Source organism: Bos taurus, chromosome 8 (assembly GCF_002263795.3).
Source record: "Bos taurus isolate L1 Dominette 01449 registration number 42190680 breed Hereford chromosome 8, ARS-UCD2.0, whole genome shotgun sequence".
NCBI lineage: Eukaryota > Metazoa > Chordata > Mammalia > Artiodactyla > Bovidae > Bos > Bos taurus.
In genome coordinates, this window is record NC_037335.1 from 84,437,298 (window position 1) to 84,498,881 (window position 61,584).

General features: G+C 49.6%; 2 protein-coding genes, 1 long non-coding RNA gene and 1 other non-coding gene across 7 annotated transcripts; 2 read left to right on the forward strand and 2 right to left on the reverse strand.

The window, feature by feature from the left end:
• The first annotated feature begins 7,529 nt into the window (after positions 1 to 7,529).
• On the forward strand, positions 7,530 to 27,254 carry SUSD3 (sushi domain containing 3). Of its 3 annotated transcripts, XR_009495646.1 has the most exons (6): positions 7,530 to 7,655; positions 20,125 to 20,313; positions 22,058 to 22,205; positions 22,875 to 23,027; positions 25,063 to 25,264; positions 26,568 to 26,654. XR_009495646.1 is itself a non-coding variant. In XM_010808179.4 (5 exons), exons 1-5 carry the CDS (start codon positions 7,568 to 7,570, stop codon positions 26,758 to 26,760), a joined length of 771 nt encoding a protein of 256 aa, XP_010806481.1. In that variant the 5' UTR covers positions 7,530 to 7,567; the 3' UTR covers positions 26,761 to 27,254. The 3 variants fall into 3 exon arrangements, 2 of the variants coding, with proteins under 2 accessions (XP_010806481.1, XP_024852038.1); XM_010808179.4 differs by lacking the exon at positions 25,063 to 25,264 and having other exon boundaries at positions 26,568 to 27,254; XM_024996270.2 differs by lacking the exons at positions 7,530 to 7,655; positions 25,063 to 25,264 and adding an exon at positions 9,422 to 10,062 and having other exon boundaries at positions 26,568 to 27,254.
• A 4,898-nt stretch (positions 27,255 to 32,152) lies between these two features.
• Positions 32,153 to 39,637, reverse strand: LOC132345991 (uncharacterized). Its single transcript, XR_009495647.1, has 2 exons — positions 37,983 to 39,637; positions 32,153 to 36,619 (listed from the first exon to the last, which is right to left on the reverse strand). It is a non-coding gene; the product is annotated as an uncharacterized lncRNA (long non-coding RNA).
• Positions 39,638 to 44,616: 4,979 nt separating this feature from the next.
• On the forward strand, positions 44,617 to 60,056 carry CARD19 (caspase recruitment domain family member 19). Of its 2 annotated transcripts, NM_001034753.1 has the most exon segments (6): positions 44,617 to 44,852; positions 55,922 to 56,064; positions 57,780 to 57,933; positions 59,149 to 59,208; positions 59,454 to 59,525; positions 59,793 to 60,055. In NM_001034753.1, coding segments are annotated over 6 exon segments (552 nt in total). In that variant the 5' UTR covers positions 44,617 to 44,845; the 3' UTR covers positions 59,909 to 60,055.
• On the reverse strand, positions 53,283 to 53,409 carry LOC112447923 (small nucleolar RNA SNORA27). Its single transcript, XR_003036188.1, has one exon. It is a non-coding gene; the product is annotated as a small nucleolar RNA SNORA27 (small nucleolar RNA).
• Positions 60,057 to 61,584: the final 1,528 nt, after the last annotated feature.

Below are 61,584 nucleotides of genomic sequence, written 5' to 3' on the forward strand. Positions count from 1 at the left end.
TGGGCACCCTTGTGTCCTGGCTCCCAAGTGGGCCTGGCATTCAGGAGGGGCTGGTCCTCTCTTTTCTATGACTCCGTCATCTGCTTTTGCCCCCCCAGGAAAGCACAGAGCCCATAGGCCTGCTTCCTCCCAGCTGCATTGCTACATATCTCCAAGCCATCACTGTGAACCTGTGGGTGGTGGCTCAGATGTCACCGGGGGTAACTCACCTTTCTCCCTCCTGAAAGTCAAGGAATGCCTCACTTGTGCAGACTCAGGGCCAGGAAAGACAACCCAGCAGTCAGAGCCCTGATGGGAAGTGGGCTCTGGGCAGGCATTCCCTACAGAAAAGAACCAGCTCTGGCCTGCCTTTGGAGCAGCCAGAGGACTAGTGTGTGTGGAGGATGACAAACAGCCTGGCAGAAAATATTTTGGGGAGAATTCTTCTCTCCCCAGGTACCCAGCTCATTGGAGCTACAAGTTTAGATTACTTTTTAAAATAATTGCTCTTAATTTAAAAATGTAATTTTTTAAAAGAGGCAAAGCCCATGAGTGCTTAGTCACTTTGCTCATTCAGGTCTGACTCTCTGCGGCCCCATGGACTGTACCCCGCTAGGTTCCTCTGTGCATGGGATTTTCCAGGCAAGAATACTGGAGTAGGTTGCCAATTCCTACTTCAGGGGATCTCCCTGACCCAGGGATAGAACCCACATCTCTCATGTCTCCTGCATTGGCAGGCGGGTTCTTTACCACAAGTGCCACCTGGGAAGCCCTTAAGCCCATGAGACCACCCAAGGCAGCTGGGAGGAGGCAGGCCCTGACTCTTACTTTGGGATGGAATTTTCTAGCCTTGGTCCATTATGAGAAGTTTTTAAGATAAAAATCTTATTTTTATACTGAGAGAAAAAAATGAATATTTAAAGAAAAACAAAAAGCATTTTACATTTCCAAGGTTATTATACAAACACACACAAAATGACCACCCCCTGGGGTACCATGGCCTATGGATGCTGTGTCAGGGGAATCAGGTTAAGGTAGGCTCTCTGGGACAGGCAACACTCCAGCTAAGTCTTGAGGGAAGGAGATGCCCAGACGAGATCTTCAGCATCCCCTCAAAATCTCTGGTAGCATGTGTGTAAGCCCATTTTACAGAGCAGAATATTGAGACCCAGAGCTTCCAGAACCCTCCCCTTTCACCAGTCTCCCTGGTTCCTTCCTGCCAGTTCATTTATTCAACAAGTGTTTGTCTGGGCATACTCTGTGCTCCCAGATGCCAACGAAGATGGGGAAGAGGTAATGGGGTGGGGGCTGGATCCCCAAATGCAGAGAGGCCAAGGCTTGGGTCAGCTTCTTAAGAGCCTCTGCTGGCTTTTTCTTGCCTCTTTGCCAGCTGCCCACATGCTGCCTTCAGCAGGGGAGCCATATGTCTTGTCTGCTTCATAGAACTTGGGGTCATGCAGCACGGAACAGCTTTGTCTGGGAAGGGCATCAGGGAGGGCTCCCTTAAGGAGGTGGCTAAGGCCTGAGGGCCTGGGGACACCAGCCTGGCATAGCACAGGCACTGTTCCCCATCTGGGCCAGGTCTTGGAGAGGTGGGGGGAAGGTAGGGTTGGCCTAGCTTTCAGACGATGGTCTATCCCTGATCATGTCACAGTCTCCCTTCCCTTGGGAGGGTGGCAGGATCTTTTCTATCCCTTAGATTAGACTTTCAAGGCTCAGGCATTGGGTGCCTGTCAGAACTATGATCCCTGACATGAATGGGGCAGGGGGTGAGGTGGTGGCCCAAGCAGTCTGAGTCTGTGGTGAGCTACTGCCTCAGTTTCCCTCCCTACCCATGGTAGGTGTTGCTGGTGTTCCAGGAACATGCCTTTCCAAGAAGCCCCAGAAAAGATGGATGGGGTCTAGACTGAGTTCATATTGGCTGAGAACCCACTGTCTCCCACTGCCCCTGAAGATGTCTTTGACACAAGTGGGTGTTCTGAGGCATAACAAGATGGACGGTTTCTTGTACAGAAGTCTCAGGCCACTCCCAGTTCCTTAACAGGACAAATGGAGGCCAGCACCACATGCTTGAATACCCAGAACATGTAAGTGTGCCACAGATGGCCAAGAAAACATGTTGTCTCACTCCTGACATGTTATAGGCTGTTACGGGTTGAACTATGTCCTTGTCAAAATTCAAGTACCCTGAGTACCTCAGAACATGACCTTATTTTGAAATATGGTCTTTATAGAAGCAATCAAGTTAAAACAAGGTCATTAGGGTGGCCCTATTCCAATAGAACTGGGACCCCTATAAAAAGGGGAAATTTGGACACAGAGACAGACACGCACAAAGGGACAGAACAACTGTGTAAAAACTGGAATGATGCTGCCACAGCCAAGGAATTATCTGAAGAGAAATGCGGGAGAGGAGTGGAAAAGACCACTTCTAGTGCCTTCACGGGGAGCACAGCCCTGCCAGCACCTTCACCTCAGACTTCTGGCCTCCAGAACCCTGAGATTACACACTTCTGGAGTCCTAAGCTCCCCAGTCAGTGGGACCTTGTTATAGCAGCCCCGGGAAGCATATACATTCTAAACAACCAGGCCCTGGCCCAGCCTGTGGTAGTGCAGGCAGCCCGCAGGCAGCTCCTACCAGCTCTATCCTTTGATTTCAAGGGCCACACCAGACCTCCCCTTCCAACCCTGCTAATGCATCTTCAGACAGCTGTCCTGGGTACAGTGTTGTGCACAAAACATCAGAGCCAACGAGAAGGCCACAAGACCCCAGAGGTGGGCATGGGGTCATCTGTAGGGAATTCTGGGGTCCCCTGTCCCTGAGGGCTTCCCTTTGGGGCTCAAAGGAAGACACGACTTGTGGTTCAGTTGGTAAAGAATCTGCCTGCAATGCAGGAGACCTGGGGTGGATCCCTGGGTTGGGAATGTCACCTGGAGAAGGGAAAGGTTATGCACTCCAGTATTCTGGCCTGGAGAATACCATGGAGTGTATAGTCATGGGCTTGCAAAGAGTCAGACATGACTGAGCCACTGTCATATGTCCCTGAGTGTGGTCTGGAGGCGGCAGATCACAGTGGGCCCTGCAGACGCCCCTGGATTCTCAGTGTGACAGATGGGACGAACATGCTTGGTTCATATCAAGGGAAATGAAGAAAGTCATTATGTGTGACCCACAGGTCTAAATATTATGGGGAGAAACAACTCTGACTCAGGAAAGAGGAGGGCCCTTACATATTACACTGAACATGAGTGTCTACTAGACTAAGAAAGCAAAGGCAGGGAGGGGCTGGCCTGCTGGGACCCTGCCCTACTGTCCCACAAGATACCAATCTCTTTGCTGCTACCTGCCAGGCACCACAGAGCCAGTTCTGTCCACCTGGGCCATCTCAGAGACTTCCAGGGGTGGCCACACTGAACTTCTGGTTGTACCTCGAGCTTCCAAAGAATTAAAATCGTAACGCCTTTGCGTCAGCTGTTCTGTCTTATGGTGGTTCTCTGGATTTATCTTGGTATTTCAGTTCAGGTCAGTTTAGTTCAGTCACTCAGTCGTGTCCGACTCTTTGCGACCCCATGAATCGCAGCACGCCAGGCCTCCCTGTACATCATCAACTCCCGGAGTTCACTCAAACTCACGTCCATCGAGTCAGTGATGCCATCCAGCCATCTCATCCTGTCGTCCCCTTCTCTTCCTGCCCCTAATCCCTCCCAGCATCAGAGTCTTTTCCAATGAGGCAACTCTTCGCATGAGGTGGCCAGAGTACTGGAGTTTCAGCTTTAGCATCATTCCTTCCAAAGAACACCCAGGGCTGATTTCCTTCAGAATGGACTGGTTGGATTTCCTTGCAGTCCAAGGGACTCTCAAGAGTCTTCTCCAACACCACAGTGCAAAAGCATCAGTTCTTCGGTGTTCAGCTTTCTTCACAGTCCAACTTTCACATCCATACATGACCATAGGAAAAACCATAGCCTTGACTAGACAGACCTTTGTTGGCAAAGTAATGTCTCTGCTTTTCAATATGCTATCTAGGTTGGTCATAACTTTTCTTCCAAGGAGTGTCTTTTAATTTCATGTGGATCCCTGGGTCTGTCTTGGTTTACACTCCTGGTCTAACGGTGGATCCTATGTCTGTTTTGCTCTCCATTGCTTAGTTCAGTGTTGGGTCCTGGATCTATCTGGGTCTAATGGAGGTCCCTGTGTCTACCTGGGTCTCCATTCCTCCATTCCTGGGGCATTCCTGGATATGTCTTAGCCTGCACTCCTAATCTAATGGGGGAGCCCTGTATTTGTCTGTATTTGTGGATCCCTGTATTTGTCTGGTGGAGAAGAAAAAGGCAGCCCACTCCAGGATTATTGCCTGGAGAATCCTATGGGTGGAGGGGCCTGGTGGGCTGCTGTCCATAGAGTCACACAGAGTTGGACATGACTGAGGCAACTTAGCATGCATGCATGCATTGGAGAAGGAAATGGCAACCCACTCCAGGATTATTGCCTGGAGAATCCCAGGGACAGAGGATCCTGGTGGGCTGCCATCTATGGGGCTGCACGGAGTCGGACACGACTGAAGTGACTTAGCAGCAGCAGCAGCAGCAGTATTTGTCTGGTGTTTGTATTTGTCTCCACTACTTAGTAATAGAGGATTCCAAGGTCTAAAGGTGGACCCCTGAATCTACCATGGTCTCCACTACCTAGTCTAATGGAAGATCCCTGTGTCTATCATTGTCTGTACTGCTACCCTAATATTGGATCCATGTGAAAAGAAGAGAAGCGAAAAGCAAAGGAGAAAAGGAAAGATATTCCCATCTGAATGCAGAGTTCCAAAGAATAGCAAGGAGAGATAAAAAAGCCTTCCTCAGCGATCAATGCAAAGAAATAGAGGAAGACAACAGAATGGGAAAGACTAGAGATCTCTTCAAGAAAATTAGAGATACCAAGGGAACATTTCATGCAAAGATGGGCTTGATAAAGGACAGAAATGGTATGGACCTAACAGAAGCAGAAGATATTAAGAAGAGGTGGCAAGGATACACAGAAGAACTGTACACAAAAGATCTTCACGACCAAGATAATCACGATGGTGTGATCACTCACCTAGAGCCAGACATCCTTGGAATGTGAAGTCAAGTGGGCCTTAGAAAGCATCACTACGAACAAAGCTAGTGGAGGTGATGGAATTCCAGTTGAGCTATTTCAAATCCTGAAAGATGATGCTGTGAAAGTGCTGCACTCAATATGCCAGCAAATTTGGAAAACTCAGCAAGCAGTGGCCACAGGACTGGAAAAGGTCAGTTTTCATTCCAATCCCTAAGAAAGGCAATGCCAAAGAATGCTCGAACTACCACACAATTGCACTCATCTCACATACTAGTAAAGTAATGCTGAAAATTCTCCAAGCCAGGCTTCAGCAATACGTGAACCGCGAACTTCCAGATGTTCAAGTTGGTTTTAGAAAAGGCAGAGGAACCAGAGATCAAATAGCCAACATCTGCTGGATCATGGAAAAAGCCAAAGAGTTCCAGAAAAACATCTATTTCTGCTTTATTGACTATGCCAAAGCCTTTGACTGTGTGGATCACAATAAACTGGAAAATTCTGAAAGAGATGGGAATACCAGACCACCTGACCTGCCTCTTGAGAAACCTGTATGCAGGTGAGCAAGCAACAGTTAGAACTGGACATGGAACAACAGACTGGTTCCAAATAGGAAAAGGAGTACGTCAAGGCTGTATATTGTCACCCTGCTTATTTAACTTATATGAAGAGTACATCATGAGAAACTCTGGACTGGAAGAAACACAAGCTGGAATCAAGATTGCGGGGAGAAATCTCAATAACCTCAGATATGCAGATGACACCACCCTTATGGCAGAAAATGAAGAACTAAAAAGCCTCTTGATGAAAGTGAAGGAGAGTGAAAAAGTTGGCTTAAAGCTCAACATTCAGAAAACGAAGATCATGGCATCTGGTCCCATTACTTCATGGCAAATAGATGGGGAAACAGTGGAAACAGTGTCAGACTTTATTTCTGGGGGCTCCAAAATCACTGCAGATGGTGATTGCAGCCATGAAATTAAAAGATGCTTACTGCTTTGAAGGAAAGTTATGACCAACCTAGATAGCATACTGAAAAGCAGAGACATTACTTTGCCAACAAAGGTCCATCTAGTCAAGGCTATGGTTTTTCTAGTGGTCATGTATGGATGTGAGAGTTGGACTGTGAAGAAAGCTGAGCGCCAAAGAATTGATGCTTTTGAACTGTGGCGTTGGAGAAGACTCTCGAGAGTCTCTTGGACTGCAAGGAGATCCAACCAGTACATTCTAAAGGAGATCAGTCCTGGGTGTTCTTTGGAAGGACTGATGCTAAAGCTGAAACTCCAATACTTTGGCCACCTCATGTGAAGAGTTGACTCATTGGAAAAGACTCTGATGCTGGGAGGGATTAGGGGCAGGAAGAGAAGGGGACGATAGAGGATGAGATGGTTGGATGGCATCACCGACTCGATGGACATGAGTTTGAGTAAACTCCAGGAGGTGGTGATGGGCAGGGAGGCCTGGCCTCCTTCAATTCATGGGGTCGCAAAGAGTCGGACACGACTGAGCGACTGAATTGAACTGCATTCCTAGTCTAAAGGATGGATCTGTATGTCTATTTTGATCACTGCTACGCAGTCTGCTGCTGCTGCTGCTAAGTCACTTCAGTCGTGTCCGACTCTGTGCGACCCCACAGACGGCAGCCCACCAGGCTCCGCCGTCCCTGGGATACTCCAGGCAAGAACACTGGAGTGGGTTGCCATTTCCTTCTCCAATGCATGAAAGTGAAAAGTGACGGTGAAGTCGCTCAGTCGTGTCTGACTCTTCGTGACCCCATGGACTACAGCCTACCAGTCTCCTCCGTCCATGTAGTCTAATGTTGGATAAACTTAGTGATCCACCATTAAACTAGGAGTGTGGACCAAGACAGACCCAGAATCTTCCACACACCTTCCCCTAGCTCTGCAGGACGGGTCACCAGGAGTTGCCTTGGGAAGACCCCGCTGAGGACTCGGTAATCTTAGTGCTTCCTCAGCATTTCCTGGGCCTGGGCAGGGTGCTGCGCCTGGGCTGGGCGGGGTCCTAGAGAAAGGAAGGGGCGGGCCGCAGCTCTGAGCCTAGCTAGGGGCCCCCTCTAAGGGGGCTGGGTAGGAGGAGTCAGGAGCGGGCAGGCGCCCCCAGTGTGGTGTGTAAGCCTAGGGCCAGACCCTGGAGGTCTGAATCTTGCCCCCGCGACCCGGGGGTCCTCACTGAAGAAGTACCACATGGACACCCACCACAGATGGCCTGACCCAGTGACACAGATGGGGTTCACATGTGCTACTCACCGAGAACACCTGGTCTGGGGAGGACCCTGGCGGTCGGAGGGGCAGGGACTGAGAGCAACGCCTGCGCAACGCCCTGGAGCGAGACTTTCCGCTCCGCGACTTTCGCCCCCTCGGGGCCGAGGGCTCCTGCGAGGTCGGCCCCGCCCTCTGCCCTGCGAGGGCGCGTCCTGGCCGCCCCGCCCACGCTGGCCCCTGCGCGGCAGTCCGGCCAAGCGCCGCGGAGGGCGCGGGGATGCGCGGGGCGGCGGCGACCCTCCGCCGCAGGGCGAGGCCCGGGGGGCGCAAGGGGAACGCCATGCCCACCCCCGGGAACGGCACAGGTAAGCGCCTCGGGTGAGGTTCTGCGCCCATTAAACAGACGGGAAAAGTGAGGGGCTGCGTGCACAGCCTTGGGTGGGAGCGGGGGGCGGTGGGTTGCACTCTGCCGCTGGGAGGTGCACACCCGGCGGTTAACACCCTCCGGCCCTCTCCGCCGCCCCGCGGGCGCCCCAGCGGAGCTGAAGCCGGGCAGCGAGTGCCCAGAAGCTAGGCGGCTGCGTTTAGCCGCGCACCAGCCCAGGTGTGCGCCCTTTCCCAGTGGGGGCAGCCTCGGGGTGATGTGGGGGATGGCTGCGCGACGGACGTGGGGAAACCAAAACCGGCCTTACCTCGGGGAGATGCTCCTGTTCCTCGGCTAGCTCCTCAGCCCCACTTTACAGGTGGGGGGAAACTGAGCTTGAGAGAGGAGAACGACAGCTGGGCCTGGTGTGTGGCTCCGGGGTCTCCGGAAGGCTGACTGTTATCGTAAATGTTTGATTTCTGGATTGTTCTGTAGGAGATTCGTCTTTCGCCCGCCTTCGGTGTGGGGAAAGCGTCCGAAGCCCGGGGTTCGAATGTCCGCTTTACGCCATGAATGCGTCTGAAATTTAATCCTTTTAGAAACACAGATAAACCCAGACGTTGAGCCCCAGATGTTCCTGGAGGCTCACTTGAGGGCACACAGTCCCCTCCCCCTTAAGCCTGAGGGTCTGTGCACACCGTGCCCCATGCCAGGCGCTGAATTGTACGGGTGGAAGCCGGGCCTGGAGGAGCAGCCTGGCACAGGACACACCCCATTGGGCATGCAGCCAGTCAAGCTTAAAACAGTGACACCTGCCACCTTGGGAGGAATGACGGCTCTGTCTCAGATGGGAAAACAGGCCCAGAGAAGTCAGTCTCTGAGCAGAGGCGTGTGGCTTGGTGGTGTGAAAGCCAAGACCTGAGACCTGCCCCTGGCCTGGTGGGGTAGGTTTTTCTTTAACTCCCTCTGGCAGCCTGATGCCCCGTCCCGAATTTAGTGTTTCAGTGTGTGTGAAGAGAGGATACTGTGTGTGCGAGTTGTGCAGCACCGCCTGGGGAGGTGAGTGTCCACTGTGAGGCACAGGGACTTGCCCAAGATCAGCCAAGGAGAGCGAGGGGGAGACCCTGGCTACATGCAAAAGACTGTTTTCAGAGAACTGTCCTGGGAGAAAAGGGGTCTCAGAGTCCAGTTCTTGCCCTCTATCTAGCCTGCCAGGCCTGGCCCCAGCCCTGCTACCCTGGGGGTCCCAGCCTGTGAATCTTTCCCAGGAATTTGGGGGTGGAGCCCCCCCAACTTGGGGTACATCTGGTCTCACTATCTGTGTGCCTCAGTTTCTCCATATGCTAAGTGGTAGGCCCACTGTTGTCCGGACTCCTCCACATGCTCTGTGGGCGTCCCCTTGGCTTCACTCTGCAGGCCAGCCCCACAGCCACCATGGGCCCGTTTCACGAAAAGACCAAAACCTGGAGGGAGTGGGTGGGCGTTCGTCTCTAAACAGGGCCTCTGTGCCCCTGAGGCCTGGCTCTGGTCTCCCATCAGGGTACAGACAGAGCTGCTGGATGAAAGAGGCTCTCTGGAGCTCAGTGTTCTCCCCTGAGAGATTCAGAGTGGAGGGAATGGGGGCACGGGGCTTGTGCTCTTACTGGGTTGGAATTAACCTGGTCATGTGCTGGAGGAGGATGTACATTTCTCACGTGTGAGCTGACCTGCTGTCAGCAGACTGCCTGGGAGACCCAGGTCTGGACTGGAGTCAAGGACCAGAACTGCAGTAGTTTTGAACCCTGTGCCTGCTTCAGTACACTCAGCCAGGGCGTGGGCCTCCTGCATGTGGCTGTCCCCGATGCTGGGGTCTTGTGGGTGGGAGTGGGGGGAGGTTGACTCTCCATAGAGTACCTGTGCACCGGTACCCGTCACCCATTTTGATTTCTCTTTGAGAAATCCCTCCTGTGGGTTCCTCTTTCCACTTGAGGATACTGAGACTCAGAACAAGGAAGTGACTTTCCATTCCCACAGTGACCCAGGCCCACAGTGGGCGAGTCCAGGAGCCTGCTTCCCCCATCTCCCCATTGTCCCTGTTGTCCGCAGCCATGGCCAGCATAAAAGGTTAACTTATTTACCTCCCAGCGGATGAGGTCAGGGTTTGAGGGCTGTGTTGGCTCCAGGAAGGAGGATAAGAGGGATGGTCCCGTGTCCAAGGTTCCAGATAAAAGATTAACAAGCAAGGATTGTTCTTATCCCCACTGGCCAGGCAGGCTGGGGGAGGCTTGGGCTGGAAGGACAGGGTGTGCAGGCCAGGCCATACACCCACTGTGTGTTAGAGGGTGGGAGAGAGCATTGCCTGGCGCTGGGGAGTGAGTCGGGGGAGTTGGATGCACACCGGATGGGCAGATCTGCCTCTCCACTGTCCAGTGAGTTTATAGGGTTTGCTTTTGTTTTGTATCTTGCCTGCATCAATCCATTCCTTTTGTTTTTTTCTGTTGTTTTTCCTCTCCTTTGAGATTTATTTGTACATAGAGAAAAAAAGATGAGTTCATAAAGGGTGCGGGGAAAAAAATGCACCAAAGATTGAGGGGTGCAGGGGTCCAGCCAGAGGAGGGCTGGGGGAATGCAGCATCCAGTGTGTGAGTCGGCCGCAAGTGGGCAGGGCCAGGCACCAGGGCTGAGTAGGGCTGGAAGGGAAGGACAGCTGGGAGTTGGGGGTGGGGTGGAGACCAGGTCTAGGAAGGTATACAGGGGCAGCTGGGTGTCGGTGAGGATTTTCAGCAGGGGATGGAGGCAGCGGGATTTGCCTCTTAAACACCATGTTGTAGGGAGGGACTGTTGGGGGCCCAGCTAGAGCGTCTGGGGGTCTCCAGGCTGTGGAGGGTGTAGTGAGGAATGTGAGAAGAGGCTGGGTTTGCAGTGGTTAGGGGCTGTCTCTGGAATGTCTCTGGAGCCAGCTGGTGGTTTCTTGGCATATCCTTAGAAGATGGGTAGACTGAAGCCCTCATCATCCTCTGACGCTGTGCCACCTTCCTGCCCCATCTGGCCTGTGTGTCACAAGTTGGGTAGAAAGGTCTTGTGGGGGGCACTGCCAGTGTGTACCTGGGGCCTTCAACAGGTTTGTGGACCTCAGTTTCCTCATCTGGAAAATGGGCCCAGCCCAAAGTGTTTGCCAGCCTTTCAGGCCCAGAGAAGGGATGCAGGACATTCTGTTGGAGTAAGGGGATGGCAGATATAGGTGTCTTGGCAGAGTGTCGTGGTCTTGGGGAAGACTTGGGTCTGAGTCTGGGGGTAGCAGGTGCAGGTATCCTGGATACTGTGGACTTGGGATGGGGGATAGAGTGAGGTATTAAGCCTCCTCCTGGGGGCATTCCTGAGCTCCCAGGCACAGGTTTAAAGTCTCCACCAGGTGGTCCCACTCTTCCTATCACTGACCTGAAGAGCAGGTCACCCTATTTTGCAGGTTGGGAAATTAAATCTGACCAAGTCTAGGACCTAAGCCTAGAGGTGGTGGAGCAGGGTCAGACCTGGTGGAGAGGGTCTGGGGCTGAGAGGGTGGTCCTAGCAGACCAGGCCCACTTGGCTTCTCTGCCTTTGCCTCTCTGCTTGATTGGTCTCTCAGATTACTGGAGTTGAGCTCCTTGCCTCTCAGGTAGGGGAAGGTTCCATGATGTACTCACTGCAGGGAGGGGCCTTGGGCAAGGCTCATCTTCCCCGTGCTCGCTCTTATCAGAGTTATTTCCTCAGACCTTTCATTTTCATTTTTAAAAGAGGACCTGTTTGAACAGTACACTTGTGCTTGAAGCAGGGGCTCCCCGCCTCTGATGGGCGTGAGACACCTGTATTGGCTGGCCACAAATGCAGAGTGTGAAGCCACAGGTCTGGGGAGAGAGACCATGACTCCTTTTAAAGCCCCCACTCTGGGTCTCTCGGTGGCCCTCCTGCCCCCAGCTGCTCAACATGCATTGTAATGGGCAGTGGCATTTTCACTGGGCCTGGGCTGCGAATTCTCTTGAACCTTTCCCTTGAGTCTTCAGTTTGACGCACACCCTGGAGGCATCCACACGTCAGGCCTGTTCCCTTTCTATGGCATCACCCCTCACCCTCCCACCTTGGTGAGATTCCAGGAGGCAGGACAGGCTTTGGGCCTCTTGTGGGGAGGGCTTACTTCTGTCATTGAAGCTATGTGAGCCCCTTGGGTGATGAAATAGCGGCAGTGCTTGTCTCAGGATTGGCATGTCACCATAGCGGAACCCAGCAGCTGTACAGGATGTGGCTGTTGACAGCCGGGCCCTTTTCCCCACGACAGTGGTGGTTTCCTTGCTGGGTTGGGGCTGCATGTCATCTCAGTCAGGCCCCGCCCAGTCTTGCCCACTGCAGCCTTTACGGGTGAGTTGAGGACTGAATTGGTAACCTGGTCACCCCTCAGGTTAAGTGTGGTTTATACCCAGATGTGTGTGTCTGTAGAACCAGCCTGCTGCCTCAGTGTCTGAAACTTTTTCTTCTGTCTGTGACTCCCCATGCCAGGGCCATCTGAGCTGATAGTGCAGGATGTGGACTGGGTAGGGAGATGGGCAGCCACCCACCCTGGGGGATTTGAGGCAGTCAGATAAATTCAACAGTGATGCCTAAGGCTTTCTCCCCACATTAAAAAAATTTTTTAAACATACCACAGAGGAAAGAATTAATATCCACACATCCCCCAGCTCTATCCTACCCTTAACTTTTCACCAGGTCTGCTTCATCTCGTCTCTTGCCATCTCTTTGTCCCTCCCTCAAAGCATCTTATTTTTTTGATAAAGTTCTAGTTGCATCTTTAAAGGATAAAACACAAGTTTATCCCTTCCTCCTTTTATTCGCCAGGTGCTGGGAAGACAAGTGCCCATGAAGCTCCTACCCCTGCTGATCCCTTCCAAAGGGCCCTCCCTTCTCCGAGGGCCTCATGGGGCTGGGGAGAAAGAAGGTGCTTAGCCACAGAAGAATGGAGAAGTGGCAGCTCTAAATTGGGGAATGGGAAGTGTTGGTTTCCGGTGACCCTGGGGAAGGGGCCATGTGGCTGGCCTGTGGCTGCCCTGCCATGTCTGCCCAGTTCCAAAACCCCAGTCCACTTCCCTGGCTGGAAGGACAACACATGCCCAAGTCCACAGATCCTGAAAAAGAAAAGACATTTCTCCTGGAGGAGTGCTGATCACAGCTTCCAGCTGTTAGGTTGTCTGTTCACTCATTTGTACATTCATTCGTTCATTCATTTCTCCTTCGGCACCTGTGGAAACACAGTGTGATGATTAATTAAGGGCCTATACTTTGGAATCAAGAGTACTACTGTACTACTCTGTACAGTACTGAGTACTCTGTAGTACTGAACCTCTGTACTACTGGGTACTGGGTGACCCAAGGCCAGTGAGGGTAATCGGGAAATGTCTGACTGGGGGCTCGAAGCCGGTGCTGTGTCCTCCTTGCCCTGCCTCCCTGGGACTCCCAGTTGGGCTGCTTACCCCTTCCTGCCTGCAAGCACCTGCCTGCCCTGCTGGGGGGAGGACTGCCTCTTAGGTCTTCCGGGCTGTGCCCTCTGCCCCACCCCTTTTCCCACAGCCTCACTAAGCTGGTGGGCTGGTGTTTTTGAACTAGACCAGCCAAAAGTAATAACTTAGATTTCAAATTCACACTTCTTTCATTGAGATAAATATTTCCCCTGAATTTTTCTAACAGGCTTTATTGAGGTATTATTCATGTGCCGTACAATTCACACATTTGAATTATACACTTAAAGTGTACAACTTGATGGCTTTTAATCCATTCGGATATGTACAACTATCACCACAGTCAATTTTAGGACATTTTCATCACCCCAAAAGGAAGCCCTGCATACCTTAGACTTCACCTCCCAACTTCCCCTCTCCCTTGCCCCAGACAACCACTGATCTGCTTTCTGTCTCTGTAGATTTGCCTGTTGTAGACATTGCGTATGAATGGAATTATACAATATGTGGGTTTTTTGTGACTGGCTAGTTTTGAAGGTTCATCCATGTTGTAGCACGTCAGTTCTTCAGATAATCTTCCATTGTAAGGGTGGACCCTGTTTTAGCTCACCGTTTACCAGTTGATGACCATTTAGGTGGGTTCTACTTTTGGGCTATTATGAATAATGCTGCTAATGAACATTTGTGTTCAAGTCTTTATGTAGATGTGTTTTCCTCTCCCTTGGGTATATTGCTGGGAGGAGCAGCGCTGCGTCATTTGGAAGTGAACTGTTAGAGAAACTGTCAAGTGGTGCCCCATTGACTCTCCCAGCTGCAGTTTGTGAGGGCTCCGGTTTTTTATGTTCTTGGTACACCTGTTATTTTTTTCGTGTGTCTTTTTCATGGTATACATGAAAAAGTACCTCCCTGTGGATTTGGTTTGCATTTCCCTGAAGCTAGTGATGTTGAGCATCTTTTCATGTGCTTGTTGGTGGCCACTGGTATATCTTTATAGAGAAATGTCTGTTCATATCTTTTGCCCATTTATAAATTAGGTTATCTTTTTAGAATTCAGTATAATAATTTATACACTCTAAATGCAATCCCTTTTCAGACAGATGCTTTTGTAAATATTTTCTCCTACTCTGAGGGTTGTCTTTTCACTTTCTTGGTAGTATCCTATAAAGCACAAATTTTTTCATTTTAGTGAAGTCCAATTTATCTATTTGTTTTGTTGTTTGTCTTTAGGTAATCATTGAGAAACCATTGCCATTGGAAGGTCAGGAAGATTTACCCTTATGTTTTATTCTAAGAGTTTTTATGGTTTTTATCTGTTATATTGAGATCTTTGATTCATTTTAAATTAATTTTTTTATATGATATAAGGAGAGGTCCAACTTTCTCCTTTTGCATGTATGTATTGTTTTCGTGGCACCAAATTGTTGAAAAACTATTCTCTTCCTGTTTAATTGTCTTGGCATCCGTGTTGAAAATCAGCTGATTGTAAATAGGAGTTTATGTCTTGAGTTTAAACTCTTGCGTTGGCCTGTGTGTCTGTCTGTATAGCAGTGTCCTCTGTTTTCATCACCATAGCTTTGTGATAAAATTTGAACTAAGGAAATATGAATCCTCCAACTTTGTTCTCCTTTTTCAAGATTGTTCTGTTTGTGCTACTCTAGGTCTTTTTGCCTTTCCTTATGAATTGTGGAACAGTTTGTCAGTTTATGTGAAGGTAGCAGCTAGGACTCTGATAAGGGTTATGCTGAATTGGGGTTATGCTGAATAAGGGTTAAGCTGTTAAGTGAGCAGAGGAGCATTGCCATCTTAAACCATACTAAGTCTTCTGACCCCCTAGTATGTCATGTATTTCTATTTTTTTAGATCTTCTTTAATTTCTCTAAACATGCTTCATAATTTTTTAGTCTCAGTTTTACCTGAACTTCTTTTGTTAAATTTTGTTCCTAAGTAGTTTATTCTTTTGATGCTCTTGTAAATGGAATTGTTTTCCTAATTGCATTTTTAGTGTGCTCATTGCCACTGTACTGAAATACAATGGATTTTTGTGTGTTGATCTTGTATACTGTAATCCTGATGGACTCATTTATTAGTTCCTGTAGATTTTTTAGCAGAAGGAAATGGCAACCCACTCCAGTGTTCTTGCCTGGAGAATCCCAGGGATGGGGAAGCCTGGTGGGCTGCTGTCTATGGCGTTGCATAGAGTCAGACACAACTGAAGCGACTTAGCAGCAGCAGCAGGGGTTTTCTAGATATAGGATCATGCCATCTAATAGAGAAGCTTTGCTTCTTCCTTCCTAATGTGGATGCTATTTAATTTTCTTAATTAATTTCTCTGCTCACTAGTTTGGGACCATTTCCATTTTCTTCTTTGTAACGTAACCATTTTTTCTGTTGTGCCTTTTGTCTTGCGTAAGTGCTGTTTATGTAAGAAAGATGCTCCCTTACATGTATGTTGCAAATGCCCACACTCCTTTGTTCTGCTGTTGATTAGGAATCTTAAGCTGTGTGTCAGTCCTGTCTGTGGGTTCCCTCTCAATCTATGGGTGCTGGGCGGGTCAGCCACCTCTCTAAGCTTGGTTGCTCATGTTAAAATGATATAATGACTGTTGTTCTCTGCAGATAGTTGAGTGCCATATGAGGGCCAGAATTGGGGTCCTTCTTGACCAGATGTTTCTATCAGCTATTGTTAGTGTGACACCAACGGTGGACATCTCAGACAGGGAAGCCCAAATCCTCCCAGACGTGTGGTTTACATGACAGCCATGGCCTAGCGCCCTTCCACCCCATCCCCCCTCAGCATGTCATCCAGCCTTGCTGTGCTTCAGTTTCCCCATCTGTGAGGTGGGTGGTCTTCTCATATGGCTCAAATACAGTGAACCATCCATTAGATGTCCAGTGTTGTTTGTACTGTTCCAATGGTCAGTCCCCACTCCCACAAGGACCCCCCAGCACAGACTCCTCCCTCCAGCCTTTTAGCCTGATGAGGCACCCGCCAGGTTCTTGGGAGGGTGGGGCTAGTGGGTGGACTAAATGCAGCTTGGCCAACCTCTCCCAAATGACGTCTCTGAGTGTTGCTGCCCCACACCAAGGGTCTTGGGCAGCCTTGGCCTCCTTGAGGGCAGAATGCAGGCCTGAGGCTGAAGCCTGGCTCTGTCACTGCCCTGTTAACACCCTCACCCTAAGTAGGGCAGGGCCAGCAGGTTCATGCAAGAGGTGGCTTGACCTTCTTGAGCCTCGATTTCCCTTCTGGACAGGGCTGGTTGTGTGCAGACATGTGAGGTGCTATCACAAGGCATATGAGTGCATGTTTGTGACCCCTCTGAGTGACAGCCATGGCCCTTTGGGCAGTCGCAGGCATGCTCTGTCCCCACAACCTGTATGACACAGTGTCCCATGCGTTTCACAGTGGACCCCCTGTGGGGCTGCTTCCACGTGGGTGTGGATTTTGGAGGACTCTCCAGCCTACTACATATGTCCTGGGTATGTATTTTGAAAACAGAACTCACAGAGTTTGCTGGTGAATTGGTTGTGGACTGAGAAAAGGAAGTCCAGGTAGGTTCTAAATGTGAGGGCTAGAGCAAGTAAAGGATAGAGGAACTGGTGGCTGACATCATAGTTAGAATAGGGGAGCCAAGTGATGAGCAGGTTGGCCAGGGCAGGAGCTTGACTGGGTGTGGCAGGCTGAGTGGGCTTTAGGACATCTATGCCTGGTGCCCAGGACACGGTCCTAGCTGGAGGCATCCAATGGAGGTCAGGTGCAGCGTTGTCTTAGGTTGGTGTGGAATAACAGGGTCTTCAGCCTGGGCAGTGCTAACCCCTGTCCCAGTCCCCACCCTTGCTCCCACCTAGCAAGGGAGTTGAACACGGATGTTGCCTCTGGTCAGTGTTGCCACAGACACAGGCCAGACAACCAGCTCAACCAGTCTCCCTTTTGTCTGAGGCTAACCACTTTATACACCAGAAGTACAATCAGAAAGTTCCAGAAAAGCAGAAGGAAGAGCCTCTTGCACTCGGGAACGAGGAGGCATGCTCCAGAACATCGATAGCCGCTTCGTTCCATCTTCTTGAAGGCCAGAAGCAACGCACACATCCATCTGTCAGCAGGACAGGGAAGCACACAGGGCATCCACACAGAGGGGCTCTGCTGCTGCTGCTGCTAAGTCGCTTCAGTCGTGTCCGACTCTGCGCAGCCCCATAGACGGCAGCCCACCAGGCTCCCCCGTCCCTGGGATTCTCCAGGCAAGAACACTGGAGTGGGTTGCCATTTCCTTCTCCAATGCATGAAAGTGAAGTCGCTCAGTCGTGTCCGACTCTAGTGACCCCATGGACTGCAGCCCACCAGGCTCCTCCGTCCATAGGATTTGCCAGGCAAGAGTACTGGAGTGGGGTGCCATCGCCTTCTCCACAGTGGGGCTCTGCTCCACCGTGAATACGGACAGCTTGGCAACACACGCAGCACGCTGCCTCTCGTGCTAAGCGAGGGAAGCCAGCACAAAGGACCCGTGATGTGTCTGTCACACGTGTATATTGAGAGGGTGCCCAGAGCCTCCTTGTGTGCTTCAGAATCTCTGCCTACAGCATACGAGCTGTGCTACTTCAGGAAATGGTTAAACCACTCTGTGCCTCAGTTTGCTCCCCTGTCAAATGGGGAGGTATTTTGTGGATTGATGAGTTAATACATGTAAAGCATTTAGAACAGCACAGAGTAAATTCTGTATATGTCCTTATATGAGGACATCATTGTAACACTTGAGGATATCATTGCTGGCACTCATGTCAGATATACTCTGATTAACTGCACTAATGCCCACAGTTGGAGATGTGGGTGCAGACAAATATCTTGTTATAGAAATCCTGGCAGCATATCCTAAGTACTTACTTTGGCTAAATTCTCAGATTTATATACAAGCATAAAGGTCTTAATACGCTTTACCAGACTCTGTCCAGAAAGATTTGGGTCTGCACCGCCATCAGCAAGTCAGGGAGGAGTTGCTCCCAGGCCCTTGCTAAGTTCACATGTGGTTTTTGTTTGTTTGTTTTTACGTTTTGCAGGTGGAGGAGTGACAGATTAGCTCTCATTTGAGTTAGTGTTTCTTCAGTTACTCTGAGGGCTTCCCAGGTGGTGCTAGTGGCAAAGAACCCGCCAATGCAGGAGACACAAGGGACTTGGGTTCTATCCCTGGGTCAGGAAGCCCCGCTGGAGAAGGGCATGGCAACCCACTCCAGTATTCTTGCCTGGAGGATCCCATGGACAAAGAAGCCTAGCGGGCTACAGTCCGTAGGGTCACAAAGAGTCGGATGCCACGGAAGTGACTTAGCACGCACAGTTACTATGAAGGCAAGCATTTTCTCATGTCTGTGAGCTACTTGTTTCTTTGAGTAGCTTGTTCACACATCAGCTCATTCTGTTTTACTTGGATGTTCAGCTTTTACTGATGTGTTAAGATCTCTTTGTAAATTACGGGTGTTGAACTTTCGTCCTGTGTTTTCCAAATATCTTTTCCTAATTTCTTCATCTGAATTTGCTTTTCAGTTATTGTTGCTGTTCAGTTGCTAAGTCGTGTTCAGTGCTTTGTGACCCCATGGACTGCAGCACATTAGGCTCCCCTGTCCTTCTCCCAGAGTTTGCTCAAATTCTTGTCTATTGAATCAGTGATGGCATCTAACCATCTGATCCATCTCCTTTTCCTTTTGCCTTCAGCAATTCCAAACATCAGAGTCTTTGCCAATGAGTTGACTCTCTGCGTCAGGTGGCCAGTTATTGGAGCTTCAGCATCAGTCCTTCTGATGAATATTCAGGGTTGATTTCCTTTAGGACTGAGTGGTTTGATCTCCTTGCAAACCAAGGGACTCTCAAGAGTCTTCTCCAGCACCACAATTCAGAAGCATCAATTCTTCAGTGATCAGCTATGCAATATTGTTCTTTACAGCATTGGACTTTACTTTCACCACCAGACGTATCCACAGCTGAGCAGCATTTCTGCTTTGGCCCAGCCTCTTCATTCTTTCTGGAGTTTTTAGTAATTTTCCTCCACTTTTCCCCAGTAGCATATTGGTCGCCTTCTAGCCTTGGGGGCTCATCTTCTGGTGTCATACCTTTTTGCCTTTTCATACTGTTCTTGGGGTTCTTGTGGCAAGACTACCCGAGTGGTTTGCCATTTCCTCCTCCAGTTCAGTTTCAGTTCAGTCGCTCAGTCGTGTCCGACTCTTTGCGACCCCATGAATCGCAGCACGCCAGACCGCCCTGTCCATCACCAACTCCCAGAGTTCACCCAGACTCACGTCCATCGAGTCAGTGATGCCATCCAGCCATCTCATCCTCTGTGTTCCTATCCCCTACCGCTAGGGGGTCCCTATCCTAGCCCTAGCCCTAGCCCCTACCTCCTAACCCTAACCCTATGCTCCTGACCCTGCCTGAGATTCGAACTCCTGACCTACGGACCTGCCTGCCTACCTCCCTGCCTGCCTGACTCTACCCGCTATGCTACCGCGGCTTGCTTTTTCCTCCTCTAGTGAACCACTTTTGTCAGAACCCTTCACTATGACCTGTCTGTCTGAGGTAGGCCTGCACGGCCTGGCTCATAGCTTCACTGAGTTATGCAAGCCCCTTCTCCACAACAAGGTTGTGATCCATGAAGGGGTTTTCAGTTATTAGGGAAGGACAAAAGTTTGTGTTTTTTACTTTTCATGAAATCACATCTGTCAGTCTCTCTCCTTCCTTTTTCCCCCCCTTAATTCTGCCTTTTGAGCTGCACTTGGATAACAGTTGTCCTTTTGCTTTTATTGTCTTTAGATGTGTGTTTCTTTTATCAACACCATGGTCTTCAGCACCTCTAGATTCCACTTAATGTAGGGATTACACTTTGGCCACGTGGATGCCACTGTCCCTTGTCTGGGTGACTGTGTGACCTTCTCCAAAGCACGTATGGTGGTTGGGTCAGGTGAAGTCTCCCACCACGCCCCTGCCCCAAGGGTGGGGTCTCACGTTGTCTCCCCTCTCTTCTCTCCTAGGCATGTGTGTGCAAGTGCAGCAGCCCCTGCAGGGCACCTTCCAAGTACTTCGTGGGGACGGCACTTCTGTGGGGACTGTCATCATGTTCCACTGCCCCTCAGGCCACCAGATGGTGGGGTCTGGCCTCCTCACCTGTGCCTGGAAGGGGAACATCGCTGAGTGGTCTTCAGGGACCCCCATGTGCAAGAGTGAGGCCCATTCTGCCTGAGCTGCCCCCAACTCAGCAGTGCCCCCTGGGGGGAGTGCTGATTTTGTCACATGGGTGGCATGGGTGTCCACAGAGAAGGTTCCATGGGTGTCTGTGTAAGGTCCTGTTCCCAAGGCTGGTGGTCCCTTGGGGCTCCATGTCTGCAGTGTAGACTCAAGTTCTAGTAGCTGCTTCAGATTCTAGCGCTGCCACTGACTTAGCCTGTCATCTCCAAGAGGTGACTCATGCATCTGAGCTAGCACTTTATCTGTTAAGCAGAAAACTGCATTCATTCATGTGTTATTTCATGCACAGATACAGGAAACCTTAATAGGATATTCCATGTGCCAAGAATTCTAGGACTGGGGAATGGGATTGCCTGGCCGTAGGGCTCAATCTGGAGGAGGAGATGGTTTTCTGTATTTGCTATACAGGGTGTTGAGGAATAATAGCTAGCACAGCATTTTCCAAAGTGAGGCTACATATGTTGTGTTAATTGTGTTGTGCATTGAAAAGGGCTCTGTAGTCAATATAATTCAGAAAAGACTGGGTTAACAGGCAGCAGGACTTCTCAGAGCCTTTAAAATACTCATGTGGTGGTGGAATCTCTGAGAAGGAGAGTGTCTCTTAGGATTAGACTCCAACAAGAGATAGAAAACCCAAGATAATGAGGGTTACCAAAGTAATGGGGGATTATGAGAGGTTTTTCTTGCCTCTGGTCCTCAGGTGGGCAGTCCAAGGCTTGTATGGTGCCCCATGGTGGGGACCCAGGCCCTTCCCGTACTGTGGCTCTGTTGGGCATGACTTCAACTGCGTGATCCATGTAGTTGTTACAGGATTAGTTGCAGGGCAAGAAAGGCTCTTAGAAGTTGTCCCACACCCCTGCCCCACTGTTCACCACTGTCCAGAATGGGTCATGTGAAGGGAAGCTGTGAAATGTAGTCTTCAGTCAGGACGGTCAGTGTGCAGTTAGGGCAGAGGGACTAGGAAATGGAAAGTGTGGTCTATATCTACTACATGGGAAAATATGCAGTGTTGTTCAAATTAGGATTCTGGGCCTCAATTTCGAGAACATCCTTTAGAACCTGATAGAACTAGTACTTGGCACATAGATGATAACATGCCAAAGGCCCTTTGACCCCAAACACTGAAAGTGAAGTCGCTCAGTCGTGTCCAACTCTTTGTGACCCCGTGGACTGTAGCCTACCAGGCTCCTCTGTCCATGGGATTTTCCAGGCAAGAATACTGGAGTGGGTTGCCATTTCCTTCTCCAGAGGATCTTCCAAACCCAGGGATTGAACCTGCGTCTCCCACATTGTAGGCAGACGCTTTACCATCTGAGCCACCATTGGTGTTTTCCTTTTTTCCACACCTTCCTAGAAAGTGACCTAAGAAGGCACATAGGCCCCCAAAGGGTTTTCCCAGCTTGAGGCATTGTGAAAATAGACCATGTGTTGTATACTGTTCTCTGGTCTCAGGAGTCCAGTCTACAGGGGATGGAGCCAAAGAGACCATCACTGAATTCCCTGTCAGAGCTTCCCTCAGTATGCCACCAAAAACTTACACACTCACCGAAACCTTGCTCAAATACCCGCTTCTCGGGGGCAGTCTTACCTGGTAGTCCTACCCCTACAACAGTGTTCACAGACCTTCACCTCATCTGTCAGTACCTCCCTGGCTTCCCCATGGAACAGGGCTCCCTGAGGGCAGGCTGGGCCCAAGAGCTGGTCTTGTCTCCCTCACAGCTGTGCCCCCCTACGAAACCTTTGGCTTCAAGGTGGCCGTGATCTCCTCAATCATCAGCTGCGCCATCATCATGCTCATGTCCATGGCCTTCCTCACCTGCTGCTTCGTGAAGTGTTTGAAGAGGAGTGAGCAGCGGCGATCTGACAGGTACAGTGACCTGTCACTGCTGCGGGCACTTGCTAGTCACGGCGGGACCCCTGGGGTGTCAGGGAGTGGGGCTGCTGGGATCCTGGCGTCTTGCCGTTCACAGAACATCTAGGCTGTGCAGGGCGCATGGCTCACTTGTTTGGTCTTTTGTAAGACAGGTGACAGGTACACGCGGGATTTTCTCCTTCTGCAGACTGTGCACACCCCCAGCGTGTGCTCTGCTGTGTGTGGACGTGCAGGGCTGACCACACGATGGTTAACTAGGGCCTGCAGGTGGAGTCTGGCTCACCTCTACTTTTCTTCACAGAAATTTATCCTGTTTTTGTATGTGTGTGTGGCGGGTGGGGGCGGGTATTTTTGTTTTAAACAGTGGTAAAATATTTACAACATAATAAAAGTTACCATGCGAGCCATCTTTCAGTGCACAATTCGGGGGCATTAGTTATATTCACAGTGTTGTGCCATCACTGGCTTGATTCTTTGCAAGAACTTTCCACCACCTGTCTTTGTAAGTAGTTTTTCTGGCACGTACTCATCATCCACGACTGCCTTCTCCCTACAGCAGCAGAACGGTACAGCCCTAAAATACTCACTCTTGGCCTTGCAGAGGCTTGCGGTAGTGTCCTGGACACGCTCACACCTGACTGTCTTTCCCCCATCTCTCCCCAGGGCAAACCAACTGTGGCTCCAGCTGAGAAGCGAGGATTTGGAGACGGTACAGGCTCCCTACCTCGGCCTTAAGGGCCTCAACAGTGACAGCAGCATCAGTGGAGTGTCCAGGATCCAGCCTGTCCAAGTGCACGACAATCACAGCTTCACCACGTGGGCACGGGCAGGGCAAGGAGGGCGGTGGGGCAGTGGTAAGGGCAGGGGAGTGCCTGGCTTGGCCAGCGAACCTGGACACCAAGGGCACTCACGGTCTGCGCATGCTGTGAGTCCAGGCCCACCAAGGCCCCAGCTCCCATCTGTAGGACAAGCTGATGGTCCTTCTGCAGCCTGTGCCTGACCCTGTACCCTAGGACCTGGAGCTGCCCTCCACTCCATGTCCTGTCACCCCTTGTCCAGAGAAGGAAGCTTCTGGAAATGAGTATTACCCTTCACCAGGACCTACAGTGCCCTGTCAGTTTGCTCTGTCCTCCCGTCTCTCTCCCTGCTCCTCTGTCTCTCCGTTTCTGTCTCTCCTTGTCTCCCTTTCAAAACACACACTCACTTTTTATGAACCAGTACAAGGACATTTTTTACATGCTTTTTTTTGACTCAAGGAGTCTAATCTTGGCTGAACATGGACTGCAGATAGAACATCTCCCATTGTTGTTACCAGCTTTGAGTGAGCACCCTCTGTCCCAGGGCTTCCTGGTCTCTGGGCTCCTTAAATCAGGCAGGATATTTGTCTTCGGTGGTGTTTCCCTTGGCACACTCAAGGCCAGCGGTCTCCTACAGACTCTGTATTCTGGACTGTCTTGGCGTTCCTGCGTGACTCACTTGGGAAGCATTTCTGGTGCAGGTGCCCCATGGGTGGTGCTGGTGTGAATCACGGATGTAGGCTGGGCTATCGCCCTGCAGGCATGAGGTCTGGGCCCTCTTGGCTGAGATGAGCCCGTTGTCAAGTGACAAAGAGGATTCTGTTAAGGGTCACTCTGCTGCCCCCATGACCCCTGACCTGTAGCCTTAGCATCCAGGGATGATCCAGCCAGAATCAGTTTTGGCCCTGGGGGTTATGGAATAATGATTTTAATTCCATTGTGATTCTGTTATTCCCTCTATGAGGAATGAAGATGGATTTTGTCTTATCCTTCCTTTCCTTTTCATTTTGTTTTGTTATTTTTGTATCACTCTGAACTCATAGGTATTCTTTTCTCAAACTTTAAAAAAAAAATTTATTAATGGCTGTGCTGGGTCTTCCTTGCTGCGCAGGAGCTTTCTCTAGTTGTAGCAAGTAGGGCTACTCTTTGTTGCAGTATGCAGGCTTCTCTTTGTGATGGCCTCTCTTACTGTGGAGCGTGGGCTCTAGGCTTGCTGGCTTCGGTAGCTGCAGCACCTCCTCTCTCACACAGGATGTTCTGGCCCACTGAGTGCTTTCTCTGCCCTGCCCTGGCATCGCAAGGTCAGCTTCTGCTCATTTCCTCAGTCCATCCCCACAGGAACCTCCCAGGGAGCCAATTGCTTGAGCCTGACACCTGTCTGTGTGACAACTGCTCATGCCTCATTTTCCACCCTTGTACAGTGAGGATTATGGTGGGCCTCACTTCTTGGCCCTGTTGAGGTGATATGAGTCAGTGGGCTCGACTGGGCCCAGAGTACAGTTTCAGTGAGTGCCAGCCATTGTTGTTAATTCTGCTCTTGTCCCTGGTACGCACATGAGGAAACTGAGGTGGTAGAGGTGGTGGCCTGTGCAGGAGTAGCAAGGGCCTGTCTGATCCCATGTCCACACTCAAAGCGCTGGGGCTGGCTGACTCCTGGAGTGGTAAGGCCTCTGGGAAGGAATTGACTTCCTAACTCCTTCCCTTGAACTTCGGACACACATTAGGCCTACATCGTGGTGGCCATGGCAGGAATGCCACCTTGCAGCCTTTCCACCTGACCTGACACGTTGTGTTGCCATGGCGGTCTGAGGCCCCTGGAGCTTCACTCCAAATACTTCAAGTGTTGTGCTCAGGTTTAGGTAAATGCCTGTACTTAGAGCTGTTTTTCTTTGAGATGGCATTTTGGGGCGATCCTAGGAACAGATTGTTTAGGTCAAATAAGCCTGAATATTTTTATTACCAAATTCTTTCTCCAGGAACCCAGTGCCAGTTGAGCCATTTTTACAGCTAACCATTGCCAAACGTTAATGATTTGTTTTCCATCACTTCCTTAGCACGTGTGAGTTACATCGGTGGTTTTCATCAGCATTTATTTGATTAACATTGAGAAAGAGCATTTTCTCCTGCCTTTGCTTACCAGTCACATTGCTGGTTTTAGTCATTTTTGGTTTGCTCTGCTGAATTGCCTGATGTTTTTTCTCATCAATACTGGAAGCTTCGTGTACATTGTAGAAGAGATCCTTACCCATCAGCCAGGTGCAAGTACTTTCCTTTTTATTTTAGTTATTTTCAGATTATGTGCAGGATATGTTGGTAGTGCATACCCTTTTCATACAGTCATATTTCCTTGGCAGGTTTTGGAGCTTCTCCATTGCCCCCTGCCCTGTGACACCCTCTCCCCATTATAGACCTGTGACACACTTTCTGGTGTCTCAGTTGGGAAGAGCCCCAGTGGGATAGGGGAGGGAATTGCTGCATTTCAGGATGTACCATCCTAGGCAAGATGCCCCAGTTCTCCCACTGATTGGTGGTGAAATTGTCTTTAGTAAGGTGAGGTTTGCCCCTCGACCTTACTTTTCTTTCATAAATGCTTCCCAGCACTCACATTGTGCCAGGCACTGTTCTGAGCTTTTCCAAACATTACTTGTTCTAACCATAGGAGTAGGAACTATTTTTCTATCCCATTTTGAGAAACGTGTCCAGAAAAACACAACTGCTAAGCATGAAGCTAGGTTTGAAGTCAGCTCCAAAGTCAGTGAACTTGCTTACTAAGCTGATATTCCTTTCTGCTAATTAATTAATTTATTCACTCACGTATTCATTGAACCAACAGATAATGTAATTCCTAGTACTTCCTAGAGCTTTCCTGAGGACTAGATGTGGGTGGGAACATAAATCTGGGAAAGTTTCCTGGAAGAAGTGCTGCCTGAGGTGAATAGATGGGGAGAGACTGTATTGGAGAGAAGGAAAGAGAGAGCATCTTAAGGGGAAGAAGTAGCCAGGCAGCCTCAGGCAGTAGAATCCAGTATAAGTGGGTAGGAGCAGGACCAGGTGGACAAAGGTGGGGGCCAGGGTTTGCTCAGCTTGGAAAATGGTTGGGTTTGTGGCTTGGGGGCTAGAGGAGGCCACAAGGGAACTGAAGATCTATAAGGTAGGAGATCTGGCCCCAGAGTGCCAGAGGAGAGCCTGGCAAGAGCAAGGGTGTCCTCCAGAATGTTCCTGGGGCCCCAGTGTCCCTTCTCTGCCTAGGGCATGCTGTTTCCACATAGTTTACACTCACTCTGAATAAGCTTTCTTCTTCTAGAAAGCCCCAGGAAGGTGGGTGTGCTGCTCCTTGAATCATCCTTCTTGTATGAAGGAGGGACTTGAGGCTCAGGGAGAGGCACCTATGGAGGGGCTTCCCTGGGTGCAAGGCAAGAGGAAACGGGCCCTCGCCTTGGGGCAGCAATCTCTCCCAGACCCATTGCAGACCAGGGCCCGGGTACCCAGCATGGGGGCAAAGTTGGAGTTAAATGGAGTCCTCACTCTTCCCCCAAGCTCACACTTTCTCTTCCTGCAGAGACCTTGGCGAGGGTACCAGAGAGCTAGCCAGCATGGCCCGAGGCATGGACAAGGACTTCTGGACTGCTAGCGGCCCCACCAGCTCACCCTGCTCCCAGGTGATGGTGCATACAGCAAACCCAGGGCAGATTCTGCCTCCCTCCAGGCCAACTGTGATGCTCAGACAGCCTGCAGCCTATGTCCCAGGGTGACCAAAGCGGAGGCCAGAGCCTGCCCTCCACAGTGGGAAGGCCAGGACGACCCTACCAGCTGACACCTGCATCTCGACATGTGTCCAGCTCAAGATTGGTCAGTGAAATCAGCTTCCGGGCTTAGAGATCCCTCAGGGCATTGAGTTGGGGACCCTTTCACGGGGTGACCTGTCCCAGGGGAGCCCAGCCATAGTTGTTTTTATAGACAGGGCTCCTTAAAACCACCACTGAGGTTCACAAAACCAGCTGCAGCCTCCATCTAGTGAGGCCCCTTTGAAGAGACTGGAGGACATTTTAGGCACGTCTAGTTTTGCATAGCAGAGTGGAGGAGATGGCAGCAGACTCCTCAACAGTTACAGCTGGCTGCCTTGTACCTACAAGCAGAGACCCAGCTGGGATGCTGCATCCATTATCTGTAAAGTTGTAGCAAGGGGTATGAAATAAACAATTCTTTGAAAAACAATAAAGGTAAGAATTACTGTCTCAGTTTTCAATCCCTGTGTAACAGAGCCTCAAGTGTAGCAGCATAAAACCGTAGTTTCTCATTATTACAGCTTGGGATTCCAGGACTGCTGGGCTGGGCTGGCCAGTGCTCACAGCGCCTCCTCCATGTGCTTGTGGTCAGCTGGGTTGCTGCCAGGAGTCAGCAGAGACCCGTGAAGTGGTGACCACCTCGAGTGGCCAGGCCTCCTCACATCATGGCAGCTGGTTTCCACAATGCGAGTCCCAAGTGCAAACCTTACCTTTCAGGGCCTCCGAAATCATCCTCGGTCACTTCTGTGTTTCATTCAATGACGGGAGGTACTTGGACTCCACTTCTCTCCTGAACCAGTTGAAATCTGACTTCCAGCCTTCTGAGATTTGGGGTGTGATCTGTCTGGCCATTGAGGAACCTCATTGGTGTTTGCTCTCTGAACTTTCCTGCTTCCTGGAGGCCCTGCAGTCACTCTTAGGCTGTAAGGAGAAGAGCCTGACGAAGAGCTGGTGGTCCTGAAAGAGCCTGTGCTACCCTGAAGCCACGTTTGTCATGGTTTCCGTCACTAACAAATACATCTTGATGCAGGTTACACGGGGCAGTCCATCTGTCCTGATTCATGTGGAAAGCCTCCAGCAGGGGCAGTTGGGTGGTTCCACATTTTCAGCTGCTACATTGGTGCCCACATCCTTTCTGGTCTGGGATGCTATTCCATCCGGTGGGTTCCAATGAAGAATTCTGAGGCCTGAAGGTGTGTGTGGTTCTCCAGTGAGGGAAAGGTCATGCAGGGGCCACTGGGGGGCAAGCCCAGACCCAGCCCTCAACCAGATAGTGCAGCATTCATGCTGTGGGGGTCCCTGGTAGACTCAGGCCCTCTCCAGCTTTTCTGGGAGGGGCAAGTAGCCGCCCTCGGCTGTGTGCCTCCAAGGGTCCTGTGGGCTCAACTTTGTGGGGCCAGGCAGTGGTGGAGGGTCCACCCTGATCCTGCGGAGTGCGTGTCAGGGCATATGGATGCTGTCCGAAACCACAGGCCCCTCATGGAGGGCTTCAGCAGCTCTGTGCAAGGCTCCGAGTTCGGTCACAAATGCTAACTCCACCAGGCCCTCTCCATGTCCGTATCAGAGTGAGGTGGTGAGAAGCTGCCATGAGGGTTTGAGGGAGTGCCTTCAACAGGAAGTGGGTGCTTTGTCCCTGGACCCTGGGCTACTGGAGCAGAGGACAGGAGGGATGAGGTGAAGTGGAGCCAAGAGGATGGCGCCACCCTGCTCCAGCACCCAACAGCTGAGAGTTACAGGAACAGGTATCCAGATGGCCACAGGGTACTGCAGGGGTGGGAGGGAAGTAACGTGGTGCCCAGCTGGAGAGAGTGCTGGCTGGACATCAGAGTCATTGCTCAGGAGAGCTAGAGGGGCATGAGGCCTTAGTGGTGCAGCTCGCTGGGCCCTGACCCGTCTACCCTGTGGCCAGCGGTCTCAGCTGGATTGGGCGACGAGCTTGCCAAGGAGCAGGAAGAGAGCAACATTCTTTCACAGGCATTTTAGAGCAGAGCGCTTCACTCAGCACCAGAGGAGAAGCGGAAGGGGGAGCCAGCTCCAAATCTCCCCTAAAAGGAAGAAAGGAGTGAGAACACCTTTTCTTGCTTACCAGGCTTACCCTCCATGGACAGGCCTTAGTACCTGCTGTCCCCTCTGCCTGCAACACTGCCCTTACATGCCACATGGCCACACTTGCCATCTTGGCTCAAGAAACAGCCACTTTTTATATCAGGATGGGCGAGACTATGGTGCTGAAACTGACAGCCCCTGATTCAGTCAGCTCAGGCAGCTCTAACAATTACCACAGAATGGGCAATTTAAAAAATAGAGATTTATATCACATGGTCTTGGAGGTGAGAACTAAGTGCTGGCTGATTTGCTTTCTGTTGAGGGCTCTCTTAGTGGCTTGCAGGTGGCCCCATTCTTGCTATGTCCTCACGTAGCCTTGGAGTGTGTCCAGAGAGAGGGAGAGAGTACTTTCTGATGTCTCTTCTTAGAACACTCATCCTATGGGGTCAGAACCACACCGTTCAGACCCTGTTTTACCCTAAGTGCCTCCTTAAAGGCCCACCTGTGATACATAGCCACAGTGGGAATTAGGGCTTCAGTATATGGATTGAAGGGAAAAAACACTCAGTTCATAACAACCCCCGAAGTCTCAGGGGCTCAAACAACATCACTTACTCCTTGCTCAGATTGTGTGTCCAGTTCAATCAGCAGGGGCTGTGCTCAGTGGAGTTGTAGGGCCCTCACCTCGTGGAGCACCCCTTTCCGACTTTCACCTCCACAATCTGCAGGAACGAGAAGGGATGGTAGAGCCTCTTTCACCAGCAGTGGAGGGGACACGCCTCACTTCTGTGTAGGACACGTCGACCAGACTGACCTCAGGCCAGCAGGGTGACTTTCCTGGGTGTGCAGAAGGAGAGGGAAGAGGTACAGCAAGAGTCCCACCAGGGCTACCGTGTCATCCTGCATCAGCTCTTTAACATTTGGTGCCAAGATCCATGGTTTTCAGTTGCTGTGACAGGAACTTTATCAGAGAAACACCAGCCAGCCCTAAATACTGGAGCAGTACCATTCTTGTCACCAGAAGTAGCTGTGAAGAATCAGACTATGATGACCCAAGGGAGACTTCATTCCCCAGCAGTTGGGGCACAGCAGTTGGGGAAAAAACAAAACTGTGCCTCATGTTGATTCCTCAACAATTTGGTTAGCTGTGTGTCACATTTATGCACTGCTGGGTAGTGAGTCATCCCCAAACTCGGTGGCTGTAGACCGCAGCCGCTGACTTGTCATCTGTCCTAGCGCTGTGGGTTCTTGCTGGCGTGCCTCCCCCACTGCTGCAGGTAGCAGAGTCCAGGGCTGAGATCTCCTGAAGGTGATCACTCACAGTTTAGTTGACACTAGTTGTCGGGGACCTCAGCTGGGACTCTGGGAGGAAACACCACACATGGCCTGAGTATTCTTTAGGGGTGGGGGCTGGGATTCAAGGGTAGATGTCTCAGAAGTGGGAAGTGGGGGCTGTTGGTTTCCTACGGCCTGGGCCCAGACTATTGCCAGGCAGTCCTGAGGCAGGAGGTAGATGCGCTCCAGGATAGGTATTTATAACTGGCCTCCTATTCACACCTCCTGGGGTGAGAATAAGATGAGTTCCAGGTAGAATATTCATAACCAGCCCCCTGTTTACATTTGCTAAAGCAAGAAACAAATGGGCTCCAGGACAACATATTTATGACTGGGTTCCTGCCTATATTTTGAGATTTATACCTCAATATAAAAACCAGCACAGGAATAGAGTAAATAACCAGACACTGGGCATTTTTATGGCAGGGACAGTGGGACTAAACCCTCTTAAAAGATGAGGACATCATGTATTTCCCATCCTTGGGGCAAAGGAGACATTTCACATGCAGAAAGGCTCCTTGGGGTCAAAAGGAGGGGCATCACCCCATAATATGTGATGCTAATATGTGGATCACATAGACCGCTGGGCTGGAACCCATCTTGGAAAAAAAGTTGCACATACATCTTGGGGAGGGTCCTAGGATTGGTCAGGTGTGGAAAAAGAAACCAGATAATTGGTAAACAAAACGCTGGAAGAACTGTCCTATATAAATGACTTAACCACCTCTTTTCTGTGCTCCTCCTCACTAGGGGGAATGCCCACACACTTTCTCTCACTTGCTTCTATTTTAACTAAACAGTATCTCTACGTGCTCTCCCACTTGTTGTTGTGCTATGTCTCTAAATAAACTTTTTATCTGCATTTACAATTCTTGCTTCAGTGAGAAATGCAGTTTTCACTGGGGGCAAAGATCCAGGGAAAAATAGCTTCTAGCCTCTAGCCCTAGCTGGTCTGCTGGCTAGGATTCCTGGTTTTCATCCAGACTCAGTTCAGTTGAGTTCAATCGCTCAGTCGTGTCCGACTCTTTGTGACCCCATGAACCGCAGCACACCAGGCCTCCCTGTCCATCACCACCTTCCCGAGTCCACCCAAACCCATGTCCATTGTGTCGGTTGGATGTCATCCAACCATCCCATCCTCTGTCATTCCCTTCTCCTCCTGCCCTCAATCTTTCCCAGCATCAGGGTCTTTTCCAATGAGTCAGCTCTCCGCATCAGATCCCAAAGTATTGGAGTTTCAGCTTCAACATCAGTTTCCAGTGGACACCTAGGACTGATCTCCTTTAGGATGGACTGGTTGGATCTCCTTGCAGTCCAAGGGACTCTCAAGAGTCTTCTCCAACACCACAGTTCAAAAGCATCAATTCTTTGGTGCTCAGCTTTCTTTACAGTCCAACTCTCACATCCATACATGACCACTGGAAAAACCATAGCCTTGACTAGACAGACCCTACTCCTTGGAAGGAAAGTTATGACCAACCTAGACAGCATATTAAAAAGCAGAGACATTACTTTGCCAACAAAGGTCCGTCTACTCAAGGCTATGGTTTTTCCAGTGGTCATCCAAACTACCCAGGTTCAATTCCTGGGCATGGAACTCAGATCTCACTTCGAGCCACCGTTCACTGCTACATGGCCGAGATCATCCTGACATTTAGATATGCTCACACTTCTTGAACTCAGTGCGCCAAGGAACTGTCCCTTCTACCTCTCTCCATCCCCTTCCCCAGGCCGAAAACCCTGGCCCCACTTTCTCTCAGACCCCATATCCAATCCTACAGCAGTCCTTTTGCTTCAACCTCAAATTTTGACTGGAACATACCCCATCTCCCTACCTCCACACCCACTACCCTGGCTCCAGCCTCCTCCCCTCTCACCTGGACCATCACAGTAGCACCCTCCTGGTCACCGCTTGGTCTCCCTTCCTCCATTCAAGCCCCATCGCCCGCCCCCAGGGTCAGTTCCCATAACCGGAGGGTTACTTTGCTTTTTAAATTTTTAATTGTGGTAAACGCTACATCACATAAAATTCACTGTCTAAACCATTTCTAAGTGTAAAGTTCAGTAGCATTAAGCACATTCACGTTGTGCTGCTGTCAACACCATCCATACCCAGAACTCTTTGTCTTCCCAAGCAGAAACTCTGTCCCTGTTAAACACTGACTCCCCCTTCACCTCCCTCAACCTCTGGCACCCACAATTCTCCTCTATGTCTTTATGAATTTGACTACTCTCAGTTCAGTTCAGTTCAGTCACTCAGTCGTGTCCGACTCTTTGCGAACCCATGAACCGTAGCACGCCAGGCCTCCCTGTCCATCACCACCTCCCAGGGTCCACCCAAACCCATGTCCATTGTGTCGGTGATGCCATCCAACTTCTCATCCTCTGTCATCCCCTTCTCCTCCTGCCCTCAATCTTTCCCAGCATCAGGGTCTTTTCCAATGAGTCAACTCTCCACATCAGGTCCCAAAGTATTGGAGTTTCAGCTTCAACATCAGTCCCTCCAGTGCACACCCAGGACTGATTTCCTTTAGGATGGACTGGTTGGATCTCCTTGCAGTCCAAGGGACTCTCAAGAGTCTTCCCCAACACCACAGTTCAAAAGCATCAATTCTTCAGTGCTCAGCTTTCTTTATAGTCCAACTCTCACATCCATACATGACCACAGGAAAAACCATAGTCTTGACTAGACGGACCTTTGTTGGCAAAGTAATGTCTCTGCTTTAGGGACGCCACATAAGTTTAATCACACATTATTTGTCCTTTTGTGACTAGCTTATTTTGAAGTAGGAGGTAGATGGGTCTCCGGGCTGAGCAGCTGGAGTTTGTCAAATGGAACAAATTAGAGCTTTGTTTGCCCTAGAAACTCTAGTGAAAGTGTTAGTAGCCCAGTCATGACTGACTGTTTGCAACCCCATGGACTGTAGCCTGCCAAGCTCCTTGGTCTATGGAATTCTCCAGGCAAGAATACACGGAGTGGGTTGCTTTCCCTTCTCCAGAAGACAAAGTTAATGGCAAGAGCTGGGCTCTGCTAAAAGATAAGACGACCACATAAGGTCAAGGAAACCTCCCTGAATGAATGTGCACATGGAAGGTCCTTGGGAGTTAAAAGAAAAGGGGCATTATCCCACAGTAGGTGTTGTCAAACGTTCCTTTAGCCTTTGCGCTAGAATCCATCTTGGCAAAAAGATGTGCGTGCATAACAGGGAGGGTTCTAAGAAAGGTCAGATATGGTAAAAGAGGTGAAATAATTGGCCAGAGGAGAACAAAGACTAGGAAGGACTGTCCTATATATTGATTTAACCATCTCTAACAACAGCCTTTGATTGTGTGGATCACAACAAACTGTGGAGAATTCTTCAAAAGATAAGAATACCAGACCACCTTACCTGCCTCCTGAGAAACCTGTATGCAGGTCAAGAGGCAACAGTTAGAACCAGACATGGAACAATGGGCTGGTTCAGAATTGGGAAAGGAGTACATCAAGGCTGTATATTGTCACCCTGGCTTATTTAACTTCTATGCAGAGTACATCATGTGAAATGCTGGGCTGGATGAATCACAAGCTGGAATCAAGATTGGTGGGAGAAATATCAACAATCTCAGATACGCAGATGATATCACCCTAATGGCAGAAAGTGAGGAGGAACTAAAGAACTTCTTGATGAAGGTGAAAGAAGAGAAGTGAGAAAGCTGGCTTGAAACTCAACATTCAAAAAACTAAGATCATGGCATCTGGTCCTATCACTTCATGGCAAATAAATGGGGGCGGGGAATGAAAACAGTAGCAGATTTTATTTTCTTGGGCTCCAAAATTACTGTGGATGGTGACTGCAGTCATGAAATTAAAAGATGCTTGCTCCCTGGAAGAAAAGCTATGACAAACCTAGACAGCATATTAAAAAGCAGAAATATCACTTTGCTGACAAAGGTCTGTATTGGTGGTTTAGTTGCTAAATCATGTCCAACTCTTGCAACCCCATGGACTGTAGCCCATCAGACTCCTCTGTCCATGGGATTTTCCAGGCAAGAATATTGGAGTGGGTTACTATTTTCTTCTCCAGGGGATCTTCCCTACCTAGGGATTGAACTCGGGTCTCCTGCACTGCAGGCAGATTCTTTATCCACTGAGCTACCAAAGCTATAGTTTTTCTAGTAGTCCTGTTAGAGTTGGACCATAAACAAGGCTGAATGCTGAAGAATCGATGCTTTTGAACTGTGGTGCTGGAGAAGTCTCTTGAGAGTCCCTAGGACAGCAAGGAGATCAAACCAGTCAATCTGAAAGGAAATCAACCTGGAATATTCATTGTAAGGACTGATGCTGAAGCTCCAAAACTTTGGCCACCTTATGGGATGAGCTGACTCATTGGAAAAGACACTGATGCTGGGAAAGATTGAAGGCAGGAGGAGGGGACAGCAGAGGATGAGATGGTCACTGACTCAGTGGACATGAGTTTGAACAAATTCTGGGAGATAGTGAAGGACAGGGAAGCCTGGAGTGCTGCAGTCCATGGGATCTCCAAGAGTTGGATATTACTTAGTGACTCAACAACAACAGTTACAATGTTGGTCCCCCTGGCAACCAACCTCCATCCTTCAGTGACCTAGGGGCTTTCCAGAAGTTACCTAAATATAACAATATAAAATATAAAAATATAATAAAAAGGTTTCTGTTACTGAAACCAAGTAGGACCCTGTGGGGCTCCTGGGCACATAAGTCTTTCTGTATCCCTCATTTCTTGCTTACAAGAAAATGGGCTTCGTTCAGCCTCCATGACCTTCCCTGCATTCCAAAGGGCAGATTCAAAGAATTGCTAATCAGGGAAGGGAAGGATTGTGGAGACAAAGGAGGACCAGTCAAAAACCAATGATCTTGGTTCCCCCTCAATGGATATACACAATATGTTTGAGCTGCTTTGCAGATACTGAAACCCCCACCAAGTGGGAGACGTTAACTCTATACTACCCAAAAGCACATAGACTTGTGGTTAAACCAGTTAGCATCAGAAGGTTAATAATGCTGACTTCCAGTTGCGTCACTACCAACCAATCAGAAGAATGTCCATGAACTGATCCTGCCCTCCTCTTTGAACCATTACTGTAAGACTCTCTGTCCCCTCCAGGTTGAGGCACAGTTTTGAGGGCATTAGCTTGCTGTGGCCCCTTTTGCCTGGCAAAGTAATAAAGCTCTTCTTTTCTACTTCACCCAAAACTCTGTTTCTGATATTCAATTCAGTACCAGGATACAGAGGCTGAATTTTGGCTACCTAACCACTTGGGAAATTTCAAAGGTTTTTAGAAAATCTGTGCGGGGAATCAGGATGAAAATCAAATATATATATTTCTCATTATAAATTGTAATATCACTCTTAGCATAATGTCTTTAAGGTTCATCTATGTTGTAGCATGTGTCAGAATCTCCTCCTTTTTAAGGCTGGATAGTACTCCCATCTTAGGTATATGCCATATTTGCTACTTGGGTTGCTTCCACCTTTTGGCTACAGTAAATAATGCTGCTTTGAACAGCGTTCAAAGTGTGCAAACGTCTCTTTGAGACTCTTCTTTCAATACTTTTGTGTGTTGTTGTTAAGTCACTAAGTCCAGTCCGACTCTGCAACCCCATGAACTGTAGTGTGCCAGTCTTCCCTGTCCTTCACCATCTCCCAGAGTTTGCTCAAACTCACGCCTACTGAGTCAGTAGCCATCTCATCCTCTATCGCCCCCTTCTCCTCCTGCCTTCAATCTTTCCCATCACTGGGGTCTTTTCCAATGAGTTGGCTTTTGTGTGTGCAGGGGGTTATTTTTAAAACTTATAAATCAGAGCAGATCTCCATTCTCCCTGCCCTAGCTCATAACCCTCATACTGCCAGCTCTCAGCTACCTGGCCTGCCTGACCCTATGTGATCTGCCTGTCACCACCTGACCTTCCCCTTCTGCTCAAAACAATAATCATCACTTAGTATCTTTCACAGTTTCAGGTGAGGCTTGGCAGGGTGGCTCTGTCTCTGGATCTCTCTCTCTTTTTCTTTCTTTTTTTTAAAAAAAATATTTATTTCACTGGGCCAGGTCTTAGTTGCAGCACATGGGGTCTTCCATCTTTGTTGTGACATTCAAACTTTTAGTAGTGGCGTGTGGGATCTAGTTCCCTGACCAGGGATCAAACCTGGGCCCCCAGCGTTGGGAGCATGGAGTCAAGACATTGAACCACCAGGGAAGTCCTTGTGGGTCTCTCTTGAGGCTGCAGTCAGATGTTAGCCAGGCCTTCACCTGAAGTCTTCACCTGAAGACTTCACCTGAAGTCTTAACTGGAGCCAGGGACTTCTTCATGGTGAGGCAGGAGATAGAAGGGCTCCAGGTTAGACTTTTACAACTGGCCTCCTATTTGCATTTCATGGGGCTTGACGAGGTGGTCTTCAGGCTGGATACGTAAAACTGTTAGCATTTCCTGAGACAAGAGATAGATGGGCTCCAGTTAAGACATTAACAATCAGCCTCCTGTTGCCCCTCCGAAGTGGAAGTAACAATATAAACAAGGTAAATAGCCAGTCTTTGTTTCTTGTAAACCCTTTAAGGTAATAGTCATAGCAAGGACAAAGAGGGGCAAAATCCTGTTTGAGATCTCTGCTCCCCCTTTTTGGGACAAGGGAGACACTACACATGCACAGAAAGGCTCCTTGGGGGTCAAAAGTCAGGGGATAAGGCCAGGCCATAATGAGTCTTGCTCCTTCCAGAAGCCAGATCCATCTTGGCTTAGAGGTGTGTGTTCACCCAGGGAGGGTTCCAGCGTAGGTCAGGTAATTGACCTGAAGGAAGGTAAAAACCTGGAAGAACTGACCTATATAAATGACATCTGCCTCTTTACTGTGCTCCTCCTCACTAGGGAGGGGACCCACACCCTTTCTCTCTGGGTGTGCATCTCTGCCTTGCTTCTATCTTAACTAAACAGTTTCTTTGTGTGCTCTCCCACTTGTTTTGTGTCTCAAATAATTAACTTTGTACCTATACTTACAGTTTTTGCCTCTGTGATAAAAGTATTTTTTTTCACCCGGTTCAAAGATCCAAGGAAAAATAGCTTCTAACTTCTAGCCCTTGCTGGTCTGATGGCTAGAATTCCTGATTTTCATTCAGACTGCTGCTGCTACTGCTAAGTTGCTTCAGTCGTGTCCGACTCTGTGCGACCCCATAGATGGAAGCCCACGAGGCTCCCCTGTCCCTGGGATTCTCCAGGCAAGAACACTGGAGTGGGTTGCCATTTCCTTCAGACTACCTCAGTTAAATTCCCAGGCAGGGAATTAAGATCTTGCTTCACACCACCACTCACTGCTGCCTTGCTGAGATCAATGGCAAGCTGATGCTGGCTGTTGTCTGGGGGTCCAACTCCTCAGCACACTCCTCAGCACTGCTTGCTCATCCTCATGACATGGCAGTTGTCTCCCCCAGAGAGAGTGATCCAAGACAGAAAGGCAGAAACCACAATCCCCTTTATGATCCAAGCCCCAGAAGTCATCATCACTTCTGCCGTGTTTCACCAGTCAAAAAGATTGGCCTGATTTGCTGTGGAGGAGACCGCACAGGAATGTGACCCGGGATGGTGCAAGCAGCTCTTTCACCCCGTGTGTTTCCATTTGTTCATCCCTGTTTTCCTCAGACCTTAACCATAAGCATGAGATCACTAGACAACATTTAAGCTAGTTCCTGATGTTTGCTTTACTGGATGTACACAATGTTTTGCCTAACCTGTTGATTCCTTTCCTTAATTAAAAGGAGTAAGAGTGAAGCATTAATACTTAAAGAATGACTGACTTTACCTTATCTTGCCCTTGGTACATTTGCAGGCAGACCACGGCCAAGAGAACATCCAATTGCAGGGGGACCATGTGAGCAAGACAGCGTCCAAATGAAGATCGGAAATCAGCAGATCTGCACTCAATGGAAAAATGACAAAGAATCTGATTTCCTACATTAATGATTAACTGAGATCGTTTCCCCTTTTTGCCTTTAAAGATTTGTCACGGCTGAGCAGAATCTGTGGACTTGGTCTCAGACAAGAGTTCCCTTTCTCCCCAGACTGTCAGTTTTTCTGAATAAAATACCTTTCCTTTGTACTGACTCTTGGTCCTCAATTACTGACTTTTGAGCAGTAAGCAGGTGATCCTGAGTTCAGTAGCAATATGAGGGGCCAATTTGGAGGCTGGCAGGCTCCCAAAGGCAGCCTCTGTCTAGTCTCTTGCTCTTCACAACACTCAGCACCTGCACTCAGATGTGTTTTGTTGCTACTGGTGGAAGTTCCACGTAAGCAGGGCTCCTCTGCTCTCCCAGAAATAGTATACCTCTTTTTTGGGCTTATCACAGGTGTTTAGGAGACATTTATCAAATAAATTAATGAGTAAATGAATGAATTGTGACCTTTGGCCATATGTGAATGTGGAGGAGAATGTCCTTGCTCCTCCGCAGTGGTCAGGCCCTTCATCACCCACCGTACTCCTTCACACAGTCAGCTCTAGCCAGGCAGGCTGCCCCTCGGTCCATGGGCACACTTCATTCCTCTTGCCTCAACCTGTGCTTGACTCTTTTTTCAACTCATCTTTTTAGGCTCTAAGTGCATTTACAGAGCACCTGCTGTATGTCTGGCACTGTGACCAAGGTAGATGTGGCCCTGTCCTTGGGAACTGACATTCTAGTTGGGAGATGGGTAGCAGAAAGTGCTTGGGGGGCAGAATGGGGAGCCTATGGTGGTGCCCTGAGGTGAAGCATTCCATGACCTGGCCCACAAGTCTGATCAGGAACTTGAATTTGTGCCAGTTGTATGTGTGGAACACAATGTTATTATGAATGAAATTGAGCAGCTCCTTAGGTGTTTCCTGTTTCTCTAATGATAGGAGTATTGATCTCTAGGGTTGATTTCTAGGAGTCCTTTATTAATTAGGGAGATGAGCCTTCTGTGAGACAAGCGGCCGATATCTCCCCATTTCTAGTCTGTTTTTTGACTTTGTAGACATGTTGGAGGGAAGGGCAGCCCTGAGGAGATCAGGTGAGTGGCAAGTGCAGACACCATGTGGGGTGAACTCTCCCTGCCTGATTTAAACTTGTATTTACTTTCTGATCAGATAAAGCATACCAGGATTACGAAATTCTAAGACAGCAGAAGTCAGAAGTGAAAGCCATGGGGGTTGGGAGTGAGGGGCAGGGCCAGTGCATCCTGGACATTTAGGGACAGCTGGGGAGCAATGTCAGTTTGCACCAGTAAGTCCACACAGGGTGATCTGTTTCCATCTGCATATAAGACCCCCCAGTGTTCAGCAGATGGAGGAAGGTCCCCAGGAGTCCTGCCCTCCCATCTTGGATGGCCCAACCTCCTACCCAAGTGCTCACTTTTCAAGTGTTTCTGCATTCTCTTTATTACTCTGACAGTTCACACTACATGCAGCTATAATTTGTCATTATTCCATATTATACTGTTCTTTATCAATTTACCTTTTTTAGGAGAGGGTCATCAGAGGTTCTACTATATATCACAGTAACATCTAGCAAAACTTACATATTAAGCGATGGAAGTTAACATTGGTTGAATGCCTTAACAATGACCAAATCTGGTTTTTTCCCATGGAAAAACTGTCTTGTTTATTTGATTAAACAAAAATTAAAATAAGCTCCAAGTGCTCACTTTTGACTTGCAACATGCACATCTCAGTGGGGGCAATGGGCAAGGAGGGAGACACTGCACCTGACCCCCGACTGGGCAGGGGAGTGCCCAGGGTCCACCCTTTGAGTGTCCACCTGCCACTCACAGGGTGGAGATCTGCTGCCCTTGCTTGCCTGTAGCACACATCCCAAGGGGCACAGGATCCATCTGCCAGGGAGTGGAGGCCCCGTAGCAAATCCTGCACTTGGGAGACCCTGTCCTTGTTGTACAGGGGCAAGGTCCAGAAATCTGCTGCTCTTGATCTCGGAGGGAAAGCAGTGAGCAGTCCTGAAGAGAGATCTTAGTTCCTTGTCCAGGGATTGAACCTGGCTAACCTGGGTGAAAACCAGGAACCCCAGCAGTTTGACCACCAGGGGCTAGAGACTAGAAGCAAAGTGGCCCTGGTTCTTTCCCCTGTTTGAAAGCAAGCATGTTTCAAGGAGGCAAAAACTAAAAAATACATACAAAGTATATTATTAGAGAGGCAGTACAATGTATGGGAGAGCACACAGGTAAACAGTTTAAGTCAGAAGCAGGGCAGAGATACACGAAGCCAAAGAGAAAAGGTATGAATGTCCTTTCGGTGAGTCAGAGACTAGGCAGAGAGAGAGGGCATGGGTATCCTGAAGGCGGAAGAGTGCAGTAAAGAGGGGATGTAAGTCACTTACACAGAACAGTCCTTCTGGGTCTCTGTGCATGTATGCTCAGTCGCCTCAGTCATGTCCAACTCTGCAATCTCATGGACTGTAGCCCGCCAGGCTCCTCTGTCCATGAGATTCTACAGGCAAGAATGCTGGAGTGGGTTGCCATCTCCTTCTTCAAGGGATCTTCCCGACCCAGGGACTGAACCCATGTCTTTTATGTCTCCTGCATTGGCAGGTGAGTTCTTTACCACTAGCACGACCTGGGAATGTTAATCACTTATATAGGACAATCCTGCTGCTGCTGCTGCTAAGTCGCTTCAGTCGTGTCCGACTCTGTGTGACCCCATAGACGGCAGCCCACCAGGCTCCCCCGTCCTACCTTTGGCCAATTATCTTGTTCCTTTCTTTACACCTAACTGGGACTTGGATCCTCCCCAAGATGCTTGTGCAACTTTTTTCTAAACTGGATCCCACTGCAGAGGTTTATGGGTGCATGTCCACACTTATAATGGGGTGGAGCCCCTCCCTTTTCAACTGCCAAGAACCCTTTCTGCACATGTGCAGAAAAGTCTTCCTTGACCTCAGGCGAGGGTGCCTTATCTCTCTACTTCAACAGAGCTCAGCTTTCACCACTAGTTTTATCCTTGGAATGTCTGACTGAGAACAAAGCTTGAATTTTACTTCACTTGACAAGTACTAGGTGTCCAGCCCAGAGGTCCATCTATCTCCAACCTCATTCTGAGCCTCAGTTTCTGCATCTGTCCCCCTTCCCCACTGTGTTCCCCGTCCATCTAGACCCCAGGCTTATGGCACTGACATTACTTCTGAAATTGAGCAGCGTCCTGTGAGGCTCCTGGGTCCACAGGGAGCCTTTTGGTCCGCAATTTCTTTTTTTTTTTTTTAATTGGAGGCTAATCACTTTACAATATTGTATTGGTTCTGCCATACATCAAGACAAATCTGCCACAGGTGTACATGTGTTCCCAATCCTGAACCCCCCTCCCACCAGAGTGAAGTAACCCAGAAAGAAAAACACCAATACAGTATACTAATGCATATATATGGAATTTAGAAAGATGGTAACGATAACCCTTTATGCGAGACAGCAAAAGAGACACAGATGTATAGAACAGTCTTTTGGACTCTGCGGGGGTCGGGGGTGGGGTGGCGATGATTTGGGAGAATGGTCTGCCATTTCTTGTAGGCAAGACTCCAGCTTCTCTGAGTTCCAAAGGGCAGATCTGAACAGTTGCTAATCAGGGAGGAGCACTTGAGACAAGATTAAAGGGACCAGAGAAGCTCATCATGGAGGCCAGACCACCTGAGAGCCTGCCCACATTATAATCTTGTCAGCAACTTAACCCTTTGAAACTTTGCAGAAGAAAGAATGCATGACTGTTACTACCTTGATCCTACTACAATCATGTATCTCTGCCTGACTATAAGAGCTCTCCCCATCCCCCAGGGAGGGCGGCACAGTTCTTGAGGCACTAGCCTACTGTGTTCCCTCTTTGCAAAGAAATAAAGCCACTCTTTCTCCTCCATAACTCTGTCTCCGTATTTCTGTTCAGCATGGGTACACAGGGAGTCAAGATTTTTACATCACTCTTAGAAAGGAACTGAGAGAAGTAAACGCTAGGAGCCATTGACTTTTGAAAAACCACAGGACTAACCTGGTGGTCGAATCTGCCTGCCAATGTAGGGGACATGGGTTCCATCCCTGGTCCAAGAAGATTCCACATGCCAAGGGGCAACTAAGTCCATGCTCCACAACTATTGAGCCTGTGCTCTAGAGCCCAAGAGCTGCAAATTCTGAGCCCGCGTGCCACAACCACGGAAGCCTGCAAGCCCTAGAACCAGTGCTCTGGCATAAGAGAAGCCACCACAATGAGAAGCCTGTGTACCGCAACTAAAGAGTAGCCCCTGCTCACCACAACTAGAGAAAGCCCTCTCGCAGCCAAAAATAAACAAATAAATAAAAACATACAGTCTTAAAGTTCCCAGTTATGCTTTATTCAGAGACCTTAGTGAAGACTAGGCTCTCAGCTCTGAGAAATTGTTCTGTGAATGAATAATGTTGCCTGCCATATCAGTAAACATAAAAAGATGCTGTAGCCATCAGTCATTACCACTGCCCCTTACGGTGAGAACTGGGAACTCAGGATGCTGACAAATGGGCTGCCCCTCCCCCAAGCCCTCAGCAACTGCAGCCACTCCCATCAATACACCGTAAGGGGACTCAGAATGGGAAAGAGAAGGATCATGGCCATAGATAGCTAAGGTGCATATAAAAGGGATGATTTCAATGAACCCAAACTCTTGCATCTTCCCATACAAAGAAAAGTGATAAATTCATCAACTTGAGATATCTGGTTTTCTTTATTAAACAGGAAACTTTTGATGCTTCAACTATCTAGTCTTCCTTGCAAAACTTCTATATATCCTGGCTCTTCCCTTACCTCTTTGGAGCAGTCCCTCAGAGCTATCTGAGAGGCTACCTCCCAGTATTGAAGTCCTTAGAAAAAGTCTGGCAGATAAAACAAAGCTCAGCTTTCAGTTGACTGTTTCAAAATTAAGAAGGAACCAGGATACACAGGAATTTTGCTAAAAGAAAAAAACACAACAAAAAACCCACAAAGAAACTAAAAAACCCATGCAGTTGAACATCGGAAGATTACTAATTACAAAAACAGACACTTCAAGTTAATGATCTTAATGCTTTACTATCTTTGGGAAGATGCAAGAACGTGGGTTCATTGAAATTATTCCTTAAATACAAATCTCAACTATCTGAGGCCAGTATCTTGTTTTTCTCCATCCTAAATTCCCCTCAAAGCGAGTGGTACAGAGGCAAAAGGCTTAATAGTGGGTATCATTTACCTTTACTGGGATGGCAGGCAACATTTTTTTGTCCACAGAGTCATGACCCAGCAAGAATGATGCAGAGTAATGCGGGGGTCAGGCCGGTTCCACTGGTGGGCAGGATGCCCCCTCCCTCTGGGAGGACTGAGCCCTAGGACCTGGAGCAGGCCTGGACTTCCTCTATCACCCCCAGGTCATGTTATACAATCTTCCTGTCCAAGGTAGATGCTGTCCCCCTCAGCTTAGGATAGACCCCACCTGGACTGCAAGGAGATCCAACCAGTCAATCCTAAAGGAAATCAGTACTGAATATTCATCGGAAGGACTCATGCTGAAGCTGAAACTCCAATACTCCGGCCACCTGATGCGAAGAACTGACTTACTAGAAAAGATCCTGATCCTGGGAAAGATTGAAGGCCAGAGGATGAGATGGTTGGATGGCGTCACTGACTTGATGGCCATGAGTTTGAGTAAGCTCTGGGAGTTGGTGATGGACAGGGAAACCTGGCGTGCTGCAGTCCGTGGGGTGGCAGAGTCCGACACGACTGAGCGACTGAACTGATCTGAACCCCTCCAGTAAGCATCCTCCAGTTCCCTCATGGGAGCGGGGAACGAGGTAGTTGTCGGCGGGGGGGGGCCGGAATAGGTGGCGGCGCGGAAAGCAGAAGCACCGCTGACTGCTGCAAAGAGCTCAACCATGTCTACAGTCTGGCTGGCCCGCCAGGCAAAGACAGGGCGGGACCAGGGCGGACCAAGATGGAGCCAGGACTGGGAGAAGTGCGTGGGCTACAAACGAAGTTGAGCCAAAGTTGGAGTGAGGCTCGAGTGAGGAGGGGAGGGGCTCAGGACTGCTCAGCGACGTAGCTAGCGCCGAGGGGGCGGAGCTACAATGGTGGTGTTTAGAGTCAGGATACGGCGGTGATTTAGCCCAGAGCAGCGGGGGCGGAGCTCAGTGAGGGGCGGAGCTGAGGGCACCTCCTTTGGGCGGGAGTCAGGCTCAAGGCTTTCGGAGGCCCGGTAACTAATGAGGACCGAGCGAGGGGCGGGGTTCAGGGTTGTGGTCGCGACCTAGTTAAGGTCTGCAAGGGTGGGGCTCAGTGAGGGCAGGGTTTAGAGCCCTAGCGTTGACAAAGACTAGGCCCTGGATTCCCGGAAGGGCGGATCCAGCGAGGGGCGGGGCTAAGGGCTCAGCGGCGTCCGTAGCCCACGCGTTAGGAAGCTGCACTGCAGGGAAAGCTGAGGGTTTTAGACCCTGCGGCAGCGCCGCCGACCCCATGGGCGGGGCCTAGCGGGAAGGGGCGGGCTCAGTGAGGGCGGGGTTAAAGCTTCGCCGAGAGGATACCAGGGGCGGGGCCCACCGGGAAAAAGCGGGCCGGAGCGGGAGGCGGTCAACCGGACCCACGGGCAACGCGCGGACAACCACACGGGCTGACAGCAGCAGGGGGACGGGTCGGGTCGGCCGAATGCACGGCTTGCCGCCGCCATGACAGGTGAGCGCGGTCCGGGGTCGTGCCTGCCATGCGGAGACAGGCACGCGGCCACGGTGGCGCGTAGGATCCGAGTGTCCCGATGCCACTCCTCGCTGCGACGGCGAGTGACCTTGCCCGTGACTGAGTGCCCTGTCGACAGGGCGACGGCAGAGCGGCGCGCGGCCCAGGGCTGGGTTCTTTGGGAGCGAGGCCAGGCCGGGTCTAGGAGGGTGCTTGGGGGCGGGGGCCATGGACAAGCTCTGGAGAGTTCTGGTGGGCAAAGCCACGTCATGCCCTGGAGGCTTCTGAGCGTTAGGGGCCGAGCCTTAGCGTGTTCTGTGCTGTGAGGCCAGGTCAAGCCATGGAAGGTTCTAGTGGCGGGGACCAGGTCTTGGGTGATTCCAGGAGGGCAGAGGCCAACGTATGTCTGCAGGTGGGGAGCTGCTGGGGTGAGGATCTGTGGCCTGGCACTAGGAGGTGAAAGTAATTGATGGTAAGGAATACTCTCTGGGGTTCTACTGTGCTTCTATCAGGAGATATAGAAACTCTTGATAGAAGGCTGTGTCTTCTGTTAGGAGTCCCCTGAGAAGTCTGCCCAACGGGTGATGCCTTCCTGGGCAGTGTGTGGTACCTGTGGGACTCTGGCATCTCCCAGGCTGCACCCCTTGTCCAGGGACAGGCCCGAGGGGATCTTGCACACACACTCTGTCTCCCAAGGCTTTGTGCCCCATCTGGACTGCCCCAGCCCCTCCAGCTTTTTTTTCCCCCCAGAATGCAGTCCCTAGCCCAGCCATCCTCCAAGGGCCTCTTGGAATGGGGACCCACCCACCACCTTCCTGATCCTGAGCAGAGTGATCCTGCTCTGTGGACCTTTCCCTGTAGGAGAAGCTCCATGAGAGTAACAGGCTAGTGAGAGTTCCTGCCAGTGTAATCAGGGAGTGTGGTGGCTTCCAGAAGCCATACCTTATTTCAGGGAATGCTTTTGAGGTAAAAGTCACCTAGGGTGACCCACAGGGTCTGGGAGGCCCCTAAAGTCCCTGTTCTCTCTGTAGCTGTCACTGAAGTCCCAGCCTAAGTCCCATATACTAGTAAGATTTGATGGGCAGGAACCTGGTGATTTCCAGGACACCAGTGTACCAGCCTAAGCCAGAAGAGACCCCAGTTACTACTCATTCCCCTGTCGTCTCTCTGAACTGTTTTTAATCTGTGGCTGCTATTTCTGAGTAAAGTTGATCCTCTGACCTAGAGTTTCAAATGTGACAGTTTCAAATACGTGAATTTTTTTCGATGCATACATACTACTGCCTGACCTGAGGTTGGTTGAATTCTCAGATGCAAAATTATGGATACAGAGGACTGACTGTAAAGTAATGTGTGGATTTTTGGCTCCTCGGGGTCTGTCCCCCAACCCCCTCACTGTTCAAAGGTCTATTGTACCTACTGTGCATCTGGTCCTGCATCAGATGCTTGCTACTCAGGCCTGCTGTATGGGGAAATATGGAATATCTCTGTGTGTGAATGAGGAAACAAAGACTCAGCTTGGGCAGGTGCCCTAGACTGCTGGGGCAGTCAGTGGCGGAGCCAGGACTGGACCTTGACCAGGCCCACCAGTCCCCATTCTCCCTACGGTCTCTGTGTCCTGGGCTTCTAGAGGCCTCTTCCCTCAGAGTCCTTCATTTTGGGGATGGGGAACTAGGGCCCAGAGAGTGCAGGCCTGGGAGGGCCAAATGAACAGGCCTGCAAGGCTGTAGGTCCCAAGTTCCGGGCTTACTGTCTCCGTGCACCAGTAGCAACCTGTCTCGTTCTGGGGCCTTTACGAAGGGTCGCAGAGTGAGCGTGTGGAGCCTCATGCATCTGTGCAGGGCCACACTGACCAGGTATCACTGTAGCAATTACTGTTGCTGCAGAACCGGCTCCTTCCTTGTGGCGTGCTGGCAAGTGGGACATTGCAGCTCCATGCCTGAGGCCAGGTTGGACACTGGGACAGGAGGGGATTCTGGGAGATTCATTTTGGGAGGGGAGGTTGAGGCCCAAGCATCTGGACTTTGTTGGGGGTGGTGGTGGGTGGGGAGCTCAGGAAAGTCTCTTGAGGGGAGTTGGCCAGGTGGAAACCATAGGGAGAGGTGTTCTTGTTCCTGGGAATCTGAAGCAGAATGCTGCAGTTGGGTGTTGCTGTGCAGGGTTGGCTCCGGGGGCTGGGAGACTTGGTGAGGGCAGGTGAGGCCAGCTCCCACAGGGCCTCCAGTGCCAGGTCAGGCTAACAGGTTGGCCAGCCCAACTATGCTTGTGGTGCCAGTAGGGCAAGATGATGGGGGAGGGGCACTTCCATGGTCACAGGGGACACGGGTTTGATCTTTGGTCTGGGAGGATTCAACATACCATGGAGCTTCTGTGCCTGTGCACCACAACTACTGAGCCTGTGCTCTGGAGCCCATGAGCCTCAACTACTGAGCCCATGTGCCGCAGCTGCTGAGTCCACCTACCCTAGAGCCCGCACGCTGCAACTACTGAGCCTGTGTGCCTAGAGCCTGTGTTCTGCAACAAGAGAAGACACTACAAAGAAGAGTAGCCCCTGCTTGCTGCAACTAAAGAAAGCCTGCATGCAGCAGTGAAGACCCAGCGCAACCAAAGAAAAAAACAACGATGGGGGAGGTAGGGCTTAGCAAAGGCTGCTGGTGAAGGTCTGGTGAGTTTTTTTGCCAGAGCATTCATTTTCCTCCTTCCTATAAAAACTGTCTGGGACTGTCACTTGGGGCCAAACTGGTTTCCTTTCTTGTGCTTTGTCATGCCTGTGAATGGCCACCTGGGTGTGGTTTGTGTGCACAGCTCACAACGGCCACAGGAAGCACAGGGCACGGCAGAGCCCGGAGCTGTGGTCCCCAGGCTGTGCCATTATGCCAAGTGACTCACAGCTCCAGCCAGTGGTGGCTCCCCTGGCTAGCAGCCTGCAGGGTGGGAGGAGCCACTGCAGAAGTGCTAGTCACTGTCCACTGACAGCCCTTGCCCTGAGCCTTGGACCTATGTCCATTCGTTCCAAAACTCTTCAGTGAGTGCTTAGTGTGTGCCAGCCCTATGCACAGTGCACACACTGGCAGCACACACAAGACGGCCCGTGGCTTGGTCAGAAGCAGACATGATGCAGCTAAATTGCATGATTAATTAGTAGATTGATCAGAGAGGCAGAAATGGGCCCCAACACTGTGCCTGGGTCCTGAAATCAATCCATCACTCTCCAGCTGATTGAGTTCTTCAGCAGGTACCTTATCTATTTATTGTGCCTCAGTTTCTCCTTCTGAAAATGAGGGTAGTGGTCATGCTCGTGTAGCAGAGCTGATAGAAGAATGATGATGCACAGAGCTCCCAGAATGCCCAAGCATGGGTCCCAGTCCATGAACTATGGCCAATATTATTAACTCTTTAATCAGAGAGGCTACAGGTGATGAAGCCAGGTGGCCAGGAGGGTCCTGCCACATGGTGGTGACAGATGTCTCTGCATCCCTGTCCATGGCTTCTTTACCACGTTGGAGCTCTGACAAGTCTGTCTTCAAAATATACTTTCAGAGACTGGGAGAATCAAAAGTTAGAAATTCTTATTCTGGGGGGAATAGACTATCCAGGAGGAGGTAGCATCAGGAGAGAGAGATGAGAAGGTAAATGGTTTATTGAGTTGGGCCCACGGAAGAAATCGGGAGGAGGCCCCACTTGTTCCAACTCAGTGACCCTATTTTTTAAAAATCAACTTTATTGAGGTATTGTTTACTTATAAATACACTCATTTTTAGTGAAAAATTCTCTTAAGTTTTGACAAATGTATATACTCATGGAACAACTGGCCCAGGCCAAATCAAGCTAGAACGTTTCTGTCACTCCAGAAAGTCCTTCATGCTCCTTTCCAGTGAACACCACCCAATCCAAGAATTCATCTCCTTTCTGTGACTGTTGTTTTCATCTTTAAAATTCAACAATGGAGGGTTTCCCTGGTTGCTTAGTGGTAAAGAAACTGCTTGTCAATGCAGGAGACATTTATCCCAGATCTGGGAAGATCCCACAAACTGCAGAGCAGCTCAGCCCTTGTGCCACAACTATTGAGCCTGTGCTCTAGAGCCCACGAGCTGCAACAGCTGAGCCCTGTGCACCGCAACTAGAGAGTCGCCCCTGCTCACCACAACTGGAGGAGAGCCCGCACAGCAACGAAGACCTAGCACAGCCAAAAATAAAATAGATAAAATTTTAAAAGAAAAAAAATTCAACAATGGAATTCCCAAATAGTATTTCTTATTAATTACTAGAATTTACTTTTGGAGCATTTTTAGTTTATAGACAATCTAGCAGATAGCACAGAGGGCTCCCCCCACCCCATTTCCTCTATTATTAGTAGTTTGCATTTGTATGGTTGTTAGCCAATAGTGATACAGTATTATTAATTTCAGTTGTTACTAAAGTCCATATTAATATGATGATTCATTCCTTGTGTTGTACACTGTATGAGTTTTTTGAAAAATTCATGATGTCCAGTATCCACTATTACAGTATCATACAAGAAGTTTTACTGGGTTTTAAACATCTTCTGTGCTCCATCTATTTATCCCTCCCTCTTCCATAACCCTTGGCAACCTCTAATCTTTTTACTGTCTCCATTGTTTTGCATTTTCTAAAATATATACTTGGGATCATATAGTATATAGCCTTTTCAAATTGGCTTCTTTAACCTTTAACAAAATGCATTTGTTTCCTCAATGTCTTTTTGTAACTTTGTAGGTCTTTTTATCACTTTTTATTCCATTGTAACTTATTAAACTGAACCACAGTTTAATATATTATCCACTTACCTTTATATGTATTTTGTTGTTCAGTAGCTAAGTCGTGGCCGACTGTTTGCAAGCTTGCTCAGGCTCCTCTGTCCTCAACTATCTCCTGGAGTTTGCTCAGATTCATGTCCATTTATATGTATATGTGTGGTAAAATATACAGAACATAAAATTTACCATTTTAACCATTTCATTGGGATTAAATACATCCACAGTGCTGTGAAACTGTGCATTTCAAGAACTTTTTCAAAGGGAAACTGTGTACTCATTAAACAAAAACTCCCCTTTCACCCCTACCTGCAGCCCCTGTTAATCACTATGGTACTTTCTCTGTCTTTAGAACTTGCTTATTCTAGATAGTTCATATAGTGGAATAATACATTTGTCCTTTTGTATGGGCTTCCCTGGTGGCTCAAATGGTAAAGAGTCTGCCTGCAATGCAGGAGACCCGGGTTTGATCCCTGGGTCAGGAAGATCCCCTGGAGAAGGAAATGGCAACCCACTCCCGTATTCTTGCCTGGTAAATCCTATGGACAGAGGAGCTTGTGGGTTACAATCCATGGGGTCGCAAAGAGTCAGACACGACTGAGCAACTAACATAACACTTCACTTCATTTGTCCTTTTGTGTCTAATGTATTTCACTTAGCATATTGTTTTCATGGTTCATCCATGTTTTTGAACCCATGTATTAGAATTCCGTTCCTTCTTATGATTGTATAGTATTCCATTGTATGTATACCATATTTTGTCTATCTGTTCATCTGTCTGTGGACACTTGGGTTGTTTTTACCTTTTGGCTTTTGTGAATAAATGCTACTCTGAACTTGACATGCACATATCTGTTTGAGTCTCTGCTTTGAATTCTTTTGAGTGTATACCCAGGAATGGAATTGCGGATGTATTTAACTTTTTGAAAAACAGCCATACTGTTTTCCATAGTAGCTGTACTATTTTACCTGCCCACGGAGTGCATGAGAGTTCCAGTTTATCCTCATCCTCATATTCATATTCCCTCTCTCCATATATTTATTTTACCCTAATGAGTATGAAGTGGTATCTCATTGTATTTTGACTTGCTTTTTGCTAATGACTAGTGATGTTGAGCATCTTTTCATGTACTTAGCAGTCATTTGTCCACCTTTGGAGAAATACCTGTTCAAGTATTTTGCTCATCGTTGTATTGGTTATTTTGTAGGATTTTTTTTGTTGTTGAGTTGTAGGAGTTGTTTTTATATTCTCTCTCTTTCTATATATGTTAATCCCTAACCAAATATATGCTTTGCAAATATTTTCTCCCATTCTATGGATTGTCTTTTCACTTTTTTTTTTTAACTCAAAATAGGGTTAATTTCTGGACTTTCTAGTCTATTACATTGGTCTGTATGTCAGTGCCACAGTTTTGAATCCTGTAGCTTTGTAGTAGATTTTGAAATGAGGAAGTGTGAATCATCCACTTTGTTCTTTTTTTGAGGATTGTTTTGGCTGTACAAGTCCCTTGAGATCCCATATGAATTTTAGAATGAAAAAAAGATAAAAAAAGATTTATTGCAGTTTGGATAGGGGTCACATTGAATTCCTGGATTACTTTGGGTAATATTGTCATCTTCACAATATTAAGTCTTCCAACCCATGGACATGGAATGTCTCTCCATTTATTTGTATCTTTTAGCATTTCTTTGAGTAGTGTTTTATAGATCAGTGTACAAGTCTTCTATCTCCTTGGTTAAATTTATTTCTAAGTGTTTTATTCCTTTTTAAAGTTTTTTTAAGAGTTCAGCGTTTTATTGAATGTGTTACTGAAGAGGTTTGTCAAAAAGACCAAAGCCCATGGCATCATTAGACTTTTCAGATTCTTATTTCTTTGCCTCTGCTTTCTTCTCAGCTAGGGCAGCAGTGGTGAAGAGAACTGGACCTATGGCTGGTGCAGCGCCAGCTGCTAGGGGCAGATCCACCAGCCCCCACGTGGCAGATGAGGCTCCCGATGTTGACACTGGCCAAAGCCTTTGCAGACAAGCCTGGCCAGAAAGGGTCAACACTTATGCAGGCTGCTTTAAGGAGGGCGCTGGTTTTGTTGTTGTTGGCTGCACTGGGTCTTCATGGCTGCATGCGGGCTTTCTTAATATGTTGTTGTCGTTCAGTTGCTAAGTCATGTCCAACTCTTTTCGACCTCATGGACTGTAGCATGCCAAGCTCCCCTGTCCTCCATCCTCTCCCAGAGTTTGCTCACATCCATGTGCATTGAGTCAATGATGCTGTCTAACCATCTCATCCTCTGCCAGCCCCTTCTCCTTCGCCTTCAATCTTTCCCAGCATCAGTACCTTTTCCAATGAGTCAGCTCTTTGCGTCAGGTGGACAAAGTATTGGAGCTTCAGCATTAGTCCTTCCCGTGAACTTTCAGGGTTTATTTCCTTTAGGATTGACTGGTTTGATCTCCTTGCAGTCCAAGGAACTCTCAAAAGTCTTCTCCAATACCAAATTTGAAAGCATCAGATCAACACTTAGCCTTCTTTATGGTCCAGTTCTCACATCCGTACATGACTACTGGAAAAACCATAGCTTTGACTAGGCGGACCTTTGTTGGCAAATGATGTGTCTGCTTTTTAATGCGCTGTCTAGGTTTCTCATAGCTTTTCTTCCAGGGAGCAAGGATTTTTAATTTCATGGCTGCAGTCACCATCCACAGTGATTTTAGAGCCCAAGAAAATTAAATCTGTCACTGCTCCCACTTTTTCCCCCTTCTGTTTGCTGTGAAGTGACGGACCAGAATGCCATGATCTTAATGTTTTGAATGTTGAATTTCAAGCCAGCTTTTTCACTCTCCTCTTTCACCCTCATCAAGAGGCTCTTTAGTTCCTCTTCACTGTCTTTCACTAGAGTGGTATTATCTTCATATCTGAGGTTGTTGATATCTCTTCCAGCAATCTTGATTCCAGCTTGTGATTCATCCAGCCAGCATTTTACATGATGTACTCTGCATTTAAGTTAAAATAAATATTAAGTAAATAAGTATTTAAGTTAAATAAGGGTGACAGTATACAGCCTTGTCGCACTCCTTTCCCAGTTGTGAACCAGTCAGTTGTTCCATGTCCTGTTTTAGTTGTTGCTTTTTAACCCACATACAGGTTTCTCAGGAGTCAGGTAAAGTGGTCTGATATTCCCATTTCTTTTAAGAATTTTCCACAGTGTGTTGTGATCCACGCAGTCAAAGGCTTTAGCATAGTCAATGAAGCAGAAGTAGATGTTTTTCTGGAATTCCCTTGCTTTCTCTGTGAGCCAGTGAATGTTGACAATTTGATCTCTGATTCCTCTGCTTTTTTCTAAACCCAGCTTGTACATCTGGAAGTTCTCAGTTCACATACTGCTGAAGCCTAGCTTCAAGGATTTTGAGCATAACCGTGCTAGCGTGTGAAATGAGCGCAGTAGTACAGTAGATTACATGTTCTTTGGCCTTGCTCTTCTTTCGGATTGAATTGAAAACTGACCTTTTCCAGTCACGTGGTCACTGCTGAGTTTTCCAAATTTGCTGATGTATTGAATGCAGCACTTTAAAATCCTTTAGGATTTGAAATAACTCAGCTGGACTTCCGTCACCTCCACTAGCTTTGTTTGTAGTAATGCTTCTTTTTTTTTTTTTTCTTTTACAATGTTTCCTCTGACAGGTTACAAGACAAACGCCCAGTTTGCCTGAGTTCTAAAAGGTTATTTCCTTTGCCCCACTTGAATGACCAATAAAGACATAAGTCCAGTTGGCAGAGTGAAAGTGGGTGTGTAGGAATGCTTCTTAAGGCCCACTTGACTTCACACTCCAGAATGTCTGGCTCTAGATGAATGACCATACCATCGTGATTATCTGGGTCATTAAAACCTTTTTGGTATAGTTCTTCTGTGTATTCTTGCCACTTCTTCTTAATCTCTTCTGCTTCTGTTAGGTCCTTATACCATTTCTGTCCCTTATCGTGTCCATCCTTGCATGAAATGCTCCCTTGGTATCTCCAGTTTTCTTGAAGAAATCTCTAGTCTTCCCATTCTATTTGTTTTCCTCTATTACTTTGCACTGTTCATTTAAGAAGGCCTTCTTATCTCTCCTTGCCATTCTCTGGAACCCTGCATTCAGTCGGGTACATCTTTCCCTTTTTCCCTTGCATTTCGCTTCTCTTCTTTCCTCAGCTATTTGTAAGGTCTCCTCAGGCAACCACTTTGCCTTCTTGCATTTCTTTTCTCGATGCATATTTCTCAACACTTTTATTTCTGACACTTTTGGTTACCAAATGTGTGTGTGGGTTTCCTCTGTCAAGCAATTTTCCAGTTCTTTGGTGGACACCAACTGGGTGTCCTATAAATTTAACTCAGTTCTTACACCATCTATCTGGAGAGTGTCAGATCGCATAGGTTCACTTTCGGCTCAGTCCCACAAGATTGCCCCCACTTGAAATGCCAGTCACCAGTCCAGGCTGCCCCCTGTTTTTCTAACTGACTGGCTATAAATCAGATTTCCCCTGACTGTCATTTGCTAGAGCAGTTCACAGAACTCAGGAAAACACTTACTATTCACAGTTTGTTACAAAGGATATTTCAAGGATACAAGTGAACATCCAGGTGGAAGAGAAGCACAGGGCAAAACACGTGAGAAGGGGCATGGAGCTTCCATGCTCCTCCCAGGCACCTCCATGCGTTTAGTAACTGGGAGGTGCTCCAAACCCCGCTTTGGTCGGGGGGAAGGTTATGGAGGCTTCCTTAGATAGGCATGAGCTTCCCTGGTGGCTCAGCTGGTAAAGAATCTGCCTGCAGTGCGGGAGACCTGGGTTCTATCCCTGGGTTGGGAAGATCCCCTGGGGAAGGGGAAGGCTACCCACTCCAGTATCCTGGCCTGGAGAATTCCATGGACTGCATAGTCCATGGGGTTGCAAAGAGTCAGACACTACTGAGTGAATATAGGAAAGTGAAGTCACTCAGTCATGTCCGACTCTTTGCAATCCCATGGACTGTAGCCTATCAGGCTCCTCCATCCATGGGATTTTCCAGGCAAGAGTGCTGGAGTGGATTGCCATTTCATCTTACTGTAAATCACAGTATCACAAATCTATTCTGTCAATCTGTGTCTTTTGATTAGAGAGTTTAATCCATTTATATTTAATTACTGATAAGGGACAACTTGTTTCTACCTTTTTGCTGTTTGTTTTCTGTATGTCTTGTAGCTTTTTTGTCCTTCATTTCTTCCATTACTTCCTTTTGTGTTGATTTTCTGTAGTAACACGTTTTGATGTTCTTTTGTGTATATTCCATGGACATTTTCTTTGTGGTTACCATGGGGGTTATGTTTAATATTGTAAAGTTACAGCTATCTAATTTGAATCGATACCAGCTTAACTTCAGTCACATACAGAAACTCCTCCTGTATAGCTCTGCCTGCCCGCACACCAACCCCCCATCCTCTGGGTCCACCAGGAAACAGACAAGCTGCCTCACATAGGTAAGGTGGTGTACTTGTTCAGGTAGCTAGGGCTGCAGGGCCTTGGGACCCTTCCTCAGAGATTCTTTGCCATCTGCCCACCAACTTCTTCCCATCCACTCCCTGCCTTTAAAGGCTTGTCATTCTAAGGGACATTCTTAATGGGAGAGAAAGTGTAACAGTGATGTTTTAATGATGATTCTGAAAGAAAAAAACAAAAGGATAAGCATTTCCCAGCCTCCTGGGTAGCAGGCGTGTTGGTCTGCTGTTTGTGGCAGCTTCCCAAGGCCTTGCAGATACGATGTCTGGTGGCCATGCCAGCTAAAAGTGGCCAGGCCACTCTAAACCCTGTGCTTCTGTCTGTGTGTCTCCTGTCCCCATGACAACAGTGGCTGTAGGAGCTTTGGAGCTGGGCCTTCTCTCGCTGCTGTGTCCTTCCTCAGGCCTGCCTATTTCCAGAGAGCACTGGGGGCCCTGCAGACAGCAGACTCTTCACCCTTCTGAGTTGTTTTGTGATAAGCTCTCAGGCACAGAAGAGAGGAGGAACCAGAGGCTCTGCTCTGCTCTTGAGCACTCTGTACCTTTATCACTGCACCCACCCACCCCACTCTTTTGCAAGGGGATTGGCATGACATGGGGGATTCCTGGGCTTTGCATGAGTTGGGATGTCAGCAGTTGTCCGGATGCTTACAGCTGGTACACCTCTTGGTGGGCACAGGACCTTACTGTGAGGAGTCCCTGCCATGGCTGTGTCATGGTGTGTGGGACTCAACACCTCCTCCTTGGGCTGTGCTGGCTCATGTCGTTCTGTGTTCTCTGCTTCTGTTTCAGAGCAAACCTACTGTGATCGCCTAGTCCAGGACACTCCTTTCCTCACCAGCCTCGGACGCCTGAGTGAGCAGCAGGTGGACAGGATTATCCTCCAGCTAAACCGCTACTATCCCCAGATCCTCAGCAACAAGGACGCGGAAAAGGTGCCAAGGAACCTGAGGCTGCTCTCCCATCCTTTCCTCTCTGGGCTGGGAGAAGCGGGGGGCAGGACAGCTTGGAGGTGAAAACCTATCTCCTTGGGGTGACCTTAGGCCTAGAACATCATTTTTTTGAGCTTTAGTTTCTTTAGATGTCATCAGAACTTCTGGCCCCTTTCAGAAATGCTGGAGGATCACAGGAGAGGTGTGACAACATGAGACAGACCTGGGAGGGGAACAGGGGAGTACCAGGGTGGGAGGGGAGCAGGGATACCAGACTCTACTGAGTGCTGCAGAACTCTTCACTCAGCATCTTCCAAAAGTTCAAAATGGGCAGTCATTTTGGGTGTGATCTGGCCCGTCCTCTTCGGGGACACTGGATGAGAGTGGGTGCTCCTTGTGCACCCCACCCACTTCTCTGGCTCCCTTATGGCAATGGGGGTGGGTGCCAGAGACTAGCTGGGGCTCTGGGGCACATGACCTGCCTCCCAGCTGGGTGACAGAGCGAGCCCTTCTCCTCTTGGGGCCACATGCAGGGCTCTCTGGAGGGTTGAGGCCTCTGCAGGGGACAGATGATATTGATCCTCGACAGAGCTAGAATCCACCCACACCCTGCTACTGGCTCAGATGCTTGTTGAGTTATAAAAGTAGTCCAGTAAGTTGAAAAGTAGGGGCTCAAATTTCTGTCTTGTAATTAAAAGTCTAATATGCATTCACTATTTTAAAACAATTTTGAAAAGCTTCAGATGTTGACATGAGAAAAAGGAAACTCCACACACACCCCCACGGTTCCTTTCCTCAGAGGTGCCCATGGTTTCTGCTGCACACCTGCCTGTGCTTTGCGTTTCTGTCTTTTGTGGTTCAACTCTAGTTTCTTGTAGAATGGTCCACCACCACCAGGTGGCAGCACCGGGCCATAGCCTCCATGTTCTGGGAGTCAGTGCGGGTACCCTGTCCATTGACCTTTACAACCACATATGTTTCAGTCAGCCACATCGAAAAAGCCACCTTTTTTTCTCCTTAACCCTTGATATCGCAGAAGACAATGGCACCCCACTCCGGTACTCTTGCCTGGAAAATTCCATGGATGGAGAAGCCTGGCAGGCTGCAGTCCAGGGGGTCGCTGAGAGTCAGACACGACTGAGCAACTTCACTTTCACTTTTCACTTTCATGCATTGGAGAAGGAAATGGCAACCCACTCCAGTGTTCTTGCCTGGAGAATCCCAGGGACGGGGGAGCCTGGTAGGCTGCCGTCTATGGGATCGCACAGAGTCGGACACGACTGAAGCGACTTAGCAACCCTTGATATATTTTTTAAAACTCGAATCACATTCCTGTAGACTATGAACTACTAGAAGTTATCATTTATGCCATTACCTTGAAGGTTCCCTATAATGATCATACCGTGTAGGTTTATTATTTCCTTTTTTACACGTGGGAAAACCAAGTTAGCAAGCCGCTAAGTTTCCACACTTGGAATAATGTCACCACCATCTTTCTTGGTGACCTGTCGAGACCTCCAATGCGAGTGCAAGGATTAGTGGCCATGTAGCACAGTCTTGGGCACCGCATGGGAGTGGTTGAGTCTTTGGTAGCAATTGCTACCTCCCCATGGTTGTTCCAGCCACGAAGGTGGCATCACAGCCGTTGAGAAGGCTGGGGCTGGGGGGTGAATCCGGAGTCCTCCAGCCTGATCTCTCTGTGCCCCTTCCTCCTCCAGTTCCGGAACCCCAAGTTGTCTCTTCGAGTGCGTCTCTGCGACCTCTTGGGCCACCTGCAGCGGAGCGGTGAGCGGGATTGCCAGGAGTTCTACCGGGCCCTGTACATCCATGCCCAGCCCCTGCACAGCTGCTTGCCTAGCCGGCACGCCCTGCGTAAGTGCGTGTCCCAACCCCCTGGCCTTGGCATCTCCTTGTTCAGCCCTTCACCAGAGACAACCCTCTGGTTGCGTCTTGTGTGACCCTCAGAGAGTGTAGAGAGATTATTTCAGACAACACAGATATCTCTGTCTCCAAGGTTCCCTGTCTCTGTCTCTCCATGTCACTGTGTGTGTCTCTCTCCTTCTCTCTGTCTCCCTTTTTCTTGTGCTCTTTATTTCTTACACAAAAGTATCTTGTGCGTGTAGTCCTACCCTTGCCTCTATAATCTGATGAACCTGGGAATCCTTACGCTTCTGATCAGAACTAGCTCACAGCTGTAGGCTGTACCAGCCTTGAGTGAACTGCCTCCCATGACAGAGGTTGTATCTACTTTCACCCAGGTAGAGCCTCATGGTGTGGATGTTTCTGTACAACAGTCTCTGGCACAGACGGCTGGTCCAGGACAATGTGTTTTGGTTTAGAAGTGCCAGCCCATGACCCAGGAGGCTTGAGAGGGATCCTCTGAGCTGCCAGGATGGGTACAGGGAAGGCACAGGTAGGGGTGGCAGCTCAGTCTTGAGGCCTCTGCACCCAGGTCCCCAGGGGGAGTGGCTACTGTCCCTCAATCCTCACATGAAAGGCTGGAGGCCGTGAGGGCAGAGGTGGCTCACCTCAGGCCACTCAGCTGGACCAGGGGCCCCAAGCACAGGCTGGCAGGCCTGGGCCCTGAGCTGCAGCATGGAACGGCCCTGTCACCCCAGCTGTCAGGACCACACAGCCCTGCCTGGAGTCAGGGACCTTCCAGGGTGCCCTCAGGGTTATCAAGAAGCTGGTTGACTGTGGAGCCCAGGGAGGTGTGGGGAAGAGAAAGGGCGCCCTGCCTTCACTCAGCACCATCGGACTTGGGACAGGCAGGTGTTTGCACTGTTGGGTGCCTTGTGGTTGCCAGGGAACAATGAAATCCCCATCCCATGGTCCTCAAGTTCTCACGAAGTGGACAAAAGGAGAAGACCCCAGACTGTGCAGGGGTCCTTCCCTGGTGCTGACTACCCCCCTCCCCCGCCCACTGCCCCAGACACAGCGTGGAGGGCTCAGCACCCGCACAACCCAAGGGGCCTGGGTGGCCTGCGGGGAGGGGCCTTGGCGGCCCCCTTGGTTTCTTGATGGCAGGCGACCACCTTACTCTCCAGCTCCCCCATGACTAACCACGCCCTGTGATTTTGTTTCCAGAGAACTCAGATTGCACAGAGCTAGACTCGGGCAACGCAAGCTGTGAGCTCAGTGACAGGGGTAACCGCCTCCCACTTCCCTTTTCTCTGTCCCCTGACCCAGGGCTCCACCTCTGTCTTGGGGGCTTCTCATTCCAACTTGGGTTCCAGTCCTGGCTGCCCATTGGACAGATCCCCTTAGGGTGCTCACTAGGGGTATCCCTGCCTGGCTGACCCCAGCACAAGGTGTGAGCCTGTCCTCGAGGCCTCCGGACCCCTCCCCACCCCTCAGGGCTCGGGGAGCTGCTCACGCGCATTTCTCCCCAGGACCTGTGGCCTTCCTGACCTGCCTCGGCCTGGCCACGGGCCTGGCGCTTCTCATCTACTGCTGCCCTCCAGGTGGGTGCTGCTGGGCCAGGCCTCGGCCAGTCCTCCCCACGCCCTGGGGCTGAGCCCTGCCAGATGGACAGAGGCCCACACCTGAGGCCCCGCCTTGTGACCCAGTGTGGCATGCCCGCCGTCGCTTTCCTGCCATGCTGACCTTGTCCAGGTCCTGGGTGGGAGTGGTGCGTGGGGACCCCACATCACTCAGGTGTGGGCTGGTGATGCTGCGAGGATGAGAGAAGGTACCTTCTGGAGGAGTTCTGAGACCCCCTTGTCTTCCAGACCCCAAGGTGCTTCCAGGGGCCCGGCGTGTCCTGGGCTTCTCCCCTGTCATCATTGACAGGCACGTCAGCCGCTTCCTGCTGGCCTTTCTCACAGATGACCTGGGGGGCCTCTGACCGACCCCAGCCCTGCCTGCCTGCGTGTTGCTCTCCAGGGGCTTGCTTCTTTCCTAAGTGTTTATTTCTTGCTATTTATAATTTCTGTAATAAGCACTTTACTTTCATTGTACAGAGGTGTTCAACAATATTAAATGTTTGAGTCTCATCCCTTCTCTCAGGAGTGTTTTCTAGATGATTCCAATTCAAGACACGACAGCGTCTCTAACTAAGGTTGATCCTGTGGGTTCTTCACTTCCTGAGTCCAACCCAAGACCCAGGTCCTGCCCAGGCTGCCTTCCCAGACTCCTCTGAGCCTGGGTCTCACCCCTCTGTGTGGACTTCCCAACCCCAAATGTCCCCGGCTGTCCCCCAGTGCCCTCTTCCAGATGTAACCCTGCCGCATGTCCTGCCCCTCCCCTGGGGCCTCCTTCCACTGCTTCTCTCCAGAACTCCCTGCCTTGAGCCCTGCTTGCCATCCCCCACCTGGAGCACTGTTGCTCCCCACACCTGCCCCCCATCTGCTCTCTGTCCCAGTCCTCAGCCCCAGGCCCGGAGGGTGGACAGGCAGGCCCTCTGGACTGCTCTGGTACCCTCCCTTGGCTCACAGGGCCGCCAGGGCCAAAGGCGGAGCACCGAGCCCTCTTGGATGTGCACAGGGACGTTTCTGTGACAAGATCCTGAGCCTGAGGCCAGGAGGTGAGACAGATGGGTACAAGCTCCCTGGCTGAGGAGACAGGCCCTTGTCCCCAAGGCAGTTACAGGGCTCGGCTCAGAACAAGGGGCTTGCGTGTGGCCAAACCCCAGGCCATTAGTGGAGGGCCATGGCGGGGCACCAGCCCAATGCCTTGTGATGCTCTAGTGCTGCATGTGTTGCTTTGACTCCTCCCAGCAGCCCCAGAAGGTGGGGGCTGCTGCCCTTGCTTTCCTGATGAAGAAGCTGAGACTGAAAGGAGAGGCACTGAGCCAAGAAAGGAGGACCCGGCACGTGAGGGGCTCGACCACCACCTTCATTCCCTTCCTATGACATGTCCCAGGGAGATACCCCCATCAGCCCTCTTGTCTCTGTCTAGTCACCAGAGCCAACGCCCAGTTCCTGGGCCCTGTGAGGCTCCTCAGATCCCACTATCCAGGAGACGGAGCCTCTCCCTCCTGGGGAAGCGATGACCTTGGCTTTGGGGGTCAGGGACACATGTATGGTCAGAGCCTAGAAATGAACACAAAATCCAGGTGGAGAGGAGGTTGAGACAGAGTACACAGAACCCTCTAGGACTTCTAGAGATGAAAAGTATAATTGTGCCATTTGAAGTCTTGGGCTCTGGCTCCTCACGCCCTCCCCTAACGGCCTGGGGGAGCCCTTTGTTGGCCCCACACAGCCCCTTGTTCTCAGAGCCAAGCCCTGTAATTGCCTTGGAGAGATGGGCCTGTCCCCTCAGCCAGGGAGTTCGTACCCATCTGTCTCACCTCCTGGCCTCAGGCTTAGGATCTTGTCATAGAAAAGTCCTTGTGGACACAGAAGGGTGAGTGTACACATCCAAGCGGGCTTGGTGCTCTACCTTTGGCCCTGGGGGCCCCATGAGCCGAGTCCCCACTGCTGGGCCACGGGTGCCCACTGCCCTCCAGGCTGTGGCTGCATGGCCCCTGTCCTCTGCGGAGCCCTGTCACCACCCTCATTACCAGTGAGCTCAGCGCCCAGG

Excerpts from the sequence above, each read along its gene's own strand:
- SUSD3 (XM_010808179.4), top strand. The coding sequence starts at position 7,568 with ATGCGCGGGGCGGCGGCGACCCTCCGCCGCAGGGCGAGGCCCGGGGGG. Across the intron at positions 7,656-20,124 it reads CACCCCCGGGAACGGCACAG|GCATGTGTGTGCAAGTGCAG; the intron begins GTAAGCGCCTCG and ends CTTCTCTCCTAG. Across the intron at positions 22,206-22,874 it reads GAGCAGCGGCGATCTGACAG|GGCAAACCAACTGTGGCTCC; the intron begins GTACAGTGACCT and ends ATCTCTCCCCAG.
- CARD19 (XM_005210444.5), top strand. Across the intron at positions 56,065-57,779 it reads GCAACAAGGACGCGGAAAAG|TTCCGGAACCCCAAGTTGTC; the intron begins GTGCCAAGGAAC and ends TTCCTCCTCCAG. Across the intron at positions 57,934-59,453 it reads GCCTAGCCGGCACGCCCTGC|GACCTGTGGCCTTCCTGACC; the intron begins GTAAGTGCGTGT and ends ATTTCTCCCCAG.